Below are 70,590 nucleotides of genomic sequence, written 5' to 3'. Positions count from 1 at the left end.
TTGTATATGGGTTTTTGTTGTTGGGTTTGTATTTTGCAGGAATGGGTTTAATAAGAAAAAAAATACAATAAAAGCCAAAGCCCAAGCCCAACAGAAGGAAGAAGTAAGGAAATGAAGTTGTGAAGGAAAAAGAGGAAGTAAACCTAGACGGAGAGTGACAGTTGCAAGGAGGCATTCCCACCGCACTCATGTTGGGGCCGAAGCTAAGTGTATCTACCTAAATCACTATTTTATTATCCGGATTGGGCCTTGATCCGGTCAAAGAGTCGGTCCCCGAGTAGCCCGACAGACGAATCGGACTAATGATGTCATGTTGATGTCAACATAACGTAATAAAAATTTAAAATTTTAAAAATTAATAAATTTCTAAAATTTTAGAGTTTAAGGTTTAAGTAGACGTCAACATGACCACATTGATTCTCTAACTTGATGGTTGAACTGCGATTCGACACTATTCTTGTCGGTTCAGTGGTCTAAATTAATGTCCGAGTCTAGGTTGAACCGACTTATCTGGTATGGGTTTTAAAACCTTGATGCAAATGAGATCCAAGATGTAGATATACCACATCACCAAAGGCCGATGGTGAAGACTCGAAACTAGGACATTGTCAAGACTAAATGAACTCCCTTTCAATTCACTTTCTATCTCCTAATAAAAGAGATACACAGTGATATTTGTCCTTGCAATGGTATCACTCCTTTGGAATTTAATTATATTCAATAGCCAGCTGCCAGCATGCTTGATGGAAAGAGGTTCGATGTGTCAAGATTCGAACCATAATTTCTCCAACTACAATTCCTATACTTATTTAATGAAAAAGATTTTTGATCAACTTCATTAAAGATTGATGTTAATATGATGATACAATGGAAAAATATTTATAATAAATATGCATAAACAAGATCAACACATAAGATCTAGCAATGAATAATATAATAGTATTGACACAATAATTCTATTGATTATGAGTCAATTATTGGACTATACCTACATATATAAAATTAGCTGTCAATTTGATAATTATATTGACGTAATCATACATTATAATATTTTAAAATGAAATATTTCAACCTGTCTCAATAGATTGAAAAGAGTATCAACAAACATAAAAGATTTTTTTTTTAGTCTTAGGGAAATTTAAAATTTAATTCGTAAGTTGTAACCTTTCCTTTTATAGTCAAATGGTTAACTATACGGTATACCCAACAGGTTATGTCTTTGAGTCGTAGAAAAGACAATTATCGGATTTACCAAATATTAAAGAAAAATAATTTATGAAGTCAAAGCGAAGAAGAAAATCTTATTACTCAACTTCGTATAAGATGGAAATTTTTGTGAACCACTAAAAAATAATTAATTAGGTGAGATTGAAATTAAATTAATTTCTTAAAATGGGGAATAAAGGGAAAGTTAGGTAGAATAATTAAATGACATGTGTTAAAAGTTAAACCCTTAGTTTAATAGAAAACAAAAACGTGAGCTTGACAAAGAACCTTTCTTTTCCATATTATTCAATTCATTCAACGTACGTGGAAGATACCTTCATCCTCCATGTTCACGAAAAAGATTTTATTGGAAAAAATTAGTTTAATTAATTACAAGCTTTAATCATTTTATTTTATGATACTTGTTTAAAGAAGTAACTTATAAATAATTATTTTAAAAACAAAGTAACTTATATATATATGTTGATTAATATAAGGAAAGAAGTAATTAAACAATTGATGAAATAGTTATGAAAGGGACTCAAAGGATCTCTAATTTTCAAAGGATGATTAATTATATTATATAAAATTATAATGAATGTGACAAACTCTTGAGTGTGATACTATAGAATAAAATACATAAAATAATTAATTCAAACATTAATATAATCAATATTTTACAAAATCTATTAATTATTCACAATTCATTAACCAAAGTAAATGATTAAATAAAAGAATAGTCAAACAAGAGGAGAAATCAAAGTTTGAGATATGGGCATATGATCAAATCATAACAAATCTTATATTAAATTAAAATAAAAAATAAAAAAATCCAAAATTTAACTGAATTTATTAATCAAGAGATTAAAAAAAATTTTACAGACAAAATTTGTTGCCAAATTCCAACTAAAGAGTAAAGATAGTGAGACATGTAGGAAAATTAGAGAAGAAAGGGCGCTTAAAATTAGGCCTTCCATCATTTCCACCTACAAATTTTCTATAATTAAATAATCCTAAGCCCTTAATTTCATGTTTAGTTTCTAGTTGGAATCGAATCTTCTGAACATGACATAAGACAAAACTCATCGCCATTATTAATTTATGTAATTGTTGTATTCACTTAAGTGTCTGTTTTGGCTTGAGTTGTGTTTTGAGAGAGATTGAAATAAGAGGAGATTGACAAAAACAGATACACAGTTGAAACAGAAAATCAATAAGTAACATTAGAGCAGTTACTGTTCTGTTGATCCTTTATTGATTCAAATGCGTTTTACTGTCTTCTATTTAATTGTAAGTTCTTCTTTTTCCATTTCTTCATAATATCAACATGAAAACTCATGTGGGTTCTTCTTCTTTCTTGTTTTTATAGCTGTTTTTGGTTTTATTTCATTTGGGTTATTTGGTTTTTTCCTCTCCTCTTTGTCATGTTTATTGAATTGGGTATTGATTAGCTTTTGCTTTTGCTGTTCCTTTTTTGTGTGTTTACTGATCAAAGTTGAGTTATATGAAACGGGTTCTGTTTGTTTTCTTCATTTTTATAAGCTTTTCTGGTTTAGTTTGTGATGGATCATGTAAAGTTTGAATCATCATAAGTTGATAAAAAATTTGTTTATGTTTCTGCTTTTTAATTTAATTATGTGCTTTTCTGGTTTACTCTATGATGAATTATGCTGATTATGGCTTATGGGATGTTTGATTATTCAAAGGACTTTGTGATCTCTCCCTCTTTCTCTTTGATTGATTGTAAATGGTTTCGGTTTTTATTTTGTTTAATTTGAGAGTAGTTTTCTAAAGTTTTTTTTTTTTTATTAAACATTGACTATGTAGATGGAGGATGAAGAAGAAGATTTGTGATTCTGATTTGTGGATTGAGGAATAGAAGCTTTTGTTAGTAATTTTTTTAACCATGAAGCTTGGAGACAAGAGAGATATAAGGCCTATTCTTATAAAAGTTGGGGTAGCACTCACTATATCTTTAGCAGGCTTTATTTATTCTCGCCTTAGGCCTAAAAGACCTAAACCCTCTTTGCCGCCGCCACCTTCTTTGCCTCGCAACTCAGGTTTGAATTTCTTCCTTTTCAGTATCCAGTTTTGATTTTGATTTTGCTTTGGTATTCGACTTTTTTATGGTATCATGTCATGTGTTGTTTTAGATTCTGGTGATGACCTTGAATTAAGAGGTAGAGCGCAGTGTAAAGATGATGTAAGTTCCTGCAGCATTGTTTCAGTTGCAGCCCAGAAAAATGTTAGTTCTGTCAAATTACAGTTCCCTCTCCTGTTAGTTTCCTTTTTCTGTTTCGCTCATAAATTTTCTCAAATTGAAGGTGTGTGTCTTTTAGATACAAAGTTTTACAGTTCTAACCAAAGGCCTGATGAATTTATGAACCAATTGAACATTGAAATGCTTGAAAAATGAAATCTTGTTTTCATCTGCTAAGAGAATTTAGAATCTGGAATGTCATAAAGAATCTCAATTAGTTTATATTTTCTATCACTATTCTCTTGCAGGAAGACTCTTATGAGCCGAAGGCCACTGCTGATAATTCTATGGTTGATCTTTCGCCAAGTAGTAGACTTAGTGGAGATAACGATGGACTCCTCTTGCCGGAGTATAATGATCTTGTGAAGGACTATGACTTTGCTAGCTCCAATTCTGGGAAAGAAGCAGAAACTCCTAGGTCAGATGTAGAAAGTCCGAAAGCATTTAGGAGTTCAGAGACAGATGAATGTGATGAAGAGGTCCGGCAATTAACAAACATGGTTAAAATGCTCCGGGAGAGGGAAAGGAATCTTGAGATCCAATTACTCGAGTATTATGGCCTCAAAGAGCAAGAAACAGCTGTGATGGAGCTCCAGAACCGATTGAAGATAAACAATATGGAGACCAAACTTCTTACTCTCAAGATTGAGTCCTTACAAGCAAATAACAGAAGACTTGAGGCACAAGTGGCTGATTATGAAAAAATTGTGGCTGAACTTGAAGCCGCAAGATCAAAAATTAAGGTTCTCAAGAAAAAACTGAGGTCTGAAGCTGAGCATAACAAGGAACAAATCTTAGTCCTTCAGAAAAGGGTTGCTAAGTTGCAAGAACAAGACTACAAGGCTGCTGCAAGTGATCCAGATACTCAGGCAAAACTTCAGAGGCTAAAGGTTTTGGAGGACGAAGCAGAAGAGTTGAGAAAGTCTAACATGAAATTGCAGCTAGAAAATTCTGAATTGGCAAAGAAGTTGGACTCCACCCAAATGCTTGCAATTTCTGTGATGGAAAATCCAGAGGTAATTGGGTCTGTTTGTGATAAATCTTGTTATATTTCTTCTATACATTGCTATTCTTGAATTTATATCTCCGGCACATTCTGTTGCAGATGGAAGCGCTTAAGGAAACAAGTGACCACTTGAAACAAGAGAACGAGTCTTTGACCAAGGAAATTGAACAACTCCAGGCAGATAAATGTGTTGGTGTTGAAGAATTGGTATATCTTAAATGGATAAATGCTTGCTTACGATATGAGCTGCGGAATTATGAGCCGCCAGCTGGTAAGACAGTTGCAAGAGACCTGAGCAAAACTCTAAGTCCTCAATCTGAGGACAAAGCCAAGCGGCTAATAGTTGAATATGCAAATACTGAAGGAGGGAACATTACAGATTTCGATTCTGAGTGGTCATCCTCCCAAATGTCATATTTGACAGACTCAGAAATCCCTGATGACTCATCTGCTGATAAGTCATCTCGTTCCAAGACCAATAACTCAAGCAGAGTCAAGTTTCTTAAGAAGCTTAGGAAACTTATACACGGGAAAGATGTTAGTAGTCAAAATCGGGCTTCATCCACATCCTGCGAAGAGGGCGATTTGTCAGCTGTTTCAACAGGAACAAATACAGCTTCAACTTCCGAGGTACAAAGTAGTAAAGTTTCTCGAAGTTCATACAGACATTCTTTTGACATCCAAAGACTGAGGGTAAAAGAATATGATCTGGTTGATGAAGGAAGTGGGTATGAGCCAGTCGCTTTGCATCGGGCGAAAACTGCTGATTTGGCAGTAGAAAATCAACTTGTTCATCAAGCAGATTTGATGAAATTTGCTAAAGTTTTGAAGAACAATCATGGCAGGAGGAGGAAAAAACTAAGAAACTACTCATCATTCAGTTTTGGCTAACAATTGGATCCTCAATTCTTCTCTTGTTTATATATACAAAATTTTAGCTTTTTAAGTATTGTAATAGTGAAAAATACCACTGTAGCATATATCCATTAGAAATTCTCAGAAACCACTTTTTTTTTTCAGAATTGAATCAGCTTAAGCAGTTGGTTCAACAGCTTACATTGATGTATCAATACAGGCCACGATCTTCTGAAAAAAGATTGCCATGGCATAGATTGTGTTAATAAAACTCCTAGCTGAAAGTCTTTTGTGATTCTCTTGAGTCTTTTGAAAAAGCATTTTTTCTCTAATGAATTTTTTCTAGCAACCTCAAGTGATAGTTCATAAATTGATAGACTAGACCTACTACGAGCCTATAATTGTAAATTGTCACGTCGGGTTATAAGAAAAAATTTGTGAGATTGAGTGGTAGGCAGTATTATCCAAGATCAGAATGGAGCATCAAAAGTCTTCTAAGACCATCTCCAAACACGAAACACCAAATTAGTGAATTTTACGTCAAATGGTGGCTTGGTGTATTTCACTATTACATCCTAACCTATTGCACAAAAAAAATATTCTTAGAATATTTTCTTTTATTTCTTTCTATTAATAATCAAATTAATTTATTTCACTAATTATTTTTGTATATATTAATTAAATATATGGATGATATTTTTATTAAATAATAATAACTTTGAAAATTATACTAATTTAATAAAATTAAACATTATTAATCAAATAAATATTCATTTAATATAAAAAAACATTACATCTAATTTAAAATGCCCAAAAAAAAAAAAAAAAAAAAAAAAAAACAACAATGACAATAGCACAAAAGTAAAATTCTAAATGAAAAATTGACTTTGGTAAAATATCGAGAAGATAACAAAATTTATTTCAAAGATTTGAATTCGATAACCAATCTAGGTCAAAGATCTCAAAATAGCTCTAGTTCTTTCTAGTATTTTGATTATTTAGGGATTGGAAACTAATTTACTGGAATACTAAGGGGGTGTTTGTCAAGTTTATAGCTGGTCAAACTAAATAAGTCTAAAATTAAGATAATCTGTTTGTTTATAACTTTTTGAGCTTGTAAGTTGAGCTTATAAGCAAAAAAAAAAAAATAAGTGGGGGGAGGTACTTTTTTTTTTTTGTTATAAACACTGCTTATAAGTTAGTTTGAACAAGTATATTACCACATTATCCTTGTTTAATTTTAAAATTTCATAGTATACCCTTATTTAATTAAGATATATTTTTTAGTCATTTTATAATAATATACTTATAAGCCACATTTTACTAAACACGTCAACTACTTCTCAGTCACTTATAAGTATTTTAACCAACACGTAGTTATTTAAAATTTCAAATGCTTATAAGCTAATTTTTTAGCTATAAGCAATTGTACTTATAAGCTAATTTTCATAAGCTCAGACAAACACCCCCTAAATTGTTATTTAGTTTATATGTATTTTTTTTTTAATTTTAGTGTTTTTAAATTAGTGTTATTATTTTGGTTATTATAGTTTATATTTGCATTGAATGAAGTTTTGTTATAATTTTCATCATTTTTTAAATTATATAATTATAATGAATTTATTATTATAAATATTAATAAAAATAAAATCAAATTAACATAAATACAAATAAATAACAAAATAAAGAAATAAAATATGTTTGTAGTAGATGAATAGTATCCACCAAATTGGTGGGAATGAATAGTATTGCACCAAATTTGGTGTGGTACTATTTATTTACACCAATTCATGTGGTTTTTGGTGTTGGGTTGGAGCAAAATTTTTAACCATTTGTGTTGGGTTGGAGTGCCTAAGTGTAGCCAAGGGGAAGATAGCAAGCAAATAAAATTACTAAAACTAAAACGCACCGTTTCATACTTCTGAAGCAGTTTTTTTTGTTATTTTCATTACATTATTTCGAGAAAAAGCCACATAAAGCGACACCGTTGTCGTAGACTCTGTACCCTCAAAGTTCAGTTCTCGCACTAATTCACAATCACGTCGTTGTTTTCAACTAATGATACGGTACAGTCGTAGGAAAGTTACAGGTTAGATGAAAATTTCATCTAACGGCCACATTTTTTTTAAAGAAGTAAATAGAACAAGTTTCGAAAGTACTTTTTAAGTTGATATATAATTTTATTTTTTGGAATAAACTTATATGAAATGATTATTTTACCCTTACCTTTTGCATATAATAAATTGTGTTTAACAATTAAGGGTATTTTAGTAATTTCATTTTCTAAACTTTAAAAAAAAAAAAAAAAAAAAATTGATATAGTTTTATTATCCGAAATAGACTTATATGAAATGATTCTTTTATCCTTTACCTTTTTACATATAATAAATTACATTTGAGAATTGAGAATGTTTGAGTAAACACATCATCCTCTTTTTACAATTCTCTGTGCACGTTTCAATAATGCGGCGCGAGTACAAATATCTACATACTCGCACCAAATCATCCGTACATATTATCCGTACTACAAAGACCACCTCGCCCGTTACATAACAAACAAAAGAATCTCTGATCCTCTCCCTCTCATTTTCTCTCCTGAAAACGATGCGTTTTATGCTTTTCTCCACGTTTCACTCCAATACAGCGAGTACTCTCCCGCCAAAATCACACTCTCACCATCACTACAAAACTGACCTCTCACTCTCTCTATAACAAACAAAAACCCACAAAACAAACCCTCCCTCCCTTTCTTTCTCTAAAAGCTCTCTGTTCTTTGCATTTAGGGTTTTACGAAGAATCGTTTTTTTGAAGCAACAACAAGAATAACACCAATGGCGAGTCCTGATCCTGTGCAGCGGGCTGCACTGTACGTGGGTGACCTCCACGCTGACACCACCGAGTCCGACTTGCAAGAGGCGTTTCAAACGATGGGGCCTGTGACCTCCGTTTATCTCTGTCGCTGCGCTGTCACGGGGAAAAGTCTCCGTTATGCTTACGTCAATTTTCATAATCACTCTGACGGTAAACGAAAATGAAAAAGATTTTACGTTGTTTCTTGAGTTTTTATGTGCTCTGTTTTTTTACTACATTTTTGGGTTTCTTTGATTTCTTTCTTCTTGTGAAAATGTGAATGTGTTCTGTCTTGGGTGGTTTTCTTCCTGGGGGTTTTGTTTTAGTTGTGGGTTCTTTGTTTTTCTCTTTTGGAAAAACTTGTTTCTATAATTCTATCTGCTAATGTATCTCTCTGTTTTTGTTTTTTTCGGGTTTCTTTACTTTGTTGATTTATTATCTTCTTGTAAAGTGTGTGTGTTATTTTCCTTCTTTTTTGGGTTATTTTTTCTGGGGTTTTTGTTTTCTGTTCTGTGTTTCGTTCTCTCTCTAAACATTTGTACTCTGTATATGTTTTTCGGTAGGGTTATTTCTGCAAATGGCGAGATTTTGTTTCTTGAAATGTTATATTTGTAGTGTATATCATGATGTTGGAAGTAGAAAGTTAAAATGGGTTAATAATGTTTACACTATGCAAAGTAGTGACAGGAATGCTTATAAATCATACATTAAACCTTGCCTTATAATTTTTTGTTTCTTGTACGCTTTTCTTTCAGGGTTTGGTTTTGTTTTTACGTTTTTTTCTTTCTTTGGTTTCAATCTCATAAAATATAGGAGTATTTATGTATATGTTGTGCTTCTGTGCTCTATTCCTTTTTGAGTTTTTTCTTTTTCTTTTTCTTTTTGGCTTTTGTTGATGGGTTTCTATCGTAAGAATGGTTTTCTTGAAGGGTTTCTTTTGGTTCCTTTATGTTTGTGTGATGTGTCTTTATTGTATTAACAACTCTGTTTCTGGTTTATGTTTGTGTGATGCGCCTGTAAACTGGGTTGATTTCTTTTGGTTCTGTTTACTCTCCTTTGTGAAAATTGCTGTTTTGTTAGAATATGGGTTTATCCTTGTCAATGAACTGATTTATAAATAGGTGTTACTTCACTGTCATAATTTTCTCTGTTTTTTTCAGCATCTAAGGCTATGGCATGCCTGAACTGCTCTGACTTGAAGGGAATACCGATGAGGATAATGTGGTATCAGAGAGATCCTTCTGTAAGAAAATGTGGCACCGGTAATCTCTTTATCAAGAACTTGGACCCTTCAGTCAAAGGCACCTGCTTGCTGGGTTTGTTTTGCCAGTTTGGAACTGTTCTCTCTTGTAAGGTGGCTGAAGAAAATGGCAAGAGTAAAGGTTTTGGGTTTGTTCAGTTTGACTCGGAGGAATCAGCCGCTGCTGCTCGTACTGCTCTGCATGATACTGTATTTCGTGGAAAGAAGTTGTGAGTCTTCTGCTTCTCATAGTTTTTTTGTTATGTATGATGTGAATACCAAATTCTCTAATATTGTAATGATTTCTCAGTGAACTAACAAAAGTTTATGTGCTTGGTAATCTCTAAGGCTTGTTTAAGTTATGATTATCTTACAAAAGTTTCTCTTCGCTGCCTTTTTTCCTCAGATATGTTTCAAAATTTGTTAAGAAGATCGACAGGATAGCCACTGGTGAAAACTTAAAATTCACCAATTTGTATGTGAAAAATCTGGCTGAAGACATGACAGAGGATGCCCTTCATGAGATGTTTTCTAAATTTGGAAAGGTTTGTAATGTTGTCATCATGAAGGATGGGAAGGGCAATTCAAGAGGCTTCGGATTTGTCAACTTTGAGTCAGCAGAAGAGGCTAGAAAGGCTGTGGATGTCTTGAATGGTGCACTAATGGGTAATTATTGAACTTAGTATACCTGTTTCCATTGTATTAAATTGTACGAATTGTGTGGTGAACTATCTTCGTAATGGTAAATTCATTTGTTTGCAGGTTCAAAGATTTTGTTTGTTGGAAGGGCTCAGAAGAAGGCTGAGAGGGCAGAGAGATTAAAACGTGAACTTGAGGATACATACAATTCAAAGATTCAGAAGTTGAAGGCCTCAAATCTGTATGTGAAGAATCTCAATGCCTCTGTTGATGACAAAAAATTGCAAGAATTTTTTGGTCGTTTTGGATATATAATTTCTTCAAGAGTGATGCGCCATAACGATGGAACAAGTAAAAGATTTGGCTTTGTGTGTTTCTCCACTCCTGAAGAAGCAAAGAATGCCTTGGATACACTTAATGGTAAGCACAATCTAATGGTATCTTCTTTCTGCCATTTTATTTTTTCTGGGTTAATTGATTCTATTGTAATATATATGTGAGTTCATATTTCAATAGGGGCCAATTTTGAAGGAAGGACTCTCTATGTGGCAATAGCACAGAGTAAAAGAGATCGATGCAAGGAATTACACAAAATCTATGCACAAGTTCCAGTTCTGCCTGCATATCCTCCCAACTGCGGTGTCAGTCCTCAATACAGCTCTTTTTATTGCAGTTACGATCCTTGCTCTTCTCCATTCTCTCTACTGCACCAGCCGGTCTTATGTCAACCTTACTCAACAAAGCATTACCAACAAAACAATTCCTATTATGTAAGTATATTGCTAAATTCTTCCTGCAACTGGGCTCTGATGGCTACAATTCTTTCTGATTCTGTTCTTAAGTTAATCTTTAAATCACGGATTCCAATGGTACAAATTCATCTGGGTAGCACTGGGGATGCCCGGAACTGGTTTTGCCAAGACCCTGTATGTTTATAACTTTTTTTAAGAAAAAAGATTTTTTCTTTAATTTCACTCTTACAATTCTTTATATTGATTTCCTTGGAAATGATATTTCATAAAATGATAGAACTGTTACAAACACAGACTTTTGCGGCTATTTGTTTATGGAAGACTTTACATAAACTGATATTAATGATCTTGGATTCATACATAAACTCTTTCTTATTTGGTGCTGAACTGGGCAGTTAGTTTCATCTCATTTTCTTCTTTATGCTTTCTTCTGATATTTCATAAAATGATAGATTCTTTCTTATTTGTGATTCTTAACTTTCTGCATCTTATGTGGATGTGGGTTTGTACTATGAACTTGTGATTTATGTCTGCTGATGAATTACTTTTTCTCTTGCTAGCCTGATTGCATGACACAAATAACTGGACTGCAGATGGGTGTGAATAATTCTGAGGTAACGAAACCGCAAAACTCACCAAATTCCTCCAATGGAGCAACTTCTGGAAGTCATGCTGTGGTGAGATCTTCTTTGAGCAGCAAGAATAGGGCTGGGAATGTTATCTACCGCCTTGTTGATAAACTTCAGGTTTGTGATTTATTAACTTTAATTTTGAATTTTATATCAGTTGTTAAGGGAAGATGCAGCTTTGTATCTGTGTGAATATGCTTTATGCTATGAACTCGTGATTTTATGTCCGCTGATGGATTTATTTTCTGTGTGTCTAGCCTGAGTGTATTACAAAGATAACTGGACTGCGGTTGGATGTGAACAACTCTGAGACAATGAATCTGCAAAACACACCAAATTCCTTGGCTAAACAAGCTAACAACAAGAACTTACCAAATACCTTTGCTAAACAAGCTAACAACATGGTTCAAGTCTTGAAGGAGGCAAATGCTAGGACAAGTGCAGACGGTGGTGTTGCTTTGCAAAAGTCTGTCACCTGCTTGAGCTACTAACCAGTGGCATAACACATTTCTTACATGCTCACCATTCTAGTTTCTGTCAACAAAATTTCTCCTTATGTACAGCTGATTTGCAAACATTTGCTGAATTGCTTTCAACTTTACGCGAATAGGACACAATTTTATGCTATTTTGATCTTACTGTCATATGTCACTTGGAGGGACCAGAACATTTAGATATTTTCTTGACTAATGTGACATCCTTGTTTCCTTTCCATGATCATTATTTTACCTCATGCTTTCTTTGGTTCTGGAGATTATGAGTTTTAAATGGATTAAACATCTTGTTCCTCGTTGATTTTTTAATGATTTACTACCTCCTTTCGTGTCAATTAGATCTCACACAAAGAGACCAGGCTCAAGCTGTAGAATTTTAAGCCATTTTCAAAATCCTAGAATCGTGGCAGACTGAATGAAATTTTTTCTCTGACCAGAGTTCATCAACATAATTAGTAAAACAAGCTTCTGGCTCTTAGTATTAAGACAACCATCAAATAGTGATACACTTGAGACATCTTACAGAAGGAAGTAGCAAAGGAGAGATTAACTGAAATGAAGTATCAACTAGATAAAATGCAAAATTACAGTTAATTTAGGACTTGATATCCTCTTCAAATGAGAGCAAGCCCTGCAACAATCAATGCATCGGCAAGAACCTGATTTGCAGCCTGAGATGGATGAACACTGTCCCAAAACACATACTGAGAGGCATTGGAACATGTTCCTGGTGAGTGTGGATTGCACAAAAATATTGTTGTCTCTATAGTTCCTGTTCCACAGCAACCTCTTGTTGCTTCCACAAAACCTAAAAAAAACATAATATTTATATTAACAATCATTCAATGCTCTTATGATACAACATTTAACAAATTCTGTACATCACCTTGAGCTGAGGGATTTTTGACAAGATCATAGAGTGGCTGGAAAATATCAAAGATCACAAGTCTCAGACCAGGAAGTTGCTTTTGGAGACTTACTGCCGAAGAGTTGAGCTTCTTGTTAAATTGTTGGGCAACTGTGTTGATTCCAGAGACACACCCCTTCTCATGGAACCCAAATAAGGTTCTTGCTGCAGGTAGACAACCCAGTGGTGGCAGTGAAGTCACTCCAAATTTCCTTGCTCCCAAGCTATACATGGTCTGTTTCCCAATCAAAGCAGCCAATAAGCCTTAACTTTCTTGCAATTTTTCTCAGGAATTATAGCATTTTAAGTTGCGAAGGTACCTTGATAAAACTTGAGAATGTGCTGACAAGGATTGAGCTGTATTGTTGAGGAGTATAGGCTTTGTTGAGTAGAGGATTCACATAGTAGTTCTGAAGAAAATCGCCACTCCCTGCACCCAAAATATATATTGCATCCTGTATGATGGAAGCTGATTGTTTGGTTCCAGCAACCTTTGCTAGCTTTGACTGATACTCCTTATAGTACTGCAACTGCTTAGACAATGGGATTGCATGCTGCAACACAAAGCACAGTTCATTTTTTTCTGAGAAGAAATATTTATCTAAAACACTAAAACATTATACGGATAATTATTGATGGTGGTACAATATTAAAATACATACGTTTATGATGGATGTTTGGTCATCATAACCAGCTCCAGCTGAAGCAAAGTTGGCTCCAATAAGAAGGTTCTTGCCTGAAGCCTGTGGACTAAGATATGGCGGTGCATAATTCGTAAATTGTAGGGTATCAGCTGAAAGAGAAATTGAAAACAAAAGAAATTAGTATTCTAACTTTATAATTTAGACAAGGTTATAAATTATTTGAGTACTACTTACCAGTGAAGTCCGTGACTAATTTTCCATTGCAAAACCTTCCAGTGGGTTGATGATTGACGAAGTCTTTTCCATAAGGTGGGTAATTGGCCTTGAAAAGAGTTGGAATATAGTTATTGTTACCAACATCAACTGCAGAATCACCAAAAGTAATGATGGCAGGAACAAGAGGCTGTGAATACCCTTTGCTTGAAAGAGCGAACGTAAGGACGACTAAAAAATGTAACCTTCTGCAACTTAAATCCATGGCTTCCCTCACAAATGGTGCTTGAGAAACTTTTGAGTTATGACACTGAGCTTATAATGGAAAGGACGTTGACCGATTTAAAGTAGCCTTAAAGGAGGAGGATAGAGGTTGGGAGTGGCTAATAAATATAGTAGTTCAAGTGATTACATTAGGCATTGAAAGCCTATTTTTTTTTTGCTTTAGATGTAAACAATAACAGTTCATTAGGTATTGTATCCTTTTCTTATAATCTCTGCATTACACAGAAACCACAATTATGATATCTTTTTTATTTTGGCATTGAAGGGATGCTCGGTGGTTGAGATTTTTATTACATGATGACATTATTATGAGATGGGAGAAGGTTGCATGTGCTGTAATTAAATTCTATGCCAGACCACATGCATTACTTGCATTCAACTACCTGCACAGAGGTAGTATTCAAGTTGTTGGCTTTTTAGCTAGATAATGCAAAGAAAATGAAGGCTAAAAAACGTATGAAAGAGAGTTTTGTGGAAGTACAGATTTTCATTAAAAAGTTGTGAACTTTATACAAACACCTTTTTGTGCACTATTGCAGCTATCCTGCAGTAACTTTACAAGCAAATTTACATCAACCATACTTTTTGCTAATCACTACAATAACATCACTTAACTAAGCACCTAATGACCAGCTGAATTGTAGCTGAAATCAACCAAAACATTACAATAAATTATCAACAAAAACAGCCTCTCTAAACTGCTTCTAGGCTAAAACATGCTGCTTGCACTTGAACTTGAACTTTTGCCGCCAACTTTGCAGCTCCATCCAACGACCATATCCACATTAGTTTTCAGCAAAATATCATCACATTCAACACCATTAAATGTAACTAAAGAACTTTCTTGCCTCCGAGGCTGCAAAATTTTATCTCTTCATGTTCATCCACAGTAATAAACGACTAATTTTGTTACATATCCCACGTCATTAGCAAATGAGTTTGAGATTCAGTTTATAAGGCTTTTAACTAAGTAGATGTGTTTTGGGGGAAAGATGTTTGCATGAGCCTAAATTGATAACTTTCTTGCCTCCGAGATTGCAAAATTTTATCTCATGTTCATCCACAGTAATAAACAACTAATTCTGTTACATCCCACATCATTAGTAAATGAGTTCGAGATTCAGTTTACAAGGCTCTTAACTAAGTAGATTTGGTTTGGGGGAAAGACGCTTGTGTGAGCCTAAATTGAGAACTTTCTTGCCTCCGAGACTGTAAAATTTTATCTCTTCATGTTCGTCGACAGTAATAGACTAATAATTTTTTTACATCCTACGTCATTAGTAAATGAGTTTGACATTCAGTTTATAGGACTCCTAATTAGTAGACGCATTTTGGGGGAAAAACGCTTGCATGAAGCCTAAATGGATTTAATTTCAAAGCAGATAATGTCTACTCGATTGGCCCTGGATTTAGTCTACCAATGTCTATTGGTTGGACCGGCTTCAATCTCAAAACAAAAAATACAAAATGAAATTGGTATCAGAATGGGATCTCTAACATATCCATTCTGGATAAGAAGTAAATATGAAAATAGCGATTTAAGGTAATTTAGATTGAATAGTTTTGTACCTTACTGATGTTAAGTTCTTGGAATACTAAGTTAAATGGAAAATGGGGTTTCGCATTTAATATATTTTTTTTTTTTGTTGGATACTGGGTTTCTTCAGTAAGTAATATCCAGAAACCACACTCAGACATCGTTCCTAGATCAGGAGTCCCATATTTTATGCTTTTCAGTCACCATAACTTTTTGACCCACATTAAATGCCCTCTTTCTTCTTTCTTTTTCAATCTGATTAATGCATTAAATCATGCTTGTTAAGTAAGTAACCTAATGTTAAATCTTAATTAATTCTTACATGTAAAATTTAATAGAGCTTAACTGCTTTCTTCTCTTTTTCAAGCTGGTTGTTATATACAGTTTGAAACTTGAATGATTCTTCTTTTTTCATAACAGTCTGCAGGCACACTAAGTTATTTTTTGAGTAATGTTTATAGAGCAGGGGACATTTCCAGCTCTAATTTTATTATGCAAAGACTTTATGTTTCTAGTTTAATGTACTGGCAATGTGTGGTCCAAGGCTTTTGAATTTTAATCTGCATTAGTTCTGTCATAAATAAAACAAGTCTGTTGGTGTGCACCATGGGATTGAATTTATTTGTAAGTCCACCGACACTCTGCAATAAATGAACTTACTCAGACTTGAAAAAGACTCAAAGTTAAAAAAAAAATTTCTTCTTGTTTTTTGAGTTTATGGGAAAATTAGAAATGTCAGTGATTCTGATTGAGACCATGCTCACTTGTTTCAGATCACTAGTCTCATTCATTTAATCAGATTTCCAGAGTTTGTTTCTCTTCTCTATCTTGCTCCATAAATCAATAATGAGTAGTTAATTCTGAAGTTGCCATGACAGAACGATCCATTTCAGGGGTGATGCCAAGATCTTTACTTGGGGGACCAAACTATGCTAGAGGTCAAAATTCTGAGATCAAAACAAAATTTTGCCACGGCAAACTCCTGCACCGCGGTAGACTTTTCCTTTGACGCGGCGATGGGTTCTCTGATATGTTTTCAGAGAACTTCATCTTCACTTCTAGACAAATTCATGATTTGAGTTACATTCATTTGCTGTAGCATATTTTTTCTTCAGCCACAGCACTTTCATCTTCTACCAAAATGATTCAACTTTCAACAATATTGACTGCAAAGGTTTAGTGAGAAGACAGGGTCAACGTGTCGAGTCAGTGTCTTTTCATTCTATATCAGGGGTGGCAATATAAGTTCCTCTTAAATTTATCGAGGGCTTACTGAACTAATCTCTCATGCATAGGAATACATAAAGGGATTTATCCTAAGGGCAAGGCTGAAAGGCTAATAATGGCTAAGAGCAACAAAGTCAATGTTAATTTATGAGCTTCACCAACCCATTCGGCTGATATAAATGAATTAGTGTTTAGTACAACGCATGAAACAAATTTCTTCGCAAAGAAAAAATCTACAATATTGGAGACGTAACACTAAACCCCTATTATAAATCAAATCTAAGGCTCGGGGTAGAACTCACCCCAAGAAAGGGAAGAGATAATTACGTATATACACCATAATAGCTCACTAATATCACGAATGTAAGATAACTTCAATTTCGATAGTTTCTATACAAGAAAGGAAAGAAAATCCATGTGCATGCCAAACTGTATTAGTCCATGACACTAAACCATCAATTTGAAATCTACCAATCAAACCGTGCTTAACAAGATATGATCAATTCCAGAATTAATTGATAAAACCAATTCTGAAATGATTCTGAGAAAAATACTTCTTCATTTAAGAATCAAAGATTTTTCAGAATTGAATTTTAGTTACAGTAGTTAGTTCCTTATATACAATGTGTTTGATAACCAACTCTTATTTTAGCTGAGCTGGACAAACTAACTTCTAACTACTTAACTAACTTCTAACTACTATTTAACAGACTGAACAGATTAACTAATTACAATTAACAAACTGCTAATTAACTGTTTAACTAACTTGATAACAAACTAACTAATTTACAGTTTCATTTTACAGTTTCATTCGTTGATGCTTCAGCTCCAGCATGCTGCATGATTTCTTCAGCTTCATTATGCTGCAAGATCCCCCCACAAGCTGGAGAATGAATACTTAACATTCCCAGCTTGGACAGATTAGCGCGAAAAGGTGCAAGAGAAAGAGCCTTAGTGAGTAAGTCAGCTAACTGATCAGAAGAAGAACATGGCATGAGATGAATGAGACCTGATTGAACCTTCTGGCGGACAACATGGCAGTCTATTTCAATGTGCTTGGTACGCTCATGGAACGTGGGATTGGCAGCAATCTGAAGTGCAGACTTGTTGTCACAGAAAAGCAAGGCAGGATGTGAATGAAGGACATGAAGATCGTGAAGTAAATAATGTAACCATTGAATTTCACACGTTGTGGAGGTGAGAGCATGATACTCAGCTTCGGAGGATGATCTGGACACAGTTGTTTGTTTCTTGGCACGCCAACTGATCAAAGAGGAGCCGAGAAATACACAGAAACCAGTAATGGATTTGCGAGTAGTAGGACAACCAGCCCAATCACTATCACTGAAGGCTTTTAGTGTAAGTTCAGATGAGGCAGGAAAGAATAGACCATAAGCTGGACAACTTTTAACATACCGAAGAACACGATTGGCAGCTTGAAGATGTGTTGAGGTTGGTTTGTCAAGAAATTGACTTAATTGCTGAACAGCAAAAGATAAGTCAGGTCTTGTAGAGGTTAAGTAAAGGAGACGCCCAACCAACCTTCTGTAAGAAGTGGGATCTGAGAGAAGATCACCATCAGTGTTAGATAGCTTTATGAAAGAATCCATCGGTGTAGTGGCAGGTTTACAAGCTAGATAGCCAGCATCTGATAATATTTCAAGAGCATATTTTTGTTGGCAGAGAGAAATGCCATGCTTGGAACGTGCAACCTCCAATCCAAGAAAGAATTTGAGATCACCGAGATCCTTTATTTTGAAGGCAGCATCAAGGTAGGCCTTCACACGATCAATTTCTGAAGAATCATTTCCTGCCAAGATAACATCATCAACATACACCAAGAGAGCCGTAAGAGAACCATTATGGTGTTTAACAAAAAGTGAATGATCAGAAGATGATTGAGTGTAGCCAAAAGATAGTAGAGCAGAAGTAAGTTTTGAGAACCACTAACGACTGGCCTGTTTGAGTCCATAAAAGGACTTTTGAAGACGGCAAACCTGATTGGGATGAGAAGAGCTGAAACCTGGAGGCAAGACCATGTAAACTTCTTCAGATAAATCCCCATGCAGGAAAGCGTTATTCACGTCAAGTTGTTTCAGGAACCAGTTCGAAGAAGCAACCAAGGCAAGAAGGAGTCTGACAGTTGTAAGCTTAGCTACAGGAGAGAATGTATCAAAGTAGTCGATACCTTCGGTTTGGGTATATCCTTTGGCAACTAAACGAGCTTTGTAACGCTCAATTGTGCCATCAGCCTTTCTTTTGATCCGATAAACCCATTTACAGCCAATGGGGGTTTTTCCAAGAGGGAAACTAGTGAGAGTCCAAGTATTATTCTGGTTTAAAGCAGAAATTTCAGCTTGCATAGCTGCTTTCCAACAATCATGTTTGATGGCTTGATTGTAGGTTTTTGGTTCATCAGTTGTGGAAATGGCAAGGGTGTAATGTAAGTGTTTAGGGGATAAACCAGAATATGATAATACAGAGGATAAAGGATAAAGAATACCTGACTGGAAAGTGGTAGCTTCAGCTGCTGTGGCCATGTTGCAATGATAATCATGCAGATAAGATGGAGGCTTACGATGCCGATGAGATGATCGGGTGACAGGTTGAGTAGAAGAAGGAAGAGAAGTGTTTGAATTGTTGGAAGAAAGATGATCTGGTTGTTGAGGAGAAGTAGAGTCAGAAGCTATCGATTGGCCAGTTTTTGTTGAAGAAGAAATAGAATCAAAAAATGGTAAAGTGGTGTCATGAGGTAAAGGAGTAGGAGATTGAGAATTGTCAACAAATGGAAAAGTTGACTCATAGAACAAGACATTTCGGGAGGCAAATATTTCTCTGGAATGTAAGTCCAGGAGAATGAAACCTTTGGTGCCAGAAGGAAAGCCAAGGAAAAGACACTTCCTAGCCCGAAAATCGAATTTTGTTCTATGAGCTGATAGAGTAGAAGCAAAACATAGACAACCAAAAGTTTTTAAGGAGTTGTAATTTGGGAGAGTGTTGTAAAGCAATTGGAATGGGGACCTGTTTTGCAATAAAGGAGTGGGAAGCCGATTTATCAAATGAATGGCATGACCTATAGCATAATTCCAGTACAGTTTGGGTAGGTTAGACTGAAAAAGCAAGGATCGGGCAATATTTAACAGGTGTTGGTGCTTTCTTTCCACCACACCATTTTGTTGGGGTGTCTCAACACAAGAAGTTTGGTGATAAGCTCCTTTTGAAGCATAGAAAACATGCATGGAAAATTCAGAACCATTGTCAGACCGAATGGCTTTAATTTTTCTGGAGAATTGAGTTTCAACAAGCAAGAAAAAAGATTGAATTAGATTTCTTACTTCTGATTTTTGTTTAAGTAAGAATATCCATGTGAACCTTGAATAATCATCAACAATAGTTAAGAAAAATCTATGGCCATGAATTGAACAAGTAGAGAAAGGACCCCAAATATCTACATGAATCAGATCAAAACATGTACTGGTTTTAGTATTAATAACAGGAAAAGGCAATTTCTTTTGTTTGGCCAAATGACAAACATTACATGCTTCATTATTATGGAATTGAAGATTAGGAATACTAGAACATAAAAGTTTCATTCTAGTATCTGAAATATGACCAAGGTGATGATGCCAAAGATCAAAAGTAGTAGTGGTTGAAGCTAATGAAGCTTAAGCAGGTAATGTGAACTGAGTAGGTGGCAGAACATTGAAACTGGATGATTTTGTCATTGCATACAGGCCATCAAGCACTTTAGCTGAACCAATCGTCTTCCACACAGTCAGATCCTGAATCAAGCAACATGAGCTTTGAAAGATTAAGCAACAGTTTAATGAAGATGTAAGTTTGGTTACAGAGATAAGGTTGAAAGAAAATTCAGGTAAATATAAGACATCTGTGAGAATAAGTTGCTTAGTTAGGCAAACTGTTCCAGCATATTTGGCAGTGATTTTTGAGCCATTTGGTAAGGTGACTAAGATCGGTTTAATTTGTTTGTAGGTGTCAAAACATGACAAAGAGTGTGTAATGTGATCAGTGGCTCCAGTATCCACTATCCATAATGGAGATTTAGAGGTACATGATAAAGCTAAATGAGTACCTGATGTGGAAGAAAAATGAGGGATCAATGCTGGCTGATGGGGTTGTGACACAACTTGGTTGGTAGTATGTAAAGGTTGAGCAGAATTTGCTGGTTGTAGTAGAGCCAATAGTTGTTGATATTGTTGTGGAGTAAAGGAAACATTAGAACCAGACTTTTCTTGGTTTGAACTTGGCACATCAGAATGTAACTGCAGACCTTTAGTGCTATTGTTTTCTTCTGTGACAACAACATTGTGGGCAGTAGAATTCCTAGGCTTGTATCCTGGAGGATAACCATGCTTTTTATAGCATGTTTCTATTGTGTGTCTGGGCTTGCCACAGTAGGTGCAAAAGCGATTATCTCCTCCACTGGAAGATTGAGTATACTTTCTGCCTTGTTGGTACTTGGAAGACTAAAATTCTGCTGTTGAAATTGTTGTTGGGATTTTGAAGGGAACTGAACACTTTCTCGATCAGATTTATTTACGAACACTTTGGCACCTCCCAAACTCAATTGTCTTTCTTGTTGAGCAACTAAGGAAAAAACCTTGTTTATGGAAGGCAGAGGATCCATGAGCATGATTTGTGATCTTACGACAGTGAATGAGTCATTCAAGCCCTTAAGAAACCTTATCACATAGTCATTGTTTTGATAGGTTTTAAAAGTGTTCAAGATTCCACAAGAACAAGGAGTGGAACATGTGCACAATGGAAGGGGTCTGAAGATCATTAATTCATCCCAAAGGATTTTTAACTCAGTGAAGTAATCACTTACATTTTTATCTCCTTGCTTAAAACTATAAATTTCTTCTTGCAAATCTGATATTCTAAAAATATCTCCTTGTGAAAATCTTTCGTGAAGGTCAGTCCATACATCATATGCTTTATCAATCCATAATATGCTATTAGTAATTGATGGAGAAAGTGAATGAGTGAGCCAAGATAATACCATTGTATTGCATCTTTCCCAGACTGAAAACAGAGGAATCTGTATTGGAGGGTGCTTTGATTGTGCCACTACAAACTTCAGCTTGTTCTTTGACAATAAATTAAGCCATTTTCATAGCTCGCTTCCAGGAATGGTAATTAGTGCCATTGAGAACTGGAGAGACTAAAACGAGCAGGATTTTCGTTAGGGTGCAGATAGTAAGGACTGGAAAAATTGGTGGAATCTTATTTGTTGAAGTAGTCTTGTGAATGCAGAAGCGTAATGGATTTAGAAGAGGAAAAAAAAATTTTGCTTCAATGAAGCTCTGATACCATGATAAAACCAATTCTGAAATGATTCTGAGAAAAATACTTCTTCATTTAAGAATCAAAGATTTTTCAGAATTGAATTTTAGTTACAGTAGTAGTCCTTGTATACAATGTGTTTGATAACCAACTCTTATTTTAGCTGAGTGGACAAACTAACTTCAACTACAACTAACTTCTAACTACTATTTAACAGACTGAACAGATTAACTAATTACAATAACAAAATGCTAACTAACTTGATACAAACTAACTAATTTACAGTTTCATTTTACAGTTTCATTCGTTGATGCTTCAGCTCAGCATGCTGCATGATTTCTTCAGCTTCATTATGCTGCAAGATTAATCATGAAATACCTACCTCCAGGTCTCTCAAAACTTAATTTGTTATGATTGTATACCATCATAGCAAATTATAGTCGAAGAGATCAACTCTAAATCCAATAGATAGTAAGATATGAAAGACCGAGGCCAGAAATCTTCAAACTATTTCATTGGTTATCAGCAATCTTCATCTCTTTCTTCAAAAAGTCTTCCCTGCAAAATGGTGGAGACAATATGTGAGCTTCAACTCAATAAATATGGCAATGAATTTTGTGAGAGGAGAATAATAGATTTAGATTTTTTTTTCCTTTTTTTGTTGGTTTATATAATTAAACTATCCACAAAAACTTTGAAATGCTATTCCAACCATGAGAGTTCAGCACTTACCAGATTAAAGGGAGTTATCTCTGTACTTTTCCCAGAACAGGCCTCTTCAGGCATATTACTTGAGGTTGTCTTGCAGGTTGTTCCAGGATCCATCTCTATAGCCAAACATTTATTCAACTCTGCCAGTACATCACTTATGTCTGGTCTTTCATCTACAGTTGGTCGTGCACATGAACAGGCAGCATTTGCCATTTTCTGAACAGCATTGGCATTAAATTGTCCCTGTAACCTTGGATCAATGATGTTTTGGATAGCCCCTCTTTCAATTTCAGGAATAACCCACTCAAGAATATGGTATGCGTCACTTCCTAGGTCCATATCAATTACTGCAGGCTTCCCAGTAATGAGCTCAAACAGAATAATCCCAAAACTGTAAACGTCCACTTTCCTAGTTAAGGTTTTAGATAGACGTATTCTGTATGGAAAATTTAGATGATTAGTTCATATACATCCACCAAAACGATTATTTAGCAGCACTTCTCATTCTGTTTTAATACTTACGTGGGATCTATGTATCCAAATGTGCCAGCAGGGTTAGTAGAATTAGGTCCACTTTCTGTGACAACTCTAGACAGTCCAAAATCGGCTAGTTTCGCTCTCATCTTTTCGTCAATTAAGATGTTGGAAGTCTTCAAATCTCTGTGGACTATAGGTGGCTTGGAAACATTGTGCAGATACTCTAATCCTGCAACTCCAATTAGTCAAGAGTTAACTTACTGTAAAGAGGTGAAAAAACAACCAAAGAAGATGAAGAAAAATTATAATTGTTTAGTTATGCATACAAACCTTTGGCTGCATCAATCGCAATATTAAGTCTGACTTTCCAGCTCAGGGAATCTGCATCTGTCTGCTCTGCAAATCAAAGGATGAGTCAGGTTTGTGGAGACAAATGAACTTGGGAGTTGCCAGTTAGAGAGTGTACCTTTTAAACGATTTTTCAAGTTTCCATTCTCCATGAATTCGTATATCAGTGCCTTATGTTCATCCTCATCACAGTACCCAATGAGATAAAGCAAGTGCTTATTGTGGACCGACCTTAAAAGTTCTGCCTGCAATCAAATTGAAACTGTCTGTCTGTCTTACAAAACTCTTAAGTAGTTTCAATACAAAATTTTCAAGTGTTTAAAATTTTTTGACTGCATTGTTGTATCTAACCTCTGCTCGAAACTCCTTATAGCCTTGTTTTGATGTATCAGAAAGCACCTTAACAGCGACTTTAGTGTTGTATTTCAGAACACCCAAGTAAACTTTTCCAAATCCTCCTTCTCCGATAACGGTTGCAAAATTTTTAGTAATTGTAGCAATCTCAGTGTAAGTATATGCTTCATTCTTAGATTTCAGCGATACTTGCTTCCTGTATCCAGTAATCATCCCTAAATGAACAAATACAAAATGTTACTCAAAACTTAGACTCTCGTTTGGCCAGTAAAGTAAGCCAGTCCTTCTATTTCTGTAGTTTCTTAGTCTATTCTCAAAGCTTTCTCGTAGGATTTGATGTGTTTATGAAATCGTTACATTAGTTAGGGCTAGGCTATAAAATTCTACATGGAAATTTACGGGAAGAATGAAAGAAAGATATTACCTCCTCTACTTCTCCTTTTAAACAAAACCAGAGCAATGGTGGCGAGAAGAATGAGCAAGACAACTATAGCAGATGCAATTACTGGAGTAATAAATTTCATTTTCTTTTGATGGAACGGAACAGATAGGCGAAGATCTGGATTTCCTTCAAGTCTTGCATGAAAACGAAGAAGGTAAGTTCTCATGATATGAAAGAAAAAAGAAAACAAGAGAAAGAGAAAAGAGCTTGAGGCTAAATAACCACAGGTTTTCCATGTCAAGCACTTACAGAAGAACAAAAGAGAACGAGAAAAGAAGTAAAACTTGTGATGAACCATAAGCAACTATATAAACAAAAGCATTAGCACTAAGAAGATAGAAAACCTCATCAAAAGTGTTCCACCATTGGACTTTTCCATAAGAGCATCAGGAACTGAACCAGTGAGTTTGTTCCCAGTTAAGTTCCTGCAAGTCAGACACATTATCCCCACATCCTACTCCAAAATTCATAGTTCCAATTTCAATTTCAAACTCAAAGTTAACTACTTACAGGACTTTTAGATTTAGCAGTTGTGCGAAAAATTCTGGTAACGGCCCTGTTAAGTTGTTGTATGATAAATCCCTGTAACAAAAAGAGGTAGCTCCTCTTTATGGGCTGTCGTTTTTATGGGGTTTAGCACAATAAATTTCTAGCAAAAATGTAAAACACAGTCTCCAGGCGCATATAGGTGTTTGCTAGTAATGGATCTAGATGCCAATCTGTAATCATCTGAGTCTTGACTAAAAGTGACTGAATGCTAAGAGTCAGTCACTATATTATTATGCTTACAGTGACGTTAATGCTTCGAGATTAAAGAGTGAAGTTGCTATCTCTCCTGTCAATTTGCTTGAGCTCAAATTCCTGCATCAAATTCATCAAAGAGAATGCATCACCATTAATTCTGAAATTGATGGAAAAAATAAGCGCAAATCAATTTTCAAACAGAAATTTTCTCACTCAGTTGTGCCATGTTTGGCCATTCCATAAAAACAGATTCAGTTTTGTCAAAATTTTCCCCCAAGTTGGAAGACCTTCTTTGCTTAGTCAAATTATACTACCTTTCATTGAGAATTTTTTGTCATTGAAGGAGTACTCACAATGAGATGATCCTTGGAGTAACATCGTTGGAACAATTCAAACCTTCCCAGGACAAATTACTTGGGACACATGGATCGCCTTGCCAGTTTCTAGTCACTTTGTATATTTGTTTGATATCCTTAATAGCATTAACTGTTGGATCAGTGACAAAAGGGAATTCAGTCAATTATCATTTAAGAGAAAGAGGATAAATTTCTTGCCACTAAATTGCCTTCGTGATAGTGAATGAAAACAAAGATAACCGATCTCTAAACTAGTTCTGAACAAGTTATCTTTAAGCTAATTCTTAATCTAGAGCAACAAATGAGAAGAGAAATACCATCATTAAGGTTTGTTGGTGAAAGTGGCAGCTCTACCAACACAAGAGCTTCGACGGCATTAAGGATTGGAGAAAGATTTGAACCTTCCGCTGCATAAATAGAAAAATGAAGTCGACTGCCATTGATTGGTGGATTATTTGGAGCTGTGGTTGTTTGCTTTAGGTATTCAAGACTAATAGATTCTGTAAGATTGCGTTCACCATTTAGCTCAATACGCAATTCCCTTTTCTGGCCTTCCTTAAGCTTTTCAATCTCAGTAAAGTGGAAGTAAACATAACATTGAGTAGAAGAATCTAGAGGGTCGTCAAAGTATAAACTCAGGGGAATGCTAGCATTTTGTGATTTTGCGGCAGTTTTCAGCACTTTAGCTGGTATTTTATAACCATCATCCAAACTTTGAGTATATATTGTTGACTGTGTGGAAATGACAGTCGAGTCACTGAAATTATAAGGAGTCCACAAGCGATCATAGACGTCAACTGGGTACCTAAATGAGAAACATTGATATCCGCAAATGTGAATCAATGTGATGAATAATGGTTGCCACAGGAAAATAATGAAATGCAGTACGTGATTTCAATTTGTCAATCTGTAAGTTCAAGAATTCTGTGATAAAACAACATTTTTGGGAATGCTTTAAATCATTTACCTGGTATAACGAGAAATAACACCAACATCATATCTCCTAATGGTCATGAGTGCACCATCTTGAATTTGATAAATGGAGTTGTCTAGAGGCCTTAACTCCAACACTGAAATAAAGGGTAACCCATAGCCAGTCTTTACAAGACACACATCTATGTAATCCACTGAGGGAACATGCATAATCTCAAGTACTGTTGAACTTCTGGAATCATTTACGAAATCTATAGTCACCCATTTATTAACACCAAGATATACGTCAAAAGACGGGAACTGGTTTTTGCCATCATAATTCCCATATACAAAAATAGCCTTGATTAGATAATTATGGTTTGCACCTTGTTTAGGCTTCAGTGTGTAACAATTCCTCATTCCTTGAGGAAAGCTCCTCAAAAGCCTTACCTGAAGGTGGTAAGCTGGCGCAGTGAAATTGGGAGATACCTCATTGATTTCTCCTGTATCAATGTATTTTGCATCTGACTCATAAAATAGACCAGTTTCATTATCTATGTAATCTCCACTCGTTCCACAGTCAATGCTTATGAAATCTGGAAGCCGAATTTGACAGAAAAAATATATCAAGTAGGAACTTTGCACACTGAGAAAGTAGCAGTCAATCAGCCAATTAAGATGTCATGGCCCATATTATTAAGACCATAAGTGACAGAGAGCCGCAAAGTGCTTTAAAAAGCTATACTATTCACAGAACTATTTGACTTAGGATTGATAAATAGAACACAAAGCAGAAAAATCTTTGTTTGCAGGTTGGAAATATTTTTCTAAACAATCTTTTCTAAGCATGATACACGAAATTCTAATGTGAAATGTATACTAACCAGAAGGGTCACTGGGAAGCTTCATTTCAGAGTGTTTATTATCTGCTGCAGCTAGCTTCGAGTCGCTGATAGTAACGATAACTTGAACAATGACCACCATACATAGTTCTAGAACCAAAAGTTTTTTCTGCCCACCAAACATGCTGGACTCTTTTTGGTTCCAAATTCAGTTATATTCATGTTAAATTGTTATGGGATACTTATATTTAGTGCTACCTACGTGTTTGGTTCATAAAGCGTGTATTGGACTTCAATTAAGCTAGCGGATGTCACGGGAGAGACTACTGTTTTCAGCTTGTGCCCTGTTTTAGAAGTCATCTAAACTGAGAAGAAAAGTGGGTCTTATCGCATCGCCGTCTTCCGTTGACCGAGAATCCCATTTATAAGTCAAACTTCCAACAGTAAATCAAATCTGTGCGCATTAGGCCTATATCAGGCAACATGAATTATTAAACCTAGATGTAGAAAATCAGTTCTTCTCCTATAACTCGGAGAAAAAGAAATACTATACCCATAACCTCTTCTTATAAACTTTCTTTTACAACTTCGATGTAGTAGTTTATAATTGGTCAGCTCATAATGGATCTCATCTAAGTCCTACTGATAAATTACGACTGACAAATTACGAATTATCACATCAGAATTATGAAAAAAAGTTTAAGAGAAGGGTTTCTCAGCTCGAGAATGCATTTGCTGTCCAATAACAAACAACTCTATCTCAGCATATGCCAAAACAACCTCACTTAATACAAACCTCATACATTACTTGATCAATACTGCATTTATTCTCTTAGTCATTTTAACAAACATCTTATATACTGATTCTGAATCCTCACTAACAAAGTAAAATTATTATGATAAACCAAGATTTTTTTGTTTTAAATTCATTTTTTATATATATATATATTAGCAACATGGAAAATTACGCATGTGCCCTATATCCTTTAACCATTACCGTTTGTTAACTGGGCTCAGGGGAGGATAGTGCATTTTTCATGAAAACTTAGGGGAGGTGACCAGCATTTTTTAATATTTAAGGGGTCTTGATAACATAAACTTAAACCTCAATGGAGGTTGCTGATAATAACCCATTTAAAAAAGAGTATCATGATCAAGCAATATTTTCTTGAGCAAGTCAACCTATCAACAACTAGATTTTATAACTTTGATTTTTCAAACTACCACGTTTCCTTGCCTAGTTGGCCACATAAAACATAATTTCTAAACTTTCAAGCTAAATTAGAGTTTTAGAAAAGGTTAACGTACACTTGACGCTTCCTTCGGGTTCGGCCGAGTAGTTGACAAACTTGTAGTTATAACGTATACAAGCTGCAGCCTAAGAGATGACTTGACCAGCTCTGTACTATAAGCTCCAGTCAAGTGTGGTGTGCTATCTATCTCTGTCAATTAAATTGTAGCCCAGCTGGAAAGGGTTGTCATTTTCATGGGGTTGAATCATGAATGGTAAGCTCAGTTTAAAGCTTTTAATGCTACAAACCTCAGTTAAAGTTAGGCCCTGTCCAGGAAACTTCCCAAGTTCAGAGGAAATATTGTAAAGGACCCTTTTGAAACTGAGCCAATGATAGCATCCCACATTGCCAAGGAATGTGAGCCTATCAATTTATAAGCTTTGGAGCCCTCAATTAAAACACAAAGAAAATACGTATAGATCAGACTCAAAGTAGACAATATCTATTTAATTGGTTTGAATTCAAACTTTTATAGAAACCAGCTGGCAATGTCTACAGAAAGCTAACAAATTATTATGATACATTTCTCATCTTCCAGGGCTCTCAAATTCCTAAAATATTTACATAACTCATATCTCAGTGTTTCATTTTCTACAAGTTTCCCTCTAGGTAAAGAGTTTGCATATGATGCTAAACATTAACCATGATTCAATATCTACTTTCTCCCACTTTTTTGTTTCAAGATCAACATGACTCATGTCTATTGAATTGTTTGATCCCATCACCATCATTTGACTCTCCATTCGTATCAGCATATGACTCATAGTCATAGTTGGCGTCTGGATGGAAATTGGTGGCAAATTCCATTGCGGTCTCTACACCTTTCCAAACATAATTTGTGTAAACATATTTTCAAGCCTGCATGGGATGTGGGATCAATAATGCTTCTTATACCCCTCCTTCAAGAAAGGGACTGTTGAAGAATATGAATATTTTCAACACAGCCTTTTGTCACCGTATACTGACTTGTAATCAGTTCCAAAATAAAGGAATTTAAACTATACATATCACTTTTCTCGGTCAGCCTGTTACATGCATAAATAAGAGATACAAAAAAAATCCATAAAGGAGGCTTAAAAGATTTTCTAATAATCCGAATACGTTTATTATATTTTCACAAAATGAAGAAAATTGTGCTATGTGTTGCTTTGAGGAAATATTTAGGAGTAAACAACTTTTTCCCGCCTAAGGTTTGTCTTAATGACACTTTTCCACCCAAAAAGTTTCGACATACCGCTTTCTCACCCGATGTTTATATTCTGTTAATATCCAAAATATACTTCACTTTCTCAGCCAACGTTCAGCAAGTTATCAAGAGTCAAGGTAATAAGGTTTTTGTTGAGTGGAGGCTAGTGAATCGAATGGTGGTGATCAATTGAATATTAGCTGTCAGAATCAGCCAAAAATCAGCTAAGAATAGGAAACCAGAACTGAGATTTGCGTACCCGGGTAGGAATCAGGACTGAAATGTAATTTTTATAAACTATTGGGGGTGTATTAATTTTAGAGGGTTTATTTGTAATTTTTTAAAAAGTAAGGGGCAATTAAATTATCCCAGCTACTTGGAACTGAAACCTATGTTTCAAGTTTCTCCTAGAAGCCAGGAACCGGACAGGAACAAGAATTGGTTGGTTCCAGTTCCAAATCCAAGGAACCAGCCAGTTTTGGTTCCTTTGAATTTGGGCAAGTACTTGGTAACCGCTCACCCTTAGTTTACATTGATTCCCAAGGTTTAGTGAAATGATAGTCCACATGTCGACTCAGTGTCATTTCACGAAACCTAGGGGGTGGCAAAGAATTCTCAAATTTATTGAGGGCCCATTTAGGAAGATACAATACTATTGTTTATATAATTAATAAATTGTGTTATATCTTCTTAAATTAAACTTTTATCAAAATATAAAGTGAATTAATTGTTCTAAATATTTTTCTTTTTGTACGAGCATCATTAAACATTGTACCATTAATTGTTATTTGACTTGCGGAATTTTAATTTAGTTTTTTTTTTGAATAATATCTATGAAATTATAATTAACTGTTACTGAGATAATGTATTACGTAAATAGAGATATACTTCAAAAAGAAAATATTTTCACATAAGATCAAAGCTTCAAATGGATTCTACTTTCTATAAATCTATCGCTTTACAGTTTCTTCCTTTATTTGTTTATTTATTTTGATTAATTACTTTGAATTGTATCATCATCAATTATTATTATTATTATTATTATTTTTTGTGTTTATAGTTATTTTCTTTCTTATTCTAAAGCATATATATAGGAAATTAGTTTTATTTTAGGATGAACTCGTTGATAAAGTAATTGAAATAATACTCAACATATGGAAATTTAAGTGAATTTAGAGTGAAGTATTTTATGATGAAAAAATATTATAATTATTAATGTTTGTATAAATATTAAATTAATAACATCAATTTTTTTTTTTTTTTTTTTTGTGGGTGTAAAAATTCAACAAATAATTACTATTTTTTGTATAAGAATTAATTATAATTTTATTTTATTAATGAACAGAACATGTCCACTTTCGACTTTCCATTAATAAGGGGCATTGAAAAGTGCATGTCTAAAAGGCTAATAAGTTGCTTATTTATGACCTTCACAACCTATTCGGCCAAAAAATTGTTAGTTGCCGAAACTAAGTGACGTATTATACATTTAATAAAGTTGGATATCAAGAAACAAATAACCACACACAAATATCGAATTAGTAAAGAAAAAAAAACATGCGGGATTTATCCCAATTCACCCAAATTCGGATTACGTTCAGCAGAGTCAAAATTATTGAAATATTTTCTCATCTCTCTTATATACTATGATTTGTCATCACATTCATACGAGAGAATAATATCTTTATAAGAGAAACCTAATACAACTAGTCAATTGGGATCTTTATTCCCGAGGCTAACCCTATTGGGAGTTTCAATCCTTAGAGAAACTTTCAGAGGGTCGTCATGCCAAATTGTAGTAGTTCATGACACAGAACAATAAGTTCAAAACCAACCAATCAAAATATGCTTAACAAGATATGGTCAATTACCGAAATTAATCACACCTCAAACTCAATCCTCAACTCCAATATACAATAAAAGATATAATGAAACAGGTCTTGTATGAAAGGACAGAGTCCGGAAATCCTCAAACTACTCCATCGATTATCAGGAGCCCATATCTCTTATATCAAAAAGCTTACTCTGCAAAATGGTGGAGAAAATATGTGAGTGCCGACTCAATAAATATGGCTATGAATCTTGTGAGAGGAGAATAGTAGGTATAATTTTCTTTTTGGTAAATTTGTTGGTGAGAGTTCAGTACTTACCAAGGAATGACAGCCAACTCTAAACCGTGACCGGAAGAAGGCTCTTCCGGCAGATTGGATGAAGCTGACATGAAGCTGTCTGTCATGCAGGTTGTTCCAGGATTCATCTCTATAGCCAAACCTTCTGTCTTGCAGGTTGTTCCAGGATCCATCTCTATAGCCAAACATTCCCTTAATCCTACCAGTATATCACTTATGTCTGGTCTTCCATTTACATCTGGTTGTGCACATAAACTTGCAATATTTGCCATTTTCCGAACAGCATTGGCATTGAATTCTCCTTCAAACCTGGGATCAACAATATTTTTAATATCCCCACTTTTAATTTCAGGGTCAACCCAATGAAGAATATGGTATACGCCACTTTCTTGGTCTTTTTTAATTATTGCAGGCTTCCCGGTGATCAGCTCAAACAGAATTATCCCGAAGCTATAAATGTCCATTTTCCTGGTTAAGATACTAGAATCCCGCAGTCTGTACGGAAAATTTAGATCATTAGTTCAAAGACATCCGCCCAAACGATTAGATTGCAGCACTTCTCATTCTTAACTTTGACAACATTTGAATTAGGATTTGTTAATCTAATATCAGTACAATTTCATAAAACATATTCTCAATAACATAACTGTACATAAATTCATCATGTTTTAATACTTACTTGGGATCTATGTATCCAAGTGTTCCAGCAGGGACAGTTGAATTAGGGCCACTTTCTGGGACGACCCTAGAGAGCCCAAAATCAGCTAGTTTAGCTTGCATCTTGTCGTCAAGTAAGATGTTGGTAGTCTTCAAATCTCTGTGGACTATAGGTGGCCTGCAAACATTGTGCAGATACTCTAATCCTGCAACTCCAGTAAGACAATTTACCGTAAAGATGTGAAAGAACAACGGAAGAAAATAAAGAAAAACAATTATGTATTTAGATATGAGTGCAAACCCTTGGCTGAATCTATGGCAATATTAATTCTGTCTTTCCACCTCAGCAAATTTGCATCTGGTTTCCCTGATATCAAAACATAACATCTTGTCTTTTTAGTCAGGCTTGTTGACGCAAATGAACTTGGGAGTTGAGAGTTAGAGAGCAGAAAAACACGAACCAGGAAATCCTGGATGATTCTCAATATCTTGCATACCTCTTAAATGATGTCTCAAGTTTCCATTTTTCATGAATTCATATATCAGTGCCTTATGTTCATCCTCATCACAGTACCCGATGAGATGAACCAAGTGCTTGTTGTGGACCGTCCTTAACTGTTCTGCCTGCAATCAAATTTGAACTGTCAGTCTGCCTTACCAAACTATTTATAGTTTCAACATCGAACATAAATTCAAGTGATGTAAATTCTGGCTGGCTGCATTGATGTATCTTACCTCTGCTCGAAACTCCTTATAGCCTTGTTTTGATGTACCAGAAAGCACCTTAACAGCTACTTTAGTGTTACATCCCACATTGCCGAGGTAAACTTTTCCAAACCCTCCTTCTCCGATGACAGTTGTTAAATTGTTGGTAATGGTAAGAATCTCAGAGTAAGTGTATGCTTCGTCCTGAGATTTCATTGACACATTCTTCTGGTATCTATTTACTGTCACCAAATGAATAAATATGGTCAGTTTTCTTCAACAATATTTGCCAGAAAAAAAATCATAATGTTAAATGGATTCCAAGAGTAGTTCCATTCTTCACTTATAGTATTCTCTTGTTTCTGTTCCACAATATCAATTCCAAGTTTTAATTGTGTACCCTTTTTTAGTTAAGTCTAACATTTTTGACCCTTAAGGGCTGTTTGGATCGGGGGTATAAAAGATAATGGGATTAATCTTTATTTATTTTGTAAGATTCATGTGTTTGGTTTGCAAATAATAAAATATTACTGTAATCTTTTATTGCAAATATTGTTTACTATTAGCAATGTGGGGGTAATCTTATTATCTTATTAGGGAGTGTTATTAAAATATTACCGGGGTAATCTGATTTTTCTACCCATTTTGCCCTTAATTAAAAACACATTTTGGACACAATTGCCCTCAAACGTCTACCAAATAAGAATTACCCAGGCCCCTACATAGAAATTAGCTAAAACACCACAACCACAAAAAAGTTTAAAAGTTAACAAAATACCCCCAGCCACCCAAGACGACTAACGCCGGCCGTGGCTTACCATCACTAGCTGCTGGCGTCAGTCACTATAATGGTGTACAACCAGCGAGATCTAGCCAGTCATGCGCCGGTAAGGCCTTTTCCGCCCATGGATCTGTGATTCATAACTAGAAACGGCCAGATCTGGTGTTTTTATGGCCATGAAGATGTGGTTGTGACATTTCACGGCCACAAATCTCGCCTTTTCATGGCTAGATCTGTGGCCGTTTCACGGCCACATCTTTGGCCATGAAATGGCCATAGATTTGGCCATTTTTGGCCATGGATTTGTGATCCATGGCCATTTCTGACTTTGCCGGCGTACGACCGGCCATATACAGCTAGTCATGCGCCATTCTGTCGACTGCCGACGGTGGTGGTTGGCTGCCAGCAGTGGCTTGGGGTGGGAGGGGATGATTTTACTACAAATTAAAGTTTTATATAGCTGGAGTATTTTAGCAAAATTTCAAATGTATGGGGGTTAAAAGAAATGATTAAAATAATAATAATAATAATAAATAAATACTATTATATTAATATTTAAAAAGGGGGACAATTTAGTAATCTATATAACATACCCACTCATTTATCCTCCCAACCAAACATATTATTCTTTAATTTATTCGAACCAACCAAGCATATTTTTTAAACATTCTCAGTAATCTTCAAGGTGATCTTTCTTTCTGTTAATATAATATATCTCTATAATAAAACATTATATGATCCAAACGCCCCCTAAAGTGTTATAAAATTACTCATTTAATTAAAGACTATATATTAATATCTTGTTTGTCTTTCACAATTCAGATTTGTCACCCACTATCAGCATAATGACTTTCTAATCGAATTGATTCAGTTTGTGAAAGTATGGTAAAATTTTGAAATCATAAATTAAGTTGCAAAGTTTCCGGTGAGTTTTGATCTACTTTGAAATTCATTAAACTAATTATGATAGGACTATAAATTTACAATGAGGGAAGAAAAAAAAAGAAAGTATTACCTTTTCTTTTCCCTCTGCAAAATGCGAAGTACATACTGAGCACCACAACAATAGTGACAACAATAGAAACAGCAATAATGAGCATTTTTCGCTTTCCATGGGTTGGAGCTGGCTTATCTGTATCTCCTTCCAGTCCTTCCAGACTTGAGCAGGGTAAATTTACATGATAATGTATGCAGAAAGAAAAGTAGCAAATAAGATACAAAAAGCTGAGGAACAGAATTCTTGCCAGTAATTTTCTATAACCATGCAGACAAACTGAAGCATCGGCATTAAGATGAGTAGAATACCTCAACAGCAAGGTTTTATCTTTGACCTTTTCCAAAAGAGCACCAGGAACTGAAGTGAACCTGTTTCCAGTTAAGTTCCTAGAATTCAAAAACAGATCATCAGCACTTCAAATCTTAAAACTTATAATTGTAATATAAACTTGAAAGTTAACTACTTACAGGACTTTTAGATTGGGCAGTCGTGCTAAAAATTCTGGTATTGACCCGTTCAAGTTATTATACGATAAATCCCTGTAAACAAAAGGAGATGGAAACTTATTATAGGACCTGTAATGGTATAACCCATATAATATATATAGTGGTTCCTTTTAATGTACATATAAAATCCCAATTAGACTCCGGATTAAAGCAGTTAAACGCTTCATTAGTGAACACTCTAGTTGGCAATCTGTAATCCTTAGGAGACAAATGTTGTTTCTGATCCACTTGTGCAAGATAACCAAAAGGTAAGAGTTAGAGACAATTAACACAGCATATAAAAGATTGTAAATGATGTGTTAATAACCTCATCAAAATAAAATGATGTGAGTGGAAAAGATGAAACCAAGAAAATCTAGTGATAAGGTAATCATGTGAAGAGAACATGTACAAGTTTATATTTGCAACAGGTAAAAGGTTATTTTTCTATAGCTATAAATGGTATCAAATCATATAACATAGTTTTATACTCACAAAACTTCTATTGCTTCAAGATTCGAGAATGAATGAGCTATCTCACTCAAATTGCTTGAGCTCAAATTCCTGTTTCAAATTTATAGAACAAAAACCTAATTACCATTATCTCCTAATTCACAAAAGAAAAGAAAAGAATATGAGCAATTCAAACCAATAACAGGTTAATCTGAATCCAAATAGATTATGAAGCATGACTGATGTAATTTTCAATTGTATGGAATTGAGGAACATATTCAATTAGTTCCGAATATGTTCCTCAATTCCATACAACTGAGAATTAATCCAGTCAAACATCATAATCTGATATTTTGTTTATACATATTCCATTCCTTTAGGAAGGACTTTCTCTTCTAAATAGCCTGAAAGACATTTAGTGCCTGTTCAAGTTTCCGGTGGATTTTATAAAAGAACCTCAGGCTGCTTAATTTAGAAGGGAACTCACAGTGATATGATCCTTGGATTTGTGTCATTGTTGCAACTCAGACCATTCCATGAGAAACTACTAGGGAGACATGGATCGCCTTGCCAGTTTCTAATCACTTTGTAAGTTGTCTTTATATCTCTGATAGCGTTAACTGTTGTTTCCGGAGACAAGAAAGGAGTCAGTTCATTCTTATTGGACGTATAAAAGTCAGTTAATTATCGATGAATTTAAATTAGAAAAAACTTATTGCTATCATGATTTGAGTAATTAGCAGGCTGACATGGTTCATGCATCTAATTTATAACGAGGACTATGTGTCATAAATTTGAGGAAGGCTTATGCAATACCAGATAGATGTAAATACAGCTATTTCTAACTCTAGAAACAACAAAAAAAAGTAGAAAAATACCATCATTAGGGTATGTCGGTGAAAGTGGGAGCTCTAAAGACACAAAAGCTTCGAAAGCATTAAGCATTGGAGGAATTGGAGGAAAGTAATTAGAATCAGAACCTTCTACTGTATAGATAGAAAAGCTAAGTCGGGTACCATTATTGTATGATCATTTGGGGTTATTGTTATTGGTTTTAGGTATTCAAGTGTTACTTCTGTAAGATTTCTTCCATTCAGATTAATCAGCAACACCCTCTTCTGGTTAAGTTTCCTGATTTCTGTAAAGTGGAAGTAAACATAGCATTGAGAAGTAGAATCTGAGGGTTGAAAAACAAACTCAAAGGACTCATAGCATCCTGGGATGTTGCAGCAGTCTTCAGTACTTCATCTGGTACTTTATAATTACCATCATCGATGTTTGGAGAGTATATGGTTGAGTCTGTGGAAATGGGATTCCAGTCATCGAAGTTGAGATCAAACCAAATGCGATCATAGGAATCACCAGGGTACCTAAATATATATGAGATGTATAAAAGTGCATAATGAGACAATACATTCCATAATTAGTGGAACAGTTGGCTCAAATAATACTAGTTCGTACACAAAGAATAAATATTAGAGGTCATAAAAATGAATCTATGATATGAAAAAGGTCACCGATAATTGAAATATAGTTGCGGCTAGAAAATTTATGAAATCCAGTATAGTACGCTTGGACCCAAAACTTTTATCCAGAAAAGATTCTTTTGATAAATATAACAATGTCGATAAGTATTTTGTTAAGAACCCCTTTTCGGTTGGCACAGATCTCAGTTACCTGATACTGCCAGTACCCTGTTGATTATGTTGGCCACCAACGTCATATCTCCTAACGGTTCTCTTTGCCTCGTTTTTTCCCATTTGATATGTATTGGTGTCCGCCAACGTCCGTAACTCCAAGACAGAAATAAAGGGTATTCCGTTGCCAGTGTTTACCAGACACACATCTATGTAATCCACCGTGGGAACATGAATAATTTCATAATAGTAACTTGAAGCAGTTGAAGCATTGTGAGTCACCCATCTATTAACACCTAGGTACAGGTCAAATATTGGGAACTGGTTCTTGTTGTCATAGTTCCCATACATAAAGGATGCTCTGATGAGATAATTATTGTTTGCACCTTGTTTGGGATTCAGGGTGTAACAATTCCTTGTTCCTTGAGGAAAGCTCCTCAAATTCTTCATTTGCTGTTTATAAAGCCCTTCGGCGAGGTTAGAAGATAGCTGGTGAATTTCTCCTGTGTCGATATATTTCATATCTGACTCATAAACTAGCCCAGTTTCATCGTCTTTGTAATCTCCACTAGCCCGGCAGTCAATGCTTATGAAACCTGGATATCACATTTGACAGAAAGAAAATTGAGTGAGACATAGACACTTATACCAGCTAATATGAAATTAATTCAATTTCAGATCTCAACATACCATCTTTTTTAACTAGACCGGATAAGACAACTATTTTAATAGAACATGTAATAGTCAAATAAGAAAATTTCTTCTCACATATAATTGACAAATACAAGCTTTATACGTAGCTAACTCCTAATTTCTCTTTATCTAAACTCTCACCCTTTTTCTAGCATTTACTCTTTAAGTCAATTTCCTTAATCGGTTGATATTACACATCCCAATCTACTGATATATGATTGGAATTTGTTTATCATCTAAATGACTCAAAAAAATACACTAATATCAAAGATCTGAATGATTTGTCATGTATATTCGGTTTATCAACTATTAAGCCAAACATATGTTTAAAAATCTTAAAAGATAACCACACAGTAATTATATATGTTTGACTGAACTGATCTCTATGTTGGTATCATTGAAAACACTTCTTTTTCTGATGTAAAATCAGTCAAGAAGTAGTTTTGTTTCATTAAGATGAAAGTCAAGGCGTAATATCATAAGGAATCAAACTTTAAAACCTTAAAAGAGGAGGTTTTACAAGCTTCTATAGCTAGCTAGGAACCCTTTTAATTTCATCAAACTATGAAATAAAGATGAGCATAATAACCAATTTTTTTAACTTCAAATATAAAATGTAAGTTGTTAAATCACCAGCAGAGACGTCATCGGATAGCTTCCTTGCAGCTTGTTCATCATACGCCTCACCTAGCTTTGAGTTGCAGACCACTGAAACTGAGACCAGCCACAGCTTTAGAGCCAAAAACAAAACCTGCCTATCAAGCATTTGGTATTTTCCCAACATACACAGTATTAATAAGAGATGGCAATTATCACTGTCGAAAGATGAAACACTTGTGATTACTCTCGTTCTTCTCTCCAATAATTATATCTCTGAAATTCTAACTTATGAGATTGAAGGAAACATCTGAGAAAGCATCTGACACTAATCAAGAAAGACACGCACTGCCAGTATTGATTGATGTTCCTATCTTTCATACTGCTTTGTGCCTTTGTGGGTCTCCCAGATTGATTAAAGCGAGGTTTTTGACATGGACAACCCGAGCTTTAGTGACAGATACAAAGAGATCCACAAGTTTTAGAATTAAACCTTACACCCTGATAGTTTCATAATAGAAAATTTACACCATTGTAATTGAATGATGTTTGTGCAAAGTGACCATCATAAGAGTAAAATATATGACTCAATTAAAAAAATAATAATAATAAGTTTTTTTATTTTTCAAATACCTTATCGAATTGTCAAAGTTTAATATTTTTTAAATTATTTTATATATTGAATAATTTGATCATATGATAAATGTAAGATATTAGGTTCTTTGTGTTACAGGAGAAAAGATAAAATAAAGGTGTATTACTCATTGTACTAAGATTTTGTATTTGAATTAACTTTACACAAAGTGTTTATCAATTACAAAGGTGTAAGTGTTCCATTATGAAACTATAACAAGTGTAAGTACTTCATTATCAAATCTATGGGTCTTCTTACTTCACTAAACTTAAGGGTAACCTCTTACTGAACCAGAGGTAATTTCTTGCACGAGAATTTAATTTTAATATAGATTTAGAAAGTGATATTGCAGTCCGCTGCCACTGCCATAATATAAAACTTTTATTAAATATGATCAAAATCCTCTAATGATAATCATTTAACCGGCCGGGATTGTAGTGTCACTTTCCAAACCTATTGGATCAAAGGGACTTTCTCCATTGCCTTGGAATCATCCTCTCAAAGTTGGACAAAACAAGAAACTCAGTCCTTTTTTGTGACATGCATGTGATGAGTGAACTAATTAACAAGTCAGCAAAAGGTGGGGGTTCAACATGTGCAGAAATCTTGAAGAATATTATGCTGAGAAATGAGGGAATTTCTACGAAACAGGGTGACAGTTTCCATGGTATCCACTATTGGAACCTACGAAAAAGTGATGGAGGCCATTGGATCAATCCGAAAAGAGTGATAGGAATAATTTAACAGCACAAAATGAAAGATAACCTTACCCATCATTTGTTAAATTTTATTTTATCTTATACAGTTTTCTTTATATTGAAATAATTTTAATTTCTTATGTTCAAGAGGAATTTGAGAAAGATTACAGTTTTCTCAAGTTTAGGGTTGAAGAAGGTTATGTATGCGATGGAAAAAGATATAAACATCCTTTAACCGCTAGAAGTTGAGAATAGGTAGGTGGTTTGTAAAACAAGGGTTATCAAATTTCTGCAAAAAAAGTAAGGTACGAAAACGTAATTCGGCACTTTCATATTGAGTGGCTTGACTTACTTTAATTGACGAGTTAACAAGTCAGTCAACACGCTTTGGCCTTCTAAGACAAGTTTTTCAAAACTCTCCAGTTGCGTGACCCATTAATGTTGAAGTGGTCGACAACTCTAACATGCTTGTCACTGATCTATTTTGTTTCTTCATTTGTTTAAGTTCTAATCAAAGAGTTTGTATATCATAGAACTGTTTGACTGTTATGCTTCTTTTAATATATATCTATAAATCATTTGCTACTCATGCTAGCTATTCCAAGAATTTAAAGCTCCTTTACCAATCAGCAGAGAAAATACTGAAGGACCAAATTCTATTGGTCAATAACTACTGAAACTTCATTGAGGCTCAAGTGCTTAACGTCTAGTTTTCACATTTGCTTGGTGAGCTTCCTCAGGTCAATATTTATATTTCCTTTCTTTCAGTGTGTCTTCCTTGCAAAATAAATTTCTTTCAATTATATAATACTTTCTCTCAATGCTTTGTGTTTTTCTTCATGCTAACAAGGCTAGGATGAAGAAATTATGTTATTGATTAGCAGAGGAAATGCTCAAGACCAAAGCAATTAATTATGAAATTTAGAAGGAATTTTTTTCGAATATGTACTCAATTACGATTCCTAATGTGAAGAATCCCCTAAAAGACAATTTATTTATTCTTTAGAATTTTAGGTTAGAGTTTTGGCTGTAATTTTTTTTTTTGGTAGATTCTTCAAGTGAGAATCATGATCAGAATTAAAAAATTAAAAAATAAAGATGTATGCATTAGACAATTTCATTCCTTTGTATAACTTTTAACAAAGTTTATATTTGAAGGCCTATTGTTGGTATTTAATCAAATATATTAATTCCTTTTCACAAACTCAATCAATTAGGTGTCAAAAGTAGAATAATAGAATTAATTAATCTGACTTTAAGTCAATGCATATACAACAAAAATTAATGAAGAATCGGGCCTATGTCACATAATTACACAATTTATTTATAGCAATTAGTTGTTAAGAGTTATTCCATTCACATCAACTTTGTTACTGTTATTTCATTCACGTCAACTTTGTCACATACTTTCTTGAATTATCAGGTGTGTGGGTACTCCTTTGTCCAATTAATTAATTAATCCTACCATATGTGCAAGTGTCACACATTTTTTAGTATTATCTTTGTTGACATTAGTCAATAAATTATTACTTATAAATTAATTTCATTTATGCATATCATAAGTTTCAGCTTTAAAACTAGAATAATACAAGATTTAATGTAAAATAAATCAATACAAATTGAGTTTATATACAAAATTTATATTTGTAGAATTACTCTTAAAAATAAAATCAGTACTATTTATTCAACATGATTGAACTTTAGCCAAATTCATTAACTATGTGCCTCTAGTTATAACTAAATTAAGTAATTGGATCATCTTATTGGCCTTTAATATCAAGTAATTGGCAATATGATGGTTTTTTTTTTTTTTTTTTTTTTCCGGCTTTTGTTAAAGTATTTTTGGACTTTTGTGAAACAAGATGAAACCAACTTAGAATATTTAACCACCACTAGGTGGCCTGATATTAAAAGAGCAAATGAGGATCTAACATAATCTCATTTTACTAGGATAAGTGTGGGTTGGTCATTTTAAAGCACAATAAGCTTCCTTTTTGTAAAAAAATTTGGTAGAAAGTGAAAAAGATAACCTTTAAATATAGTTAATTGATTAGGTGATAAAAATAATCTTGTAGAAACATTTATATAAAGTTATTAATTAAGGGACAAGAAGTGGAAAATAAGAGAGTGCGATAAGAGGAGATTTAATTACAAAGAAAAATGTGATCTTAATTGTTAATGTCCATCACTTTAAAAAAATTATAGTATAATATATTAATTGTTGACTTAGGAGTCAATACATAATCAATATTCCTGCACCAAACTTAAGGTACGAAAATGTAATTCGTCACTCTCATATTTAGTGGCTTGACCTTGACTTACTTTAAATGACAAAGTTAACGAGTCAGTCAACACTCGGCGTTTTATGACCCCTTTATTCTCTGAACTTTTTGAAACTTTAACCTTTTGGGTCTACCCCTGATAAGGGGTGATCTTGCAGGCATCTTTCCTGGCGCATTATTTGATTGATTCAACTCGTTCAAGTTTGAGCATCAAACAATCCACTTGAGTTGACTTGCCGTTATTCTTAGATGATAATTGTTAGGGCCAAAAATCGTCCTTGGCCTAAATAGAAAAACAGGCCCGACACTGAAGAAGAAGTCAGGCCCAATCCCAATATGACCAAACCAGATTAGGCCCATGCGGTACAAGATATAGCCGGTCCAAACCACGTGGGCACGAGCCTCCTAATCCCAGTCCATTTCTTAGGTCCATGGGCGAATCCAGAGCCCACGGCCCCCTCAGAATACCTTTCTATTCCTGATCACTTTCCTACTCGAAGTTACTCTCCTAATTAGAATCATCTTCCTATTCGGACACTGGTAAGACAGCTTACCACGGCCCTAGTTCTTCTAGGGTTTGCATCAGAGTCATACTAGGACTCCTACTTCTACCAGGATTGGGAGACCAGACAGTCACTATATAAGTAGAGAGGCCAACCCTCTCAGGGGAGACGACATTACACCTTCACATTGAAAGCTCCGACTTGAGAGCTTCACATCACTGCCGTAGTCACAGTCCCCGACTAGACATCCGGTAACCTTTTACTCCCTAGCCCTCACTATATTAGCCTTTCAGCCTTGTTGACTTGAGCGTCAGAGTGCCTACGGCAAACACCACCCTGGTGTTTCCCGTTCGCTTCACGCGTGTGTTTCCTACGTGTGCAGGTGCAGCAGATCGCTAGTGGCCTCAACCTCGCGGGATCAGACCCCCATTCCGTACAGGTAGATTTTTATGTCTACAGTTTGGCACCCACTGTGGGGCCTCTAGCAATCATTCGGCTCGATGAACCTTGCTACATGGAGGAACATTCCATGGATGACAATCCCGACAACGTTAACCCCGGCCTCGAGGCCAGACTGGAGGTCTTGACCTCTCTCATGCAACAAAATTCAGACAAGGTGGCCGCACTGGAAGCCGAGAACAATGCAATCCGGACCGAAAACGCTTCCATTAGGGCTGAAAACCAGCCTCTAAAAGAGAAGGTGGGTCAATTCTATGATCTCGAGTTCTTGCCCAACCAAGTACCTCCCAATCGGTTCCGCGCCCCTATCCCATCCATGCAACCACTCTCCACACCAAAGCATTAGCCCTCGATCTTTGGTAAAGAGCCGCGTCCGTTAAGCGCACTGGCATTGGACGACTCCGTTTTGACTAATGGAGACAAAGATATGCCAGCAGAACACCATCCAGCCGACTCATCCCAGCCTCGTAACCATGATAATCCAATAACGGAAAGCCCACATCCACAAGACCAGCCCACTCTCCCCATCCCGCTCCACCTCCAGTCCACAACCCAAACACAAACCCCACTCGGCTCGACTCACCCTCGCGGGTTGAATGGCCTAACCAAACCAACTCCAGCACTCGAGCTCATCCACCCTGACTGACCGAGCGACTACCAGTCAACTCCACTGACCATTCATGTAGGGCGGAACAACAGAACAGTGACAATGAGAGTCATCCAACCGGAAGGGATGAACGAAGATCCATGCTACCAAGGAATGCACGACAGAACGATCTATCAGACTACCCCCCAAGGGATGACCCAACGGGATGTGCTGAGAACGAATGCAGCAGCAAACCCAGTAAGACAGAATGACCCGGTAGTATCCCCCTCCCCTATGGAACAAGTACTGGCCAAAAGACTAGCCAATGTCGAGGCAGTGATGAGACGCATTCCAGGTATGCCGGTCCCAACCAAGAAGAGCAGACCCCACAGTTACGCTGATTCACCTTTTGTGGATGAGATCGCCCTGGCCGACATGCCCCAGAAATTCACCATCCCCAACATGAAACCGTACGATGGTACCACCCACCCGGATGACCACATAGCCTCGTACAAGCAGCGGATGTTTACAGTCTCAATACCCCGACCGCTTAGGGAAGCCTGCATGTGTAAGAGTTTCGGTTCTAGTCTATCTGGACCGACACTCCAATGGTACACGAACCTCCCGAACGGATCCATCGACTTATTCACCCAGCTTACTGACACCTTCGTAGAGCAATTCGCCAACAGCAAGAAACTAGAGCAACTATCGGCCGACCTATACCGAATATACCAGAGAAGGGGAGAGCCATTGAGAGAATATGTTAGCAGATTCAATAGAGAAAAGATCTTTATCCCCTCATGTAACCCTGAGACTGATGTGGACGCTTTCAAGAAATGCCTCCTCCTAGATAGAGAACTGTACAAAGAACTTACGAAGCTGGGTTGCACCACAATGGAAGATGCTCTGGCCCAGGCGGTTATCCAGATAAGATGGGAGCAAGATGAGATAAACTGAGCTGCCCACTCTAGATACGAATCAAGGTGGAGCGACAAGAAGCCAGAGTCTAGACCGGTAGAGCACCGCTACCAACCTCCAGCACGCAATATGGGCAGAGTCAGGAAGCCTTATGATCGCCAACCCGCGAGAAATGATAACAGGCAGTTCGGATCGAACCAACACAAGATACCAGAGTACAACCTCAATGTCGAGCCAACCTAGGTCGTAGTAATAATGAAAGGACTGGGATCCACCGTCAGGTGGCCTGGCAAGCTCAATCCCGAGGCAAGGAGAGACACAACCAAGTGGTGCGAGTTCCACAGTGACCATGGGCACAACACCGGAGACTGTATTGCCTTGCGGCTCGAGATTGCCGCACTTCTGAAAAGGGGACATCTCCGTGATCTGCTTACTGACAAGGGGAAGAACACCATTAGCCAGAAAAGCTCCAAAGAACCGTCACCCCCTCCTCAGGAACCCATACCGAAAGGTTTCTGTTCTCTCATCTCTGGAGGATCAGAGATCAGTGGAGTAAGTTACTCATCAGCCAAGCGATATGCTAAAGCCAGCCACCACCATGAAGTACAGTCCATCCATCCAGTCTCGCGATCACACTCTCATCAGGTAATTCAGTTTGAAGATGACGAACCGATCACCCTGGCCGCTCCTCATCACGATGCTTTAGTCGTTTCCCTGCAAATTGCCAACATCCTAGTGAAAAGGGTGTTCGTAGATGGAGGTTCGTCAGCAAACATCATGTTCCTCGAAGCAGTCAAGGCAATAGGACTAGAAGAAGCAAACATCAACAGGCGACCGACACTGCTGGTTGGGTTCAGCTCGGAGCAGAAATAGTCTGTCGAAGAGATCATCCTTCCCATCTACGCCGATGGAATAAACAAACAGACCGTCTTCTTGGTGATCGACTGCCCATCTCCCTACAACGTCATTTTGGGCCGCCCCTGGATCCATGACATACAAGCAGTCCCATCTACCTTCCACCAGACAATCAGGTTTCCAACCAAGTGGGGAGTACGGGAGATCAAGGGCGACCCCAAAGCTTCTAAGGGCTGCTACAAGAACGCCTTCAAAGGCAAAGGAAACTCTTCATAGCAATTACAGTCTCATCCAACCCCTCGAATCGAGCCTAACCAACCGACAATTGAGGAGTTGGATGAAGTGCAGATACATCCGGACGACCCAGAGAGAAAGACATATATAGGCTCTCGCCTCGAGCCCGAGACAAGAGAGAAGCTGATAGAATTTCTTAAATAGAACGAAGATTGCTTCGCCTGGTCCCACGCCGACATGACCGGAATCAATCCAGACGCAATGGTCCACCAGCTCAAGGCAGATCCGGATCACCCACCAGTCAAGCAGAGGAGGAGCAAATTCGCACCTGAGCGAAACTGGATCGTCAATGAAGAGATTGAAAAGCTCCTAAGCAACGGCATGATCAAAGAGGTCCATTACCCCAAATGGCTAGCAAACGTCGTGGTCGTAAAGAAAAAGAATGGGAAGTGGAGAGTCTGTATCGACTTCACTGACTTGAACAAAGCCTGCCCCAAGGATTCTTTCCCACTCCCACATATCGACATGATAGTAGATGCGACCGCAGGGCACGAACTCCTCAGTTTCATGGACGCCTTCTCGGGATATAACCAGATTCTGATGCATTTGGACGACCAAGAGAAGACAACCTTCATCACAGAAAGGGGAACCTACTATTACAAAGTAATGCCGTTTGGACTAAAGAACGCCGGGGCCACCTACCAACGTCTAGTCAACAAAATGTTCTCTGATCACTTAGGGAAGACCATGGAGGTGTACATCGATGACATGCTCATCAAGTCCCTGATTGCCAAACAACACCTCGACCACCTTAGCCAGGCATTCGCCATCCTCTGGAAGTACAACATGAAGTTAAACCCAGACAAGTGCTCATTCGGCGTCTCATCAGGTAAATTCTTGGGCTATATGGTTACTCAGCGAGGGATAGAAGCAAACCCCGACCAGATCAGAGCGGTCCTCAACATACCATCCCTGACTTGCATCAGAGATGTCCAGCACCTTGCAGGACGAGTGGCCGCCCTGAGCCGCTTCATCTCCAGATCAGCTGATAAATGCCACCTATTCTTCCATGCCCTTAAGAAGTCCAAGAAGTTCGATTGGAACCCTTCCTACGAAGAAGCCTTACAACAGCTGAAGAGGTATCTGACCACACCCCTACTTCTTTCCAAACCTGTGGACGGGGAGAAGCTCTACTCTTACCTAACGGTCTCAGAGACAGCCATCTCGACAGTGCTAGTTCGAGAAGAAGAATCAAAGCAATTACCGGTTTACTATGTAAGTAAGTCGCTCCTCGACGCAAAAACCCGGTACAGTCAACTGGAGAAATCGCCCTCGCCCTCGCCCTCGTCCATGCATCCAGGAAGCTCAGGCCATACTTTCAGTGCCATCCCATTATTGTAATCACCTCCTTCCTACTCAAGAAGATACTGCACAAACCAGAACTATCAGGCCGACTCATGCAATGGACAGTAAAGCTTAGTGAGTTCGATATAGCCTACCAATCCCGTACCGCCGTCAAGTCCCAGGCACTGGCAGACTTCATGGCCGACTTCACACCAAGCGCCACCACCAAGGCTGAAAGAGAATTACTATGCATGAACAGCGCACCACCCTCAAAGTGGACTCTCCTAGTAGACGGATCGAGTAATGTCAATGGAAGCGGACTCGAAATAGTACTGATCGCACCAGAGGGAGACATCATTCAGCAAGCAATCCGGTGTGGGTTCAAATGCATGAATAACGAGGCCGAATATGAAGCCCTCCTAGCTGGACTTTCCTTGGCTAGAGAAATTAGAGCTAAGAGACTAGAAGTGAAGTCCGACTCCCAACTCGTAGTCAATTAACTACAAGGCACGTATCAAGCACGCGATTCAAAGATGACATCCTATTTGAGCATGGTCAAAGAGCTGCAGGCTAAATTCGAAGAGTTCTCAATCGTACAGATCCCCAGAGCTGAGAACTACCATGTCGACGCCCTCGCCAACCTTGGCTCGGCACTCCCATGTTCTTCCCAGTCATCCATTCCCCTCTTATTCATGCAGTGGCCAACCAACTGGAAGGAACCACCACCGAACAAGTCTCCCGTAGAAGCCATGGGCGTTGAACAAGCCGACTACTGGATGACCCCGATAATAAGATACCTGGAAGACGATGAGCTCCCGACTGACAAGAATGAAGCACGCCGACTGAAAGCAAGAGCAGCCAGATTCACCATACATGAGGGCTAACTCCTCAGAAAGTCATTCTCGGGCCCTTATCTCAAATGCATAAGCCCAGAAGAAGCCCAAAGTGTTCTAGCCGAACTCCATGAAGTTGAATGCGGCAACCACGCGGGGGGCGCAGTCTTGCACACCAGGTGATCATTGTTGGATACTACTAGCTGACCATACGCACCGATTCGACCGCTTACGCGAAGAAGTGCGACAACTGTCAAAGGTTTTCCCACGTCTCACACCTCCCACCAGAACGACTCCATTCCATTCTCACACCTTGGCCATTCATGAAGTGGGGAATGGACATCGTGGGAAAGCTACCTACTGCACCGGGGCAACGAGTCTTCATGTTGGCTGTGACAGACTACTTCACCAAGTGGATCGAAGCCGAAGCCTTCGCACAAGTCAGAGACCGAGAGGTAAAAGCCTTCATCTGGAAGAATGTAATCTGCAGGTTCGGAATACCAAAGGAGATTGTAACCGATAATGGATCCCAGTTCATTAGTTCAGGCTTCAGGGATTTCTGTGACATGTGGGGAATAAAGTTGAGCTTTTCAACACCCCACAACCCCCAGTCTAACGGCCAAGCCGAGTTATCAAACAAGACCATCATACAGACATTAAAGAAATGATTGCAGAAAGCTAAGGGCGCATGGGCAAATGAGCTACCCAAAGTCCTTTGATCATACCAAACCACGGCTCGATCATCAACTGGTGAAACCCCGTTCTCCCTGACATACGGTTGCGAAGCAGTCATTCCAGCTGAAGTATCAGTTTCGTCCACCAGGCTCCAATGGGCGGACGAGGAATCAAACAGTCACAACCTTTGCCAGAACCTAGACACTATGGACGAGCTATGGGAACGGGCGAGCATCTGCAACACAGTTTACCAGCAACAGGCCACCTGACATTATAACCGCAACATGAGGATCCGTACTTTCAAGATAGGCGACTGGGTCCTCGGCAAGGTCTTCCAAAACACCAAGGAGATCAACTCTGGCAAACTCGGTCCCACTTGGGAAGGTCCCTACAAGATAATCAAAGCAGTAGGGAAGGGTGCCTACAAGCTCCAGACCCCCGAGGGCAAAGACATCAACAACAGTTGGAATGCCATTCACCTCAAACGCTACTACCACTAGGTGAACTTTGTTTTTCTTTTAAAGGGATGAGTGGGCTTGTCCACCTCCTCTTAGACAGTCAGCTTCATGGCCAAATATTTAATGAAGTACTATTTAGAAGCTTTCGTCTCCAAACCGACCCTGATCAATGAATTATGGACACCTTCAAATCGGCCTGCCCGATAAACGTACGGACACCTTCAAATCAACCTGCCCGATAAACGTACGGATACCTTCAAATTGGCCTGCCCGATAAAGTACGGACACCTTCAAATCGGCCATGCCGATAAACGTACGGACACCTTCAAATCGGCCTGCCTGATAAACATACGTACACCTTCGAATCGGCCCTGCCCGATAAACATACTGACACCTTCAAATCGGTCCTACCCAATAAACGTACTGACACCTTCAAATCGGCCCTGCCCGATAAATGTACGTACACCTTCGAATCGACCTTGATCGATTTACAATGACATCCTCGGATCGACCCTTCCCGATTCGCGAGTTGCACCTTCGTATTGCCACCACTCGATCTACGAAATTCAGCACGACTTATGATTCACACCACCTAGTCGGCCTGATCCGACCCAAGAAATCAACTCTAGTTTGACTTCGTTCATCCACGGGAATGTACACTCGGTCGACCAGACCGAATGAATGGTCTTCACACCAGTGACAAGCAAAGCACTGACCCAGCCCAACAAAAGGCCTACATGCCTTCGCCATTGGGCCACTCTAAAGTAACATACACGACGTAGTGCACCTATAAGTAAAGAAACAACAGTTCATTCATCCAAGGAGACAGCATCAGAAGTCAAAAATGGTCAAATGTTATATATATAACATCAAACGGCCCAGTTCAGAACACAAAAAAAATGGCACACATGCCAGACAAAAGGGCATCGCAGGCCCCAAAACATATAAATAAAGATAAAAGCTAAGTATCCTGAGCACGAGCTTTATCCCCCATCGCCGAATCGGTCACCATATCCGTACTGCCAGCGCTCGGCCCAGCACCTTGGCCACCCACATCATCAACACCCGATAGCCTCGGCTGGCTGAGGTCAGGCATCTGCTTGTCTTCCTGCCCCCCCGGATGACTACCTCCTTCGTCCAGTAACTCCTGCATGAGCAAGATGTCTTTATCCGGATCCCAATGAGAGGTTCGTCCTTCTTTGAACTCCAGCATGAGCTCACCTTGGGCCTTAATGATAGCATCATCAGCAATAGAGATGCACTGCTCCCTGAGAGACTCGACCTCTGCGGTTCTCTCGGCCAACTCACGCCTCAGTCTCTCGATCTCATGCTCTCTATCCCTCAGACGATGCTGAAACTCTTGCTTGGCCTTCCGGGCCGCCATCTCCTTCTGGCGCAGGCTGGTGTTGGTCTTAGACACATCCTGTATACGTTTCTCCTGCGCCACAACAGACTTCCTCAGGTGAAGACTGCTAGTGAGTACCTGCACAACAAAACATTGCAATCAGAACAAGGCTCAAAAACAGAAATCATCAAACTCTACTGTAATACCTGAACGGCGCGAGCTACCCCCCAATCAGCCACAGCAACTGCACCTATCTGGTTAAGCCGCGCCTCGTTCGTCGGGAATAAAAATGAGTCGGCCAACTTACTCATGGTAGTGGCATCAGAGTAAGTCGACGCATTAGCTAGAATCGTGATGGTAATCGTGCCGGCCTCTTCATCCACAACCGTGGTCTGGGACGACCCGGCTCCAACTGAAGGCTGCTGACTCGGTGGCATCGCTAGCACGTCATCTTCTCCTCTGTCTTCCCTGGCTAAAGACTCTCTCCTCTTCTTCTCGCGGCGTCGGGCGATAGATTTGCTCGCACTCGGGATAGTTAACTTCTTCATCAACGACTCTACAAGTGCAAACTCTCCAACGGTTAGTGGTTTCAGCTCGGACTCACAAAAATGATCTGGTTGCAATATCTACTCAGAAGCACATCCCAAGTCTGCTTCAGCGAGGGGAAGGGAGTACATCTTTGTATCACCTCTACTTCGGCCCAAAGAATGCTGGTCCTCAGGTTGGAATCTACTAACACTACTCGTCAATCCCTCTGCTCTAATGGGATGGCTAACACCCTTTGGGTCGCTACGTCCAAGCCGTCTCCGCTCTGTCCAGCCCGATTGAACTCAAGCTCTGCAAACAAAAAACACAATCAAGATTTAGTAATCAAAAGTACGAAAGAAACAACTAAGCTCTCACCAGTAGCTCGCCAGCCGATCAGGATCTCGCCCTGTCCTCTTTCTCCAAATATAGCTTGACCCCTCAGGTAGAAATATCGATCTTTCCAGTTCTTATCACTGGACCGTAGGTCGGTCACCAAGTGAGACCGATCATGCCTCAAGTTCAACAAGTAACGACCCTTCTCTTTATCGTTCTCCTTCAAGAAGTAGGAGTACAGCAGCTCGTGCAACCCAAACCTCTCTTGGTTCCAAACACAAAGGTCTTCCAAGGCCATTAGCAGTCTCCAAGCATTCGGCATAAGCTGAGATGGGGCAATCATGAAGTGGTTCAGCACCTCCCAGACGAGGCGAGGCACAGGCAACCTCAACCCGTCATGAAACCACTTCTCGTAAACACTGATCCAGTCCTTTGCCTCCCAATCAACCCGCTCGTACGACCGCGGCATCCAGATATCAACAGAACTTGGAATGTGATACAAGGTCCGGATGCACCACACATCACTATCTTTCAGCACGGGCGGATAATCTCTAGTCAAAATCTTGCTGCCCTATTGGCTCGCCTCTTCCTTAGAGCCACTTCCGGAAGAAGATGGACTATCAACTCCTTCGAAGTCTTCCCCACTCCTCCCATGCCTGCCCGAGCCACTCGGCCCAGCCTCACTCGACCCTGGAATGGCTATACTAACTCCACTCAGCACGCCCACAGGAACGCCCCCCTCGGGCATCATCACTATAGTCGAGACAAGCTCATACTCATCCCCTGAGTCTGCCACAATCCCGCTTGAACTAGCCAATTCAGAATCCAACATGTTGGCTTGATCGCCCAACCCAACAGACCGATCCAAGCCTCGCTCCTTGTTGCCAAAATTGCCAAGTGTCAACCACCCGACCCGAGACACCGACCTATCAAGATCAGAAAAAGTTGCCACTCGCCCCTCAGTACCGATCTACCTACCCAGAGAAGTTTAACCTAAACTTTGGTCGACCCTCCCGGTTGATCGACCCGGCTCTAGATTCTAACCCTCCTTGGCTCGCCCTAGGTGACCGACCCAGCCAACCCCTGATCAAGGTATTCCCTCGCTCGCCCTGGGCAACTGACCCTGCCAATCCCTGATCAAGGTATCCACTTGCTCGCCTTAGGCGATCGACTGGTCCCTAAGGTCAACTTAATATTACTCGCCCCTTCTTATCGATCAGGCAACCCAATCACCCGCTCGATCTGGATGGCCAACCGACTCTACACTCCACTCTGCTTACCTTTCCCCACTCGGTTGGACGGACTGGATGACCTAACCCCCTAAAACTCCAAGACGGCACCCTGTTCGGTCAGGTAGACCGACCGAATGAACTTACGTCTAACTCGACTTTGCTTTCCCAAATACCGTCCAAAACGTTTGAAAAAGGCCCAAAAAACCAGTCAAGACGCCGGAAACCCACCGGAAATACCAAAATTCATGCCTATTCCAAAAATCTATATTCTGAACTCCTCAAAACCCATTGAAACTACTCGAAAGCTCAAGAACTACAATCTATCTTCCAAAAACACAGCAAAATCTACCAAAATAGACCAAGAAACGCAGAAACATCACGAAAATGAAATATTTACTGTGAAAGGAGCCAAAGTCTACCGTGAGAAACTGTCGTCGTTGAAAAGAAATTGAAAACGCAGAAAAAAAAAAATTTGTTGTTCTGCAGAAAAACAGAGAAAAAAGAAGCAAATGGGAGACGAACGGCCTGCTAGTCATTTTTTAAGGGAAATCTGTCAGATGAGGACACATGGCGTCTCGCAATTGGCTGGTAGTAAGCAACTTTTCGTTTTCCCGCCTCGAAAACCAGAATTTGATATCTGCCAAACACGTGGCAAGCATCCATGGCACCTAGGAGTCTGCACGTTCAATTCCAATTGCCCTACCTCCCCGACCGAGCCGGCCCGCGACTGCCAGATTAGGACCTAACAGGAGCCGATGATTCTCGAGTCTAGCCAAGCATCCCGACCGGTCGAACAGCCTAGGAATGGCCCGACCCGACCTCTCTTGAGGTAAAAAGGTATGGGCACGACCCATTCGTCCTTCTAGAGCGGACAAACCGACAGCCAACTGTTAAAGCTCGCATATTTCTTTTATTCGATCGGCCGAACACCCTGACCGAGCAAGCATCCAGTTTAACTCTCATGTTCATTCAACCTAGCCCGCCGAGCGGACGCCTTGGTAATAGAAGCACCTCACCTCTCCAGTCGACAGGACGTACCGAACGAGCTTATGAGCCCCAAATTCTCATTGTCCGTTCCATCGGCCCTTCATACCGATCGGGCACAGCACTCCAATGATGGCATACTTCGGATCGGCAATGGATACCGAACGACCCCGGGACAAAAATCACCTGCAGGATCAGCTACACCAACAACCGATCATCCCGGAAGGATGACCGAGCACCCATCGATCGCTTCCTACTCTTTAACTTAAGAAACTCTTAACTCAGAGAGTGGGGGCAAACTGTTAGGGCCAAAAATCATCCTTGGCCCAAATAGGAAAACGAGCCCGACACTGAAGAAGAAGCCAGGCCCAATCCCGATATGACCAAACCGGATTAGGCCCATGCGGTACAAGATATAGCCGGCCCAAACCACGTGGGCACGAGCCTCCTAATCCCAGTCCATTTCTTAGGTCCATGGGCGAATCCAGAGCCCACGGCCCCCTCAGAATACCTTCCTATTCCTAATCACTTTCCTACTCGAAGTTACTCTCCTAATCAGAATCACCTTCCTATTCGGACACTGGTAAGACAGCTTACCACGGCCCTAGTTCTTCTAGGGTTTGCATCAGAGTCATACTAGGACTCCTACTTTTACCAGGATTGGGAGACCAAACAGTCACTATATAAGCAAAGAGGCCAGCCCTCTCAGGGGAGATTATATTACATCTTCACACTGAAAGCTCCGACTTGAGAGCTTCACATCACTGCCGTAGTCACAGTCCCCGACTAGACATCCGATAACCTTTTACTCCCTAGCCCTCACTATATTAGCCTTTCAGCCTTGTTGACTTGAGTGTCGGAGTGCCTATGGCAAACACCACCCCGGTGTTTCCCGTTCGCTTCACGCGTGTATTTCCTACGTGTGCAGGTGCAGCAGATCGCTAGTGGCCTCAACCTCGCAGGATCAGACCCCCCTTCCGTACAGGTAGCTTTTTACGTCTACAATAATATTTGATGAGGCATTTGGTTGATTAGAAAATGTATGATTAAAATTGTTTTAAAAGTTAAGGATATAGAGAATATCGTTAGGAATCCACTACTATGGGCAATAATTCATAGCATGTATACAATATGGGTAATACTATACTTATAAGCCAATCTCACGAACTTTATCTCACAATCTTAATGTGACAACTCGTAATTAGTTATCTCGCAAATGGGTTCCACCTGCTAGCTATGGGTCCTCCTTATCCAATTGCGACCTATCACATCAGGGTTGTGAAAGAAAGTTTGTAAAATTGAGTTGTGAGTCAATCTTTATCCATATGGTATATTGTTATCCTGAGAATTCAACTAAAAATTCTTGAAATTGTATATTAATTCTTGAAATTTTAATTTTGAATCACAACAAAACTAGCCAAAATTTCATTGCCAGACATGGAAAAAATTCGCAACAATGTAGTTAGGAAAAGGAAATTTATTGTACAAACTCACATACAATACAATTGCCACCAGAAGTGCTATATTACTTAAACTTAAACTTATAAAGCTTATAAAGTAACTTAAACTTTCATTCGGTAATGATGGGGACTACCTGCAAACGGAAAAACATACTCAGTAGTTACCTTGTGATGGGGACTATCTCCATTCCAGGCTCAATGCAGACCTCTTTAAGTAAATCACCTGAACTTGTGTTGATGCTTTCTGTTCGGTAGGGTCTTCTAGGATCCGCCTCAACAGCAAAACATTCCTTCAGTTCAGCCAATACATGACTCATGTCCGGTCTTTGAGCTGCGCTTGGTAATACACGACATGGCGATCTCTGCTATTTTCCAAGCTGCATTATCGTTGAATTGTCCTTGTAATCTTGGATCGACAAGGTTTCGGATATCCCCTCTTTCAATAACCGGAATCACACACTGAAGTGTGTATCTGTCGTCTCCGAGGCTTCTCTTTATTGTAGGCTGTCCAGTGATCAGCTGAATAGAATAATCCCGAAGCTATAAACATCACTTTTCTTGTTTATAATCCCACTTACATAGACTCTGTCAGAAAACAGAAGTGATATGAACATTCACCAAGAATATTAATAACTTAAATAAACATAACTGCACAAATATTTTGTCAAGTTTTAGAACTTACTCAGGATCTATATATCCAGGTGTACCAGCAGGGCAAGTGTCTAGACCCGAATCACTTTCTTTATAGATTAACCTGGACAGTCCGAAATCGGCTAGTTTTGCTTGCATGTTTTCATTTAGTAAAATGTTGGAAGGCTTNTATTGTGTAGTATGTTCTGACGGCATCTTCAAGCTTTGAATGACTTGTCAGTTCGACCCCTAGAGATCTATGTAATGAATAAAAATCTCCAGCATAAATTTTTAGACTTCTTTTTATGGGACATAAATTTGGTACAGTTATAAGGCAAAAACACAATTATGTTTTTAATACAACAAATGTAGAAAATTTACACGCTGTTTGAATCAACTAAGCACAAATGACAGAACATAAAAAAAATGAACATATATACAATATTTTGATCAAATATTTCAATAAAATAACAGATTATGAAAAAACTAAATCAAATAATATATTCTTCTTCGATTCATATTATGAAAAAGTATATTCAATAAAATAATTATTTCAACAATCAACCAAAAGTAACTGATTTTTACTAGATTGATGGAATTTTTCGAGTGGGGTTACCAGCCCCCACACACCTTTTTAGGTTCTCCCATCATCGTATCGAACTTCTTCTTACCTTTATATATGATAGGAGAATTTTTTAGCATTTAACTTCATACTAGTAAAAGATTTAATCGTAGACTAGAAAGATAATCCAAAATGTTGATAGAGTGTGATTATCATAAATTAATAAGGTAATTTTTCATTTATTCGTCAATTTACAAAAATAAAATAATAAATAACGATAATGCACATTTTAAAACATAAATCAAACTTCTTATTTTCATTTTTCAAATTTAAAATTTAAAACTAATGAATTTTGGGTTTCCACATATTTTTGGCACACCCCTTATCTATTACTATTCCCGGGTTTATCTCAACCCATACTAGAAATCACTTATCTCCCTTTCCAAACGCCCCGAAAACCACTACCATCTCAAAACCCTAGTAAAAAATCACGCCAAGATTTTTATCCCAAGCTCGCATGCGCATATTTTCCACTTTCAAAATCTCATCCTCTTTAGTTGGCCACAATTTATTCTCTCGTCTCTCCCTGCGTCGATCGCACGCGCCATTTCCCGAACCCTCAATGGCCACCACCACCGAGGAATCCCTCCGGCGAGACTTCGCCGCCAAGCAATCCGCTGTCGAGGCCCAGGGAAACGCCATTAGGGCCCTCAAAGCCGCCACAGCTACCAAGCCGGAAATCGACGCCGCGATCGAGGCCTTGAACCAGTTGAAGATTGAGAAGGCGGCGGTTGAAAGGGAGCTCCTGAGTGTTATTAGTGGTGGCAGCGGGGATGGCTCCGTTAGCCGAGAGGCGTTTCGTCAGGCTGTGCTTAACACTCTTGAGCGGCGTTTGTTTTACATTCCGTCGTTTAAGATTTACCGAGGTGTCGCTGGGCTTTATGATTTCGGGCCTCCCGGTTGCGCCGTTAAGTCTAACGTTCTTGCTTTCTGGCGTCAGGTAAGCCGTTAACTATGAGTGTGACTGATTCTTTGTGGTCGATTAGTTTCGAAATGATCTCAAAGGTTAGGGAGTTTATTGGTTTGCCGAAATTCATAAACTATGGGACCGTTACTCGAATTCAGAACTTCGGTATCGTTACAAAAGGAATGCAAAACATCTGGCAACTTTACTGTAACGCAGAATATCCAGTAGGTTACTGGAGTAACGCAAAACATTCTTTAACGTTAATGGAGTAATGCAATACATCCGATTAACGTTACTCGATTAATGCTAAACATCTGGTAACTTTACTGGAATAATGCAAAATATCCGGTAACGTCTCTGGAGTAATGCAAAGCAACGTTACTGGAGTAATGCAAAACATCCTGTAATGTTACCGGATGAATGCAAAACCTCCTACAATATTGTTGGTTTGCGCATAAAACATCCGGGCAAAACCTCCACTCTGTTAATCTCACCACAATGCAAAACCTTGGTGATCCAGTACTTGGGTAATGTTACTGGAACGTGATGTGTTCTTGTGAAATTTCCCAAATGCAAACCCTGGTAATGTTTCTCAAAACCTTAATGTAGAACCCGGTAGCGTATCCGGAATCTAGGAGCCCGGTAGCATACCCAGATTACATGCAGGACCCTGGTGGCATATCTGGAACACAAAGCAAGTTGAAACTTAGGAAATGTGTAAAACGATAATGAAAGGGCCCTTAGGAACAGCAAAATGTTTATTTGAGTTATGGTAATGTTGTTTATAATTATTCCTGATTCAGTGATAGGGTTTCTTTTGTAAGAAACTAAGAGATTTTTTTTTTCATTTTCAGCATTTTGTTCTTGAGGAGAACATGCTGGAGGTTGACTGCCCATGTGTGACTCCTGAGGTTGTCCTGAAAGCTTCTGGTCATGTTGATAAATTCACTGACCTTATGGTTAAGGATGAGAAAACAGGGACTTGTTATCGTGCTGACCACTTGCTTAAGGATTTTTGCAATGAGAAGCTTCAGAAAGACCTTACCATATCCACAGAGAAGGCTGCTGAATTTAGGCATGTGCTTGCAGTCTTGGATGATCTCTCAGCTGAAGAGCTGGGTGCAAAGATCAAAGAGTATGGTATTACAGCTCCAGACACAAAGAATCCACTTTCTGATCCGTATCCATTCAACTTAATGTTTCAAACATCAATTGGCCCGTCTGGTTTGCTCCCTGGGTGAGTATTTCAGCTATTTAGTTTAAACTAACTCATCTTTCATTGGCAATATTTGCTAGTTAAAGATCTGCAAATTTTATATATGTGAATTACTAAAATTTTATAAAGAATTTTGCATCACTCCATTATTATGCTGCCTTCAAGCAGTACTGAACTTCTTATTTTCTGCTGCAGGTATATGCGTCCTGAGACAGCACAAGGCATATTCGTGAATTTTAAAGATTTGTACTATTACAATGGGAACAAGCTCCCTTTTGCTGCAGCTCAAATTGGTCAGGCTTTCAGAAATGAGGTTTTTAATCTTTCCTTTTCAACTGCAAATGGAACATTGTCTCTGGTTCTTCTTCATTGTTGAGATGTTATCATTGAGTGTGATTTTGTGTGTGTGTGTGTGTGTGCGCGCGTGTGTGTGTGTGTGAGAGAGAGAGAGAGAGGTCTTAATTTATCAAAAAAATTGTTCATATGTACAGATATCTCCTCGCCAAGGTCTTTTGAGAGTTCGTGAATTTACACTAGCAGAGATTGAGCACTTTGTTGATCCTGAGGACAAATCTCACCCTAAATATTCAGAAGTTGCAAACTTGGAGTTCTTGATGTTTCCAAGGGAAGAACAAATGTCAGGCCAATCTGCAAAGATAATTTGCCTTGGTGAAGCTGTTTCAAAGGTTTGCTTTAACTATATCTAATTTGATCATTGCTAGTGCCTTTGACATTTCTCCTCTATTTTTTCATGTTGCCACCCCCTTGCTGATGATTGTCTTGTTCATTGCTTTCAGGGAATTGTAAACAATGAAACTCTTGGCTACTTCATTGGGAGAGTTTATCTCTTCCTAACTCGCCTTGGTATAAACAGAAAACGTTTGCGGTTCCGTCAACATCTTGCCAATGAAATGGCTCACTATGCTGCTGACTGCTGGGATGCTGAGATTGAGTCTTCCTATGGGTGGATTGAGTGTGTTGGTATTGCAGATAGATCTGCATATGACTTGCGTGCTCACTCTGTAAGAAATTGATACTCTGTAGAAACTTTTATGATTAAAATTGTAGACTAGATGATCATCAAGTCATTTTTAGGTTAGTCACTATCATTATACGATGCCGGGGTATTTGTGAGATTGCTTGGCTTAGCTCCATTTATCACTGTTGTAGGCCAGACAGCATAAAACACTGGAGGAAATGAATTATGGCTTGTAATTACTAATAATTACTAAAGTGCAACAGAAAAGTTGTGGCAAAATATATGTGCTTTACTATCCAAACATTGAAATGCTACATACTCGTTCAGCATTAATTTTCTGTTACTCTACAGGATAAGAGTGGTGTACCTCTTGTTGCTGCTGAGAAATTTTCAGAACCTCGGGAAGTGGAGGTATTGCTTTAATCATCATTACTGTTAGTGGTTGCTTGTAACTTTTTCTTTTTGATCTGTAGCATGATTGCTTGACACATCTTAATTTTAGAAATTGGTTATAGCTCCTGTGAAAAAAGAGCTAGGTCTTGCATTCAAGGGAAACCAAAAGAATGTGGTTGAAGCGTTGGAGGTAAATATCAAATACATCTCAATTATTGATGCCGATAACTTTTTATGCTATGATTTTAGAGGTGCTGCTTGTATGACAATAATTTTAAGCTTCTTACCATTTAGGCAATGAACGAGCAAGAAGCTTTGGAGATGAAGGCTGCACTGGAATCCAAAGGAGAGGTGGAGTTTCAAGTCTGCACCCTTGGGAAAAATGTGTGCATTAAGAAGAACATGGTCTCAATTTCAAAGGAGAAAAAGAAAGAACACCAGAGAGTTTTTACACCATCAGTAATTGAGCCATCGTTTGGTATTGGACGGATAATATATTGCCTATATGAACACTCTTTCTACACAAGGCCAAGTAAAGCTGGGGATGAACAGTTAAATGTATTCCGTTTCCCCCCACTTGTGGCGCCTATTAAGTGCACAGTTTTCCCACTGGTTCAGAATCAACAGTATGAGGAAGTTGCCAAAGAGATTTCCAAGTCATTGACAGTCGCCGGAATCTCACATAAGATAGACATTACAGGTTTGTGCTCAAGACAAAAACCCTTTTTTATTAAATAATCAGTGCCACTTGCATCAACAATATTGAAGCTGTTAGACATGATTTTCTTTAATAGGGAAATCAAGGATCATCTGCATCTTTTGTCTGCGTGTTTTACTATATTCCGATGAGTTTATTCTTGAGTACATGGCACATTCATTCAAAATGCATGTATTGATTCTTCATTTCATTCATGTGCATCCATATTTTTTATTTTAACTGCTTTTACACTCTGGTGTCTACAGGCACGTCAATTGGGAAGCGGTACGCAAGAACAGATGAACTTGGTGTACCCTTTGCAATCACTGTGGATTCAACATCCTCGGTGACAATCCGAGAAAGGGATAGCAAGGATCAAATCCGCGTTAACGTGGACGAGGCAGCGACAGTCGTGAAGGCTGTAACCGATGGACTAAAATCATGGGAAGATATATGGTCTAGTTACCCTCATCACTCCTCAGAATCCGCTGATGATTAATTTATGAATGCCACTATTGGTTTTGACATATCATACAAAACCTTTTGATGCCTCTTGAGCACCTATGATTTGGGAAAATAGAAATATGTAAAACACAATTCTCTGTGCACATTTCAGGAGTATTGTCATCTTTTTTGTGTTTGATTACAGGACCAATAATTGTTAATCTGTCAGGTTTGTGTTCTAATTTATACTATTTTGCAGAATTTTGCTTTTCCAGGAGGGTTGAATGTTTAACTTTTGGTGCTGCTCATCAATCATCAATGTTGCTAAGATGGCTATGGGGTATTATTATTATTCCATTTGGACATCATTTTTTTCTTTTTTTTTCTTTTAATAGATTTGTTGTGAATTGTTTTGTAAGAAACAATGTTTTAATAACCAACCCAGGGTAAAACTCGGCAAAGTTGTTGGGTCCTGGGTTGATTGGCTGGTTAAGCCGGGTAACAAAAAATTTATAATTTATAAATACACTCTTAAAAATTACAGTTAAGTCCTTATAGGTTTGAAATTTAACAAATACACCCTAAATATAAATCAACAATCGATTGGTTGATGGTAGTAATACACCAAATGCAATCCCAATCATCCCTTGATCTCATTCTCTAGAAAATCCATCCAATATTGAAATCAGATCTCATCGACGTGGACATTTCAGGCCAGATCTCAATGACGTTAGCGTTGACAACCTTCTCCATCATCATGAGAATACTCCGCTCAGCCTCTTGACCAAAACCCATCTCACCCTATCCCTGTTAGCCTCACCAATTGCCAACAAAAGTCGGTTGTTGTAGCCACCTGCTTTTTTGGATTTCTAGTTGATTCACTCATCGAAAATCAAGTCCGTCGCCACTCTTTCTTCAAAAACCCCAACATCTCGACTTTCAATTATTCATCGATCATCATCCCAATTTTTAGGGTTTTTGGTGAATGGTGAAACGGGTAATCCAGCCTGGTGAAAGCCTCGGGTCCCAGTTGAACCGATTCCACCAATCCAGCCTGGTGAAAACATTTTTTGTTTGCGTTCATAATTTGGTTTATATAAAATTGGTGTTCATGTACAAACTAATGTATACAAACTAACATGACAATGTAATTATTAAAATTTATTAAGCATTTAATGAGTTGGTTTTGACATGTTTTCATTCCTTTACTATTTTGACAGATTAGTTTCAATAAAAAAGTTTGTATAAAGAGTTTATATATACAGGGGGTGTTTGGTTGTAGGTTATATAGGATTGCTGAGGTAATGTCATCATATATTATTTGATTACCAAATTTGGTTGTCAGGTAATATAAGATTCTGGTAATCTTCCAATATCAATAATAGTTACTTTTGGTAATATATGAGGCAATCTAATTACCTCAATTTTCTTAGGTATTATGAGATTATTTGGTAATCTTATTTTGTTACAATTTTACCCTTCATTATTAAAATTTTTGGACAATACTGCCCTTATTTGAAATTAATTTACATGAACTCTACCATTACAATTTTACCCTAAATAATTAAAGTTCTGGACAGTAATGCTCCTGTTTCTAAAACAATTTACAAGCCACCCAAGAAGACTGCTATAGCCGACCACCACCACCACCACCGTCTGTAGCCAACATCGTTGGAATGGTGCATGACTTGTCGGTTGTGCGCCGATATGGCCTTTTTTGGTCATATCAATGGTTGTAAACGGCAAAGTGGCCGTGAATCTGAGATTTTTTAGGTTGGGCAACCGCCAGTATTAAGCCCGATCTGGGTTGATTCTAGCATCACCGTCGGTCCCAACCACCACCATCTTACTCCTCTCGTTTTCCTCTTCAAAGCCCACCAAACCCCATCACCGGAGCTGCCCCCAATCGCCGGCAAAGCCCACTATTTTTTTGCGATTTACCTTTTTCTCAGTGCTTTTCTGGTAGCGTTTTCTACTGGAAATCACCTCCACTTGCATCGATCGACTCCCTTTCACCTCCTCTTCAAACCCACCAAAACCCATTACCGAAGCTACCCCCAATCGCCAGAGAAGCCCACTGTTTTTTTGCGTGATTTCCCTTTTTCTTGGTGCTCTTTCAGTTGTGTTTTCTACCAGAAATCACCCCCACTTGCACGAATTGACTCCCCTTCACCTTCTCTTCAAAACCCCTCAAAGAACATCTTCGTCGCACTTCTCGATCGACGAAAAGCGATGGTTTAGGTGGTCGGCGATGGCTTGGATGGGTGAGAGTGTTTTTATTAAAAATTAAACTTTTATGTGGCTGGGGTGTTTTAGCAAAATCTCAAATGTAAAAGGGGGGGGGGGGGGGGGGGGGGAGAAGAAATGGTTCAAAATATAATATTATTATATTAATATTTTAAAAGGAGTACAATTTAGTAATCTATATAACATACCCACCAATTTGTTCCTCCCAACTAAACATATTAACATAAAATACCCATCAATTTATTCAAACCAACCAAACACATTTTTCTAAATATTCCCAATAATCTTCAAGGTAATCTATATTTCCATTAATATAACATTCTCAGTAATACAACGTTCTCTAAACCAAACGCACTCATATAGTATTATTCTTTTAGATATATGCTTTATGTTTTCCTCACAAAAGATATGCATATTTTAATAGGGTTAATCTCATCCATTTTAAAGAATATTATTTAAGCGTTTTAGTAATTTTTGAAAATTATTAAATAGCTTTTATATTTTCGGAGGGTTTTTTTTTTAATTTATTTATTCTTTAAAATGGTTCAAAATATAATATTATTATATTAATATTTTAAAAGGAGTACAATTTAGTAATCTATATAACATACCCACCAATTTGTTCCTCCCAACTAAACATATTAATATAAAATACCCATAAATTTATTCAAACCAACCAAACACATTTTTCTAAATATTCTCAATAATCTTCAAGGTAATCTATATTTCCATTAATATAACATTCTCAGTAATACAACGTTCTCTAAACCAAACGCACTCATATAGTATTATTCTTTTAGATATATGCTTTATGTTTTCCTCACAAAAGATATGCATATTTTAATAGGGTTAATCTCATCCATTTTAAAGAATATTGTTTAAGCGTTTTAGTAATTTTTGAAAATTATTAAATAGCTTTTATATTTTCGGAGGGTTTTTTTTTTTTAATTTATTTATACTAGGATTTGGATTTTTTTTTGGGTTTTTTTTTTTAGTACTTTTATAGAATTTTTCATACTTTTATGAAATATTTTAAAAAATCAGTAGTGCGTTTGAAACTTAGCATCTATTAGGATAAACTTAAACTTTATGCGGTTTGTAAACTTTAAAATGTAAGCATGAATTTTACAAAGTTTACAATTATTTCTTAGAATTATTTTATAAATTTCAAATTAACTTTAGAGGTTTTTTTGTTATTTTTTTAAATTTATCCAAAATTCTAAATTTTCAATCTATCTATATATCTATATAATCCTGAAGCACTTGTTATTTAAACGCCACATAAAACTCTATAATTGTTACAAGTGTCAACATGTTATTAGTTTAGACTATATTTGCTTCAAGTGTCACCATGTTATTGGTTTATGCTATTTTGTATTATTACTATTAATAATAGATACATTCAATGTTTTGTCAATGTTAAATGTTTTATTATTATTATATTAAATAGATCAATAGAAACTCTTCATGATAAATGATTTATGATTATACATTTACATTCATGATAAATTATTTATGATTATACATTGACTTTCATTGTTTCTCTCTAATTGAATGCGGAGGGTATAGAATGTGAAAGGGCGCAAAATTTGAAAGGGTAGATGTATAGTTAATATTGATTATAATTAATATACATGAATAAATGTGAACAATGATGAATTGATAAGGTGTATTGTTGATTTTACTAAATTCGAAGAGATACGTTGTATCACTTAAAGGATACGTTTCTTTGAATCATATATATATGTGGATACATTAACACTATGTTATATGATTTATGTGAAGAAAGAGAGATATTGAACTTTTAATTGTTATTTGTAATTGTTTTCTTTTGGTTTGGCTAGTGTATTGTTAAATTTTTTTTTTTTTTTTTTTAAATGTAGGTATATACTTTTAGTCGAATCATAATAGTTGTTGCTAGCATTGCGAATTACGTGCTACTGAAGGTAATGTATTTAGTTATCTATGCCTTTGTAAATGTGGTTGATTATTGCTATTTATGTTTTGTTAGAAATGAAAAATTTTCAGGCGTTGTTGCAAGTTATTGACTAATATGTTATTGTAGTCAGATATCGAACCATTTTTATTCATTGGAACCATTTTTTAGGCACTGTTGCAATTTATTGACTAATATGTTATTGTAGTCAGATATTGAACCATTTTTATTAATTGGAACCATTTTGAGGCAGTTGCCGAACTATACTATTTTATTGTAAAAGGGAAGAAGTAACTCTATTTCCATGTTATTCTAAGTTTGTAACATTATAAGAGTCTAGTTGCCGAACAATTATCATTGCCCTATAGAATTGTAGCAAATAGCCGAACCATTTGTTTAATTGTAAGAGGAAGGATGCAAATCTTTTTATGTTGTACTATAGAATTACAAGAGCCTAGATGCCGAACCATTATTCATTAACAAATGTAATATTGTAATGTTCTTTTTAGTGAATACAATACCATTTTGATCAGAAGCTAAACCATTATTCATTAATAAGTCCTTTAAATTTGTATTATAGAATTGTATCCAGAAGTTAAACCATTCTGTTTTATTGTGAGATGAAATATGTAACTCTATTTATATTATACTATATCATTATAAGACTTTTATTAGATATATTATACGCTGAATTTGGATAACTGTAGACCCCCTGCCGAACCATTTATTTTATCATTACACATATTTCAGTTTCTCTCATTTCTCGGTTTCCACTGAACAGTCAGTAGTAATTTGGTCATAGCTTTCTTAATTAAAATCAAATTGACGAACGATTTGAATATTTGGAAACTAGACAGACAAGACTTTAATTTGATATATTATACACTGAATTGGGACAACTGTAGACCCACAGCCAAACCATTTATTTTATCATCACACACATTTTGGTTTCCCCCGTTTCTCAGTTTCCACTGAACAGTCAGTAGTAAATTGATCATAACTTGTTCAATGAATATCCAATTGACGAACGGTTTGAATCTTTGGAAACTAGACAGACAGTGCTTTAATTTTATATTATATGCTGATTTTGGATAACTGTAGACCCATTGTCGAACCATTCATTTTATCGTCACACACATTTCGGTTTCTCCTGTTTCTCGGTTTCCACTAAACAGTCAGTAGTCAATTGACCATGACTTGCTTAATAAACATCCAATTGACGAACGGTTTGAATATTTGGAAACTAGATAGACAGGGATTTAATTTGATATATTATACTCTGAATTTGGATAACTATAGACCAACTGCCATACCATTCATTTTTTCATTACACACATTTCTGTTTCCCCCGTTTCTTGGTTTCCACTGAACAACCAGTAGTAACTTGACCATAACTTGCTCAATAGACATCCAATTGACAAACAGTTTGAATCTTTGGAAACTAGACAGACAGAGTTTCATTTGATATATTATACATTACATTTAGATAACTGTAGAGCCACTGTCAAACCATTCATTTTATTATCACACACATTTTGGTTTCTCCCGTTTCTCGGTTTCCACTGAACAGTCAGTAGTCAATTGACCATAACTTGCTCAATTAAAATCCGATTGATGAACGGTTTGAATATTTAGAAACTCGACAGATAGGGATTTAATTTGATAAATTATACACTAAATTTGGATAATTGTAAACCCACTACTGAACCATTCATTTTATCATTACACATATATCTGTTCCCCCCGTTTCTCGGTTTTCACTAGCCAGTCAGTAGTAAATTGACCATAACTTACTCAATAAATATCCAATTGATAAACAGTTTGAATCTTTGAAAACTAGATAGACAAGACTTTAATTTGATATATTATATACTAAATTTGGATAACTATAGACCCACTGCCAGACTATTTACTTTATCATCACACAGATATCTGTTCCCCCCGTTTCTCGGTTTTCATTTACCAGTCAGTAGTAAATTGACCATAACTTGCTCAATAAAAATCCAATTGACAAATAGTTTGAATCTTTAAAAACTAGACAGACAAGGCTTTAATTTGATATATTATACACTGAATTTGGATAACTGTAGACCCACTTCCAAACAATTCATTTTATCATCACACACATATCTGTTCCCCTCGTTTCTCAGTTTTCACTGACCAGTTAGTAGTAAATTGACCATAACTTGGTCAACAAAAATCCAATTGATGAACGGTTTGAATCTTTGAAAACTAGACAGACATGCTTTAATTTTATATATTATACACTGAATTTGGATAATTTTAGGTCCATTGCCAAACCATTCATTTTATCATCACACACATTTATGTTTCCCCCGTTTCTCGGTTTCCACTGAACAGTAAAAAGTAAATTGATCATAACTTGCTCAATAATGATCCAATTGACAAAAGACTTGAATATTTGGAAACTAGATAGATAGAGCTTTAATTTGATATATTATATACTGAATTTGGATAACTGTAGACCCATTGCTGAACCATTCATTTTATCATCAAACACATTTTGGTTTCCCCCATTTCTCTGTTTCCACTGAACAATCAATAGTAAATTGACCATAACTTGCTCAATAAAAATTCAATTGATGAACAATTTCAATCTTTGGAAACTAGACAGACAGGGTTTTAATTTTATATATCACATGCTGAATTTGGATAACAGTAGACCCACTGCCAAACTATTCATTTTATCATCACACACATTTTGGTTTCCCTCGTTTCTCAGTTTCCAATGAACCATTAGTAGTAAATTGATCATAACTTGCTCAATAAAAATCCAATTGACGAACGGTTTGAATCTTTGAAAACTAGATAGACAAGGATTTAATTTTATTTACTATACACTGAATTTAGATAACTATAGACCCACTGCTGAACCATTCATTTTATCATCACACATATTTTCGTTTCCCCTGTTTCTCGGTTTCTATTGAACAGTCAGTAGTAAATTGACCATAACTTGCTCAATACGAGTCCAATTGATGAACTGTTTGAATCTTTGGAAACTAGACAGACAGGACTTTCATTTGAGATATTATATACTGAATTTGGATGATAGTAGACCCACTATCAAACAATTCATTTTATCATTAGATACATTTTGCTTTCCCCCATTTCTCGGTTTCCACTGAACAATCAGTAGTAAATTGGCCATAACTTTCTCAATAAAAATCCAATTTACAAATGGTTTGAATATTTGGAATCTAGACAGACATGGCTTTTATTGGATATGTTATACACTAAATTTGGATAGATTTAGACCCCCTGCCGAACCATTTATTTTTTCAACACACACATTTCGGTTTTCCTCATTTCTCGGTTTCCACTGAATGCTCAATAGTAAATTGACCATTGATTGCTCAATAAAAATCCAATTGATGAATGGTTTGTTTATTTGGAAACTAGACAAATAGGGCTTTAATTTTGTATATTATACGCTGAATTTGGATAACTTTAGACTCATTGCTGAACCTTTCATTTTATCATCACACACATTTTGATTTCCCCCAGTTTCTCAGTTTTCATTGAACAATCAATAGTAAACTGACCTTAACTTGCTCAATAAAAATCCAATTGAAGAACGGTTTGAATCTTTGGAAACTAGATAGATAGGGCTTTAATTTAATATATTATATGCTAAATTTGGATAGTTGTAGACCCCTTGTTGAACCATTCATTTTATCATCACACATATTTTGGTTTCTCTTGTTTCTCGGTTCTCATTGAACAGTAAGTAGTAAATGGGTCATAACTTGCTCAATAAAAATCCAATTGATGAGAGGTTTGAATATTTGGAAACTAGACAGACATGGCTTTAATTTCATATATTTTTACATTGAATTTGGATAATTCTAGACCTGCTGCCAAACCATTCGTTTTATCATCACACACATTTTGGTTTTCCCTATTTCTCGATTTCCATTGAATAGTCAGTAATAGATGAGCTATAACTTGCTTAATAAAAATCCAATTGATGAGGGGTTTGAATATTTGAAAACTAGACAGACAAGTCTTTAATTTCATATATTATACGCTGAATTTGGATAACTGTAGACCCTTCCAATTGTGGTTGAACCACACTTAAAAGAAATGACAAGTTATTTAAAAACAATGTACGAAATAATATCATTTTAAAATGTTAGACATTTTGACGCTAAAAAACGACCCCACACATTAAAATCATAATGTAAAACTATATATAATTAAAATCTTTAATTTGATAGACCTATACAATGTATGTACCTCAATATTAGATATCAACCCATTGAAACATCCAATTATTCAAACAAACGTAGTGTCAAAGCCAATATCATTAGCAACTTGCGTAATGCACGAGACTTTCAACTATTTCTCTAAAATAACCGACTAACGACGCCACTGCGAACAAAGAACCACAAGGACAGATGGCGAAGACTATGAAAGAAACTTCATCGTTTCTACTGCAAAAATTTGTCGTTTGTTAGGACCATTACTTTTATTTTTCTAACATTGACCACCCCCAAATCCTAATTTAAAAAAAAAATAATGGAAGAAGTCAGCCTTAATCTAGTAAAACCCTAATATTTTAATTTTATAACTTTTTACCACCCCAATTCTAGGGCTGTGAAAAAAAAGGGTTAACCGAACCGAACATGGTAAACAAACTGAACCAAACCCGAAAAACCGGGTACCCGAAAATTCGGGTCGGTTTCGGGTAATTATAACGCGATACCCAAATTTTTGGTTCGGGTATTGGCTATTTACTTTAAGATAACTGGATACCCGGTAACCGATTTTATTAAAAAATAAAAAAATAAAAAAAACGTAGTTTTTTAATTTTTTGTTTACTTTCAATTTTCAAAGGGCAAAAGCCCTAAATACCTTATGCCCTCAAATTTTAGCCCTTCATTGCGTCAGGTCCCGCATAGCCGCACTCATCTCTCTCACTCTCAAATTCTCCAGTTTGCATCTACAGTCTCCACTCTCCACTAAAGTCTAAAAATTCTCCACTAATCCATTGAAATTTTCTTCTTCAGACTGCAAATTATAGAAAGTAGAAACACTCCAATTGCTTCTAAATTGATCTCAACATTGGGCTTCACTTTGCTCCAACTCCATCATCTTTCTGCACTGCTGTCGCTGTCACCGGCGTCGTTGGCTTGATTTTCAGTCTCCATCTCCAAGGTAAATATTTTCAGTCATTTTATGTCATCTTCACTTGCTGACCATGTGTTATATATGTCACTAGGTGCTTCCGGCAAAGGATTAGATGCTAGACCTTTTGAATTGGAGTAGTGCAAGATGGCAACTCC

The 70,590-nt window shown here is 37.2% G+C and overlaps 7 protein-coding genes across 11 annotated transcripts; 4 read left to right on the top strand and 3 right to left on the bottom strand.

Annotated features, from left to right (window-relative positions):
- Window positions 1-2,245: 2,245 nt before the first annotated feature.
- LOC116126147 (protein CHUP1, chloroplastic) lies at window positions 2,246-5,597 on the top strand. Of its 5 annotated transcripts, none has more exons than XM_031411847.1 (5): window positions 2,246-2,496; window positions 3,034-3,266; window positions 3,360-3,409; window positions 3,715-4,482; window positions 4,572-5,597. In XM_031411847.1, the coding sequence occupies exons 2-5, from the start codon at window positions 3,113-3,115 to the stop codon at window positions 5,361-5,363; spliced, it is 1,764 nt and encodes a 587-aa protein (XP_031267707.1). In that variant the 5' UTR covers window positions 2,246-2,496; window positions 3,034-3,112; the 3' UTR covers window positions 5,364-5,597. The 5 variants fall into 5 exon arrangements, with proteins under 5 accessions (XP_031267707.1, XP_031267705.1, XP_031267706.1 ...); XM_031411845.1 differs by having other exon boundaries at window positions 2,247-2,496; window positions 3,360-3,451; XM_031411846.1 differs by lacking the exon at window positions 2,246-2,496 and adding an exon at window positions 2,589-2,646 and having other exon boundaries at window positions 3,360-3,451.
- A 2,561-nt stretch (window positions 5,598-8,158) lies between these two features.
- Window positions 8,159-11,928, top strand: LOC116126153 (polyadenylate-binding protein 6-like). Its single transcript, XM_031411855.1, has 7 exons — window positions 8,159-8,348; window positions 9,338-9,647; window positions 9,824-10,083; window positions 10,180-10,476; window positions 10,573-10,982; window positions 11,369-11,554; window positions 11,695-11,928. Exons 1-7 carry the CDS (start codon window positions 8,159-8,161, stop codon window positions 11,926-11,928), a joined length of 1,887 nt encoding a protein of 628 aa, XP_031267715.1.
- Window positions 11,929-12,372: 444 nt separating this feature from the next.
- LOC116126164 (GDSL esterase/lipase APG) lies at window positions 12,373-14,006 on the bottom strand. The gene is made up of 5 exons (XM_031411864.1): window positions 13,717-14,006; window positions 13,501-13,631; window positions 13,159-13,392; window positions 12,818-13,073; window positions 12,373-12,739 (listed from the first exon to the last, which is right to left on the bottom strand). Exons 1-5 carry the CDS (start codon window positions 13,958-13,960, stop codon window positions 12,546-12,548), a joined length of 1,059 nt encoding a protein of 352 aa, XP_031267724.1. The 5' UTR covers window positions 13,961-14,006; the 3' UTR covers window positions 12,373-12,545.
- Window positions 14,007-22,419: 8,413 nt separating this feature from the next.
- LOC116126163 (probable LRR receptor-like serine/threonine-protein kinase At1g07560) lies at window positions 22,420-27,541 on the bottom strand. Its single transcript, XM_031411863.1, has 14 exons — window positions 27,280-27,541; window positions 26,451-26,991; window positions 25,801-26,288; window positions 25,481-25,613; window positions 25,173-25,244; window positions 24,894-24,965; window positions 24,728-24,808; window positions 24,366-24,517; window positions 23,939-24,156; window positions 23,706-23,832; window positions 23,570-23,635; window positions 23,285-23,468; window positions 22,784-23,198; window positions 22,420-22,609 (listed from the first exon to the last, which is right to left on the bottom strand). Exons 1-14 carry the CDS (start codon window positions 27,419-27,421, stop codon window positions 22,574-22,576), a joined length of 2,727 nt encoding a protein of 908 aa, XP_031267723.1. The 5' UTR covers window positions 27,422-27,541; the 3' UTR covers window positions 22,420-22,573.
- A 3,848-nt stretch (window positions 27,542-31,389) lies between these two features.
- On the bottom strand, window positions 31,390-39,018 carry LOC116126152 (probable LRR receptor-like serine/threonine-protein kinase At1g51810). Its single transcript, XM_031411854.1, has 15 exons — window positions 38,886-39,018; window positions 37,600-38,155; window positions 37,120-37,292; window positions 36,801-36,908; window positions 36,410-36,542; window positions 35,965-36,033; window positions 35,452-35,523; window positions 35,293-35,370; window positions 35,003-35,145; window positions 33,237-33,448; window positions 32,999-33,125; window positions 32,803-32,868; window positions 32,524-32,707; window positions 31,866-32,339; window positions 31,390-31,740 (listed from the first exon to the last, which is right to left on the bottom strand). Coding segments are annotated over exons 1-15 (2,529 nt in total). The 3' UTR covers window positions 31,390-31,739.
- An 8,877-nt stretch (window positions 39,019-47,895) lies between these two features.
- Window positions 47,896-48,246, top strand: LOC116126151. Its single transcript, XM_031411852.1, has one exon. It carries the CDS (start codon window positions 47,896-47,898, stop codon window positions 48,244-48,246), a length of 351 nt encoding a protein of 116 aa, XP_031267712.1.
- An 8,597-nt stretch (window positions 48,247-56,843) lies between these two features.
- On the top strand, window positions 56,844-61,375 carry LOC116126157 (glycine--tRNA ligase, mitochondrial 1-like). The gene is made up of 9 exons (XM_031411858.1): window positions 56,844-57,402; window positions 58,224-58,606; window positions 58,781-58,898; window positions 59,077-59,271; window positions 59,383-59,607; window positions 59,916-59,975; window positions 60,067-60,147; window positions 60,252-60,657; window positions 60,921-61,375. Exons 1-9 carry the CDS (start codon window positions 56,920-56,922, stop codon window positions 61,151-61,153), a joined length of 2,184 nt encoding a protein of 727 aa, XP_031267718.1. The 5' UTR covers window positions 56,844-56,919; the 3' UTR covers window positions 61,154-61,375.
- Window positions 61,376-70,590: the final 9,215 nt, after the last annotated feature.

This window comes from Pistacia vera, unplaced genomic scaffold (assembly GCF_008641045.1).
Source record: "Pistacia vera cultivar Batoury unplaced genomic scaffold, PisVer_v2 Contig176, whole genome shotgun sequence".
Lineage (NCBI taxonomy): Eukaryota > Viridiplantae > Streptophyta > Magnoliopsida > Sapindales > Anacardiaceae > Pistacia > Pistacia vera.
Note: the sequence above shows the minus strand (reverse complement) of the source record. Positions and strands in the feature narration are given on the sequence as shown.

Coding starts and splice junctions, on each gene's coding strand:
- LOC116126147 (XM_031411845.1), top strand. CDS start 3,113: ATGAAGCTTGGAGACAAGAGAGATATAAGGCCTATTCTTATAAAAGTT. Junction 3,267..3,359: donor TTCTTTGCCTCGCAACTCAG/GTTTGAATTTCT, acceptor GTGTTGTTTTAG/ATTCTGGTGATGACCTTGAA. Junction 3,452..3,714: donor CAGTTGCAGCCCAGAAAAAT/GTTAGTTCTGTC, acceptor ATTCTCTTGCAG/GAAGACTCTTATGAGCCGAA.
- LOC116126164 (XM_031411864.1), bottom strand. CDS start 13,960: ATGGATTTAAGTTGCAGAAGGTTACATTTTTTAGTCGTCCTTACGTTC. Junction 13,393..13,500: donor ACCAAACATCCATCATAAAC/GTATGTATTTTA, acceptor TTTGTGTTGCAG/CATGCAATCCCATTGTCTAA. Junction 13,074..13,158: donor CATTCTCAAGTTTTATCAAG/GTACCTTCGCAA, acceptor ATTGGGAAACAG/ACCATGTATAGCTTGGGAGC.
- LOC116126157 (XM_031411858.1), top strand. CDS start 56,920: ATGCGCATATTTTCCACTTTCAAAATCTCATCCTCTTTAGTTGGCCAC. Junction 59,272..59,382: donor TTGGTGAAGCTGTTTCAAAG/GTTTGCTTTAAC, acceptor CATTGCTTTCAG/GGAATTGTAAACAATGAAAC. Junction 59,976..60,066: donor CAGAACCTCGGGAAGTGGAG/GTATTGCTTTAA, acceptor TCTTAATTTTAG/AAATTGGTTATAGCTCCTGT.
- LOC116126163 (XM_031411863.1), bottom strand. CDS start 27,421: ATGTTTGGTGGGCAGAAAAAACTTTTGGTTCTAGAACTATGTATGGTG. Junction 25,245..25,480: donor ACTCCAAGGATCATCTCATT/GTGAGTACTCCT, acceptor AATTTGATGCAG/GAATTTGAGCTCAAGCAAAT. Junction 24,809..24,893: donor CTGCTAAATCTAAAAGTCCT/GTAAGTAGTTAA, acceptor TCTGACTTGCAG/GAACTTAACTGGGAACAAAC.
- LOC116126152 (XM_031411854.1), bottom strand. CDS start 39,018: ATGCTTGATAGGCAGGTTTTGTTTTTGGCTCTAAAGCTGTGGCTGGTC. Junction 38,156..38,885: donor ATCCGATGACGTCTCTGCTG/GTGATTTAACAA, acceptor TGTGATATCCAG/GTTTCATAAGCATTGACTGC. Junction 37,293..37,599: donor CAGGGTACTGGCAGTATCAG/GTAACTGAGATC, acceptor ATATATATTTAG/GTACCCTGGTGATTCCTATG.
- LOC116126151 (XM_031411852.1), top strand. CDS start 47,896: ATGACATCCTATTTGAGCATGGTCAAAGAGCTGCAGGCTAAATTCGAA.
- LOC116126153 (XM_031411855.1), top strand. CDS start 8,159: ATGGCGAGTCCTGATCCTGTGCAGCGGGCTGCACTGTACGTGGGTGAC. Junction 10,477..10,572: donor TGCCTTGGATACACTTAATG/GTAAGCACAATC, acceptor ATATTTCAATAG/GGGCCAATTTTGAAGGAAGG. Junction 11,555..11,694: donor GCCTTGTTGATAAACTTCAG/GTTTGTGATTTA, acceptor CTGTGTGTCTAG/CCTGAGTGTATTACAAAGAT.